General features: G+C 42.2%; 4 protein-coding genes across 6 annotated transcripts; 1 reads left to right on the plus strand and 3 right to left on the minus strand.

Annotated features, from left to right (window-relative positions):
• Positions 1-1,398: 1,398 nt before the first annotated feature.
• Positions 1,399-4,271, plus strand: LOC308319475 (regulator of G-protein signaling 2-like). Its single transcript, XM_080769574.1, has 5 exons — positions 1,399-1,543; positions 1,642-1,731; positions 2,021-2,082; positions 2,317-2,483; positions 3,424-4,271. Exons 1-5 carry the CDS (start codon positions 1,446-1,448, stop codon positions 3,652-3,654), a joined length of 648 nt encoding a protein of 215 aa, XP_080625700.1. The 5' UTR covers positions 1,399-1,445; the 3' UTR covers positions 3,655-4,271.
• A 3,839-nt stretch (positions 4,272-8,110) lies between these two features.
• On the minus strand, positions 8,111-18,523 carry uchl5 (ubiquitin carboxyl-terminal hydrolase L5). Its single transcript, XM_080770126.1, has 11 exons — positions 18,323-18,523; positions 17,265-17,328; positions 17,063-17,168; positions 15,588-15,713; positions 15,297-15,358; positions 14,354-14,484; positions 13,130-13,193; positions 12,242-12,344; positions 11,389-11,502; positions 10,861-10,959; positions 8,111-8,764 (listed from the first exon to the last, which is right to left on the minus strand). The coding sequence occupies exons 1-11, from the start codon at positions 18,396-18,398 to the stop codon at positions 8,720-8,722; spliced, it is 990 nt and encodes a 329-aa protein (XP_080626252.1). The 5' UTR covers positions 18,399-18,523; the 3' UTR covers positions 8,111-8,719.
• A 1,308-nt stretch (positions 18,524-19,831) lies between these two features.
• glrx2 (glutaredoxin 2) lies at positions 19,832-31,574 on the minus strand. 3 transcript variants are annotated; one of them, XM_080769567.1, is made up of 5 exons: positions 31,511-31,574; positions 28,451-28,550; positions 27,484-27,541; positions 26,410-26,586; positions 19,832-21,053 (listed from the first exon to the last, which is right to left on the minus strand). In XM_080769567.1, exons 3-5 carry the CDS (start codon positions 27,538-27,540, stop codon positions 20,883-20,885), a joined length of 405 nt encoding a protein of 134 aa, XP_080625693.1. In that variant the 5' UTR covers position 27,541; positions 28,451-28,550; positions 31,511-31,574; the 3' UTR covers positions 19,832-20,882. The 3 variants fall into 3 exon arrangements, with proteins under 3 accessions (XP_080625693.1, XP_080625694.1, XP_080625692.1); XM_080769568.1 differs by lacking the exons at positions 28,451-28,550; positions 31,511-31,574 and adding an exon at positions 28,583-28,820; XM_080769566.1 differs by lacking the exons at positions 28,451-28,550; positions 31,511-31,574 and adding an exon at positions 28,409-28,426.
• A 24,088-nt stretch (positions 31,575-55,662) lies between these two features.
• b3galt2 (UDP-Gal:betaGlcNAc beta 1,3-galactosyltransferase, polypeptide 2) lies at positions 55,663-57,952 on the minus strand. The gene has a single exon (XM_080771358.1). It carries the CDS (start codon positions 57,815-57,817, stop codon positions 56,453-56,455), a length of 1,365 nt encoding a protein of 454 aa, XP_080627484.1. The 5' UTR covers positions 57,818-57,952; the 3' UTR covers positions 55,663-56,452.
• Between the last annotated feature and the right edge of the window lie 14,137 nt (positions 57,953-72,089).

Consider the following 72,089-nt stretch of genomic DNA (forward strand, 5'->3'; position numbering starts at 1 on the left):
ATAGACACTTTGACATACTGTACTACTGTACGTACAGTACGTACAGTGTCGTACAGTTCTATTTGGGACCAGACTTATTCTATTTATAGAGCTTTTGCAAATTGATGGCAAAAGGAATTTCAGATGAATGCATTCATTGCTGCCAACATTTGCAAGTGTTTCATTTCATAGCTCAGAGGATGTTACATCACTCACTCTCACACACACACACACACACACACACACACACACACACGCACGCACACGCACACACACACACACACACACACACGCACACACACACACACACACACGCAAACACACACACACACACACACAGTCATCATGTTATCCGCACAGCTCATCGTAACTAAATAAATACCACACCGACAACACACCCAGCTGGGTGATGATTAATTAAACCAACAATGACATCACTCACTGGGAACTAGAACATACTGCATAATAGGCTACAGCAAATACATAGAAAGCACATACATTCCCTCGTTACACATCGATTCCTCATACCACCTTAACAAGAGACGATTGTTACTGTTCTGATGAGTAGGACACCGCTACGTGTGGCACATGTCCAAACACACACATTAGACTTGAGAGCTACTACTACCAGCTCAACCAGATCTACCCACCAAAAGAAAAAATATATATATTATCCCATTGCTGAAAATAGTTACATATTAGACAAATGCACTTTTTTTCTTTTTTGTAATACTGATGTTTGTGCGAAACACTTTTGAAAACATGGTAGAGCCTATTGCATTGTGGGTTTGAGCTGCCCTTTTTTGATGTCAATCAATCAAGTGCTTAATCACCTTAATTCAAGTGGCAGATGCCAAAAATAGTTTATTTATTTATTTAAATTGCATATTTTTAGGTCCATGTCTGCACAGCCTGTGTGATCTACTGGTAGATCACAATCTACCTTTTGGGCACCCCTGTATTAGACTATGGAAGACAGGTGATGAGCTCTCGTTAGCATAACCAGTTGTTCTTCTTTATATAAATATATTATGGCAACTGCAGAAATGCTGGGAAATAGTTACAGCTACATTTAGACATATTAAGCAAATATTGGTCAAATTAGACACAAAAACAAATCCCTGAATGGAACTTTTTTTCCTTTTTCTTAAGTAGGCACTGGGCACTCAGCCGGCCCCTACTACGTCATTCTCTCGACCTTAAGATGTAAAAATGGAAGTACACAGAAGACTCGGGGAGGGGAATGTTTATGCAATGACAGCCTATCACTGCCTCGAGCCCCGAGAGTCATACCAGGGCAAGTTGTGTTTACACAGCAAGGCCAATCGCTTTCAAGATCTTTCATTCCAGTCCCGCCTACTGTCTGTCAAACAGTGGAACGCGCTTCAGTGGGAAACTATAAAGTTGGCTGACAGGTCACAAGGGAGTATAGGAGACTTGCGTATATTGACCTGAGAGATTAAACCATGAGAGATAGCCTGGTCAGTGTATCACGCAGAAGAAGCATGGCATTCACCAACTGCAAGGAAAGCTTGGATCTAACAGCAGAGAAAAAGGAAATTAAGTGAGTTAGAAATGTAACTGACTGTGGTTGTGATGACCTTGGGGAAAGCATCATGTCGGATAGAATATTTAAATGACGTTTGTTTGATTTCTTTCCAGGAGGAAAACCTGGAAGATGAGAATACAGGTTTTATTTAAGGTGACGTCTTCGCCCTCAAAATCCAAAGCGAGGAAACACAGAGCATACAGGTAAGATAACCCATATTCACTGAGAAATAAGTGACTAAAACTGCAAAGATATCACATTCGTATGTCATCATGAGCTGTGAATTTATTTACACCATTGATTGTATGCTCAACTCATAATCAAATTACGAAGGAAACCTGCATTTACCTACAATTAAGACTATTCCTTACGAAATGTAATCAATGCATTGTTTTTCATTTCTTCGGATTATACGTGTGGCATGAAAACCTAATTACCTCTGTGTAGAAGCGACTCTAATGTGAAATTATTCTTTGTTTTTTTCTCCCTCAGGCCAAGTGCTGATGATGTGAGACAATGGGCACAGTCACTTGACAAACTACTCGCTCACAAATGTAAGAGTCACTCTGTGCCATATCTTGATGGGTGTGTGGGGGTATATAAATGGTCTCAAAGGTTACATAGTAAATGGTCATAGAATTACTTTTATGACCAACAATAAAATGAGTGCTGTAATGGGCTGAGAATGACAGTGTATACTGTAAGCAAATATGTTCCCTGCAGAGCCTGTTATTGCTACGCAGGTTTCTCTTAACAGTTTCTTTCCCGCCTGTCTTGTCCTCCAATAGATGGAAAAGCTGCATTTTGTGTCTTCCTGAAGTCTGAGTTTTGCGAGGAAAACATCGAATTTTGGCTGGCCTGCGAGGATTACAGGAGCACCACGTCGCAGACGGAGCTCACGTTGAAGGCCAACCGCATTTACGAAGAGTTCATCAGGAGCGAAGCTCCCAAAGAGGTAAAATACGAACATAGGATCGAACAGGAAATGTGCTACAAACAATCAAATTCCAATTACACATCTGTATAGAGCATCGCAGTCCCGCCCCCTCGAGAGACCCGGAAAATGAATCCCCGTTCATTTTCCTCATAGACTTTTCAGAAAATATTAATTTAAAGACGTTTACGCCGCGGACAAAGCCAACTCTTGTCGTGACAAATATGACAACAAACACAATTTTCCGGGCTGAACAAATAATTAGAAAGAAGGAGAAAACGGCAGGTTACAAGTTACAACACTTTTTTTCTTTGTAATTATTTGTTTGGTCCAAAATTTGTTGTCATGATTTGTCACGTCGCTTAGTTTAGTTATAAGGTCTTTAAATAAATACATTTTGAAATGTCCATGGGAAAAACGCATTGGAAACTATTTCCTGGGCTTGGCGTTGTCATGAAAGAGGGCGGGACTGCGACCCTCTATAGTGAAATAACTATTAGCAGGGGTTCTCAAACCTTTTCACTTCAAGGACTCCCATAACACTGAGAATGTACAACATGGAACCAAATGAACCCATAAGGGTCCATTTGGTTCCACTCTCAAGAGTTTACAGACTTATACGGATCCATTTGGAACCCCCTCAAGGACCCCTGAGGGTCCCTGGACCCCATTTTGAGAACCACTGCTTTTTAGATTGTGTGTACAATGTATATTAGTTTGGTGTGTATGTGTAGTACAGTATATGTGAGCCGTCACACACACACACACACACACACACACACACACACACACACACACACACACACACACACACACGTTGATTGTTAAAACAGGAAATGTCAGGAAAACAGGGGGTAATCATTAAAGCTCTCGGCTCACACTGCAGCTCTCGCGTGTTTAAGACTATATGTTTGCTCTCAGGCTAACGTCGATCGCTTCTCTCTTTTCGTCGTCACAACAGATCAATTTGGATTTCCGCACCAAGAGCGCCATCACGCAGAGCCTCGGCAGGCCCAGCGAGAGCAGCTTCCTGTCGGCACAGAGAAGGATCTACAGTCTGATGGAGAACAACTGCTATCCTCGGTTCATCTACTCTGACCTCTACAAAGAACTGTGCGCCGCCGCCTCCGAGGCCAAGGGCAAACAGCACCACGCCACCACGGACTCATCTGTTTACCACGGTGACAACTAGAGAGCTGACGATGGAGCTGCATGCCGTGCACTGGGGTGGAAGTGTGTACACAGTAACACACACACACACACCCAGATGCAAATACTTGCATATAACATTATCTGGAAGAATGGGTGGAGGGAAAAAAAAAGGCATAACCAGAAAACCACTGCTGAAATTAAGAGGTGACCTTTCAATCCGGGAAAGCGAAGCCCCAATGAATGTAACTGGGCCCCATTAGGCTGGATTCAGTGTTACCGTATTGGATTTAAAATGCCGAGTTGGGATTCTGTCCAAAGAAAGTTATCACTCGTTTTGCACTACTAGACTAACAGCAAAGAATGTACTGTAAATATGTGAATATGCATAGATTGTTACTGCGCGAGCTGGCACTAGTAGTCTATACCACTGCTTATATTTATTCTCCACAGAGTGCTGCGCGTACGTGTGAATGTTAATTTTCTATATCAAATGCCCTCTTGTTTATACAGTTATCACATTCAGAATCAGAATACATTTCCGAGGTAGGCTGAATTCTTGAAGGTTTACACAAATGGCAGCAAGCAGCAGGAGGACTTGACTTGTGTGTCGTTTATATAATAATGGAATGTTTTTGTATTTGTAAATAATAATGCGATGTTCAAATCAAATCATGTTGAATATGTGGGGGCAGCTGGATTGCTCCAAGAATAAAGTTAATGTTCGTGCAGCTATGAATCAACTGACTGATCAATAACCATTTTGTTACTGTCCGTCTAATGCACAACAATGCAAAGAATTATACATTTCATATAAAATGTCATACATTGTTTAGACACTATAGACAGTTTAACACGTTTCTACACACACGCGCATGCACACAGCTTCCCGTAATATATACACAGCGTTGCTGGCGTTCGGCAGTTTAAACCAAAACAAAAAAAACACACATTTTGATGAACATTCCTCTCCTTTTGGTGCAGCCGATGGCTCTGCGTCATCGCAGTGGGGAGTTCCAGTAAAAAAATGCTCTTTTACGTACCGACTGCACTGTAAACGTATAGAAAATGGGAACACCATGGCGGACAACAGCCTATGTTCAGATCTGTGTCTTAATACAGTGTTCGCTCCCAGCCATGAGCTCATTGTACAGCACTGACGGAACGCAGACACCCCCCCCCCCCCCCCCCCAACGTCAGAAGGTTGGACCGCTGGCCTTCTGTTGTGACATTTCACAGGTGTAACGACACCGTCTCTAACAACACTGGGTCCTGTACCACATGGCCAGACTTTAGCCCATTGAGACCCCCAGACAAGATTCTACTAAATGTCTTCAAAAATCACGACAGTTTTCTGAAAAACCTGGGTTTTTATATCAGTAATTCATGCCTTAAAATAAATAAAAAATAAAACCTTTGCTGTGAAAGAATACATCATTCAAAGATTTGCACACGTTTTTTTTTTTTCAAAAGCAGCAATCTACAAGATTGTTGCGCGGAAGTTGGTGCCACGCTATGAGCTTGTGGATCTGTTATTTTTCAATAGCTAAAGTTTAAAATAAAGGGATAAAGTGGTTAAAAGCCAAGGTGACACAGAAGCGTTCCAGGTCTCAATAGGTTAACCCATTTTGAGCGGGAAGACATTTGGGGGTTTTAAAGCATTATGTTATACTATAGCTATTGAGAAATAGCAGATCTACAAGCTCATAGCGCGGCAGAGTGAAGAAAAATCGTGAAAAAATGTGCCTTGAATATATATTATTACAGAGAGTGAACATTTTAACTCAAATATTTGCTTCTGGGGGAACATATTTTCAGATGGGGGGGGGTGGAGGCATATTACATATAATTTTTGGGGTCCTTGACATGAAATATTGAGCACCACTGATACAGAAACATAAGGTTTTTCAGAAAACTGGGCCTAAATGGGTTAAAGCTGCACAGTCTCATCTGGGCGGCTCGCCTACCCTTCAAACTATTTAAACTAGTGTCAGGACAGATGAACGCTAATAGCCGTAGTGTCAAAATGGTACGCATGTAAATATAATACAAGACGCTGCCGTCATATTTTTGAACAACGCACAAACACTACAGGCCAGAAAAAGATGGCATCGGTCTCTGCTATCATCACCTTGACTTTTGCGTTGTGTGTAAGCGTTTAAAACCAAAGACTGAAAAACCCCAAATAACTATTAATAACAAAGTATCATTTTGTTTAACCAAAAGTAAAATAAATAATAAAGATATTTATGGATTTATGGATAAGAATGCAAAATAAGGGAGCGCTTGGTTTTGACATAAGTGCTCCCTTGATTTGCATAATGCGTATGGCCTCATTTTAAATACAAATTGTTCCCAGGATAGTAATAGTAAGAGCCGGGAGTTTAATTTGTTACCATGATGGAACTTGGCATGAGAATAGTGGAATCAGATCCAAGCAGTACTTACAAGTGTGTTATGTAAACAGTGACGGTCAAAAATAGAGAAGGCCATGTTACACAATACACAGCCAGGCGACAGAAATACGTTGCACTACGCAAGCCGACAAATTTACTTTCTAAACAAAGTGGCGTGGAGTTAGAATGTGGTCTAAATTTGTATATGACGATTATTAACAAAAAAAAAATCACAACAATACCCTTTAAAGGTATACTTATAAGTCGAACTACCCAAAAATACTCTACTTAAACATTACTTATTCAACTTAATTTGTTCTATAAACCCTAGTTTAATTAACGCACATAGAAACTGGCCATTAATGGGCTTTCACAAAACGTTTCCTGAAATAAGCACAGCACTATGAGCTTCAAAGGTTTAAACTATAACAAGATTCATATTTTCTACAAGTGAAATCTGTATAATGCAATTGCTGGTTGTTGAATAATGTCACATTGACCAAGTACAGTATATTTTGTCACGATGAAAAATATTAGTTTGTGTTTTCCAAACTGCTTAGTGAAGCTCAATGTAAAAGCTTTGGTCATAACCAGTGGTGGGAAAAGTACTCAAATGTTTTACCTAAGTGAAAGTATCAATTCTGCAATATAGAAATAAGTCCGGAATTTAAAATGTACTTGAGTAAAAGTACAAAAGTATAGGCAACAAAATGTATATAAAGTACAAAAAGTGCAAAATGTCCCATTTCAATTTCTCAAATCTTTTGAAAATGCATTGTGTGCTTGTAGATCCGCTATTTTCAAATGGCCGAAATGTGTATAGGGCTGAAGTGGTTAATGTAGGTTTTGTAACTAATAATCACAATCTACAAAGTAATTAAAGTATAATATTTCCCTCTGAAATGTAGAGTAAAAGTACTGAATATTTGACATACTCAAGTAAAAGACAAAAACACAAAAATTGTACTGTAGGTACAGTACTTAATTACAAATGCTTCCATCATACAGTCTGGAGCAACGGAAGAGCCGTCATGAGTAAAATATAAAGCAGAAGTGTAGCCTCCTCCCCACTTCCGTTTCGCCTTCGTCGCACACATTTATCCTAATATAAATATAAATCATCTAAGCATATATAGCTTGCTGCTTAGCAGAAAGGGAAATTAAAAAATTAAGATAACTTCAAATACATTTTCGTGAACGGAATTACGGAAATGTCAGCTTCCTTACTCGGATTTTGGGAGGTGTAGTTCCAGACTCTATATATAGCATTCAGAGATTGTGGAATAGTTGTCTGGCTACACTAGACTATAGAGAAACCCCAACGGTTGGGGTTTCCAACCCGTTAAGAGTGTTTTGGTCTATGTGGCAAGTGAATTCTAACCTTAATGTTAGTTAATTCTAACCTTAATGTTAGTGAATTCTAACCTTCTTAAAGTGAGCGAATTCTAACCTTAATGTTTGTGAATTCTAACATTCTTTGGCATGTCGAGGACGACCTAGCCAGCCGTTTTCAACCGCATGGGCTCTTTGCAAACCCCATATACTTTGATGTTTCAAAGAGCGAAAATAGCCGATCTACAAGCCCACCCACAACAGATCACAGTGCGCCGCCGCATTGAACTTGTTTTTTGTCAAAGCTTTGCCTATTACGGCGTTCCCAGAATAGGGATATGTAGTCAACAAAACCAAGAGCAACATATGGATAGGAACCGGTTGGGATCCTCCCATTTATGTGTGAACAGACCTGTCCATGTGCTGTGTGACTACTGAAAACTAGGCCTCTGAAACACAGAAGTTTATTTCCAGGGAGAAAAAAAAAAGTCAGTCAGAGTCCACTTCAATACAGCATACAGTAGCAACTGCGCAAAGGTCAATCACAATGCTGATTTCTGATCGTCTGCACCTTTGTTAAATTGACGCACACGTACACGCACACTACTCTCTCTCTCTGTCGCTCTAATCAATTAGTCTCATGTCACGCAGCTGAGTCTAGATTCTCCCGGGAGCTGCCTATGCCTCAGAAAGCAGAGGTGGACCCCAGGCTACTGTAAACTAGGCCTGCCAAAATAACTTCATGATGAAAACAATATGGAGCCAACCGCCTTCAAACATCTAGATACTTTATTATGAAAATAAGACAGAACATATTTTGATCACGTTGTTCCTTCAGTCATGCAGTACAGATGACGGACATATATATGAATATATATGCAAATGGAGGAGGGGTCTTTCAGTTGTTTCTGCTGCACCAGTAGCCCTTATGTGTATCTGGGCGGTTTACTGCAGTGGCTCTCAAAGTGTGGTCCGTGGACTCCTTGGGGTCCCTGAGCCTGAGGAGGTTCCAGGGGGTCCCAGGAAAATCAGCTAATATAGCATTAAAAATAATAACTACTGTAACCCTATTTATTTTATACTTTGGCTATTTTTAGCCAATCTACAAGCTCACAACGCATACGCTGTGAGCTTGTAGATCGGCTATACGTGTAATGTTTTTTATATAAATCTTATTGGGGTCTCTGGCACAGCATCTTTACAAGTCAGGGTCTGCGGCCTAATACAAATCAATTTGGGGGTCCTTGACATGAAAATGTTTGAGAACCACTGATGCACACTGGATACCAAGGCGGGTTGGAAGTGGAACTGAAGACAATCCAGGGCCCCATTACGTGAATATGACAATTGATGTAACTTTGCGTGTGTGAGGTCGTGTTGTCACTTTGCCTCTTGGGCTTTTTTGGCACTCTGTTTCTCCTTAGCCTTGGGACACAGAAAAGGAAAGAAGGAAAAATCCATTAACGCATTCATGTCAGAGCAATGAAACACATTGATTCTCCATAATTCTACGAATATTGACATGTGTCCGAGAGGGTTTAGTTTAAAATGAGCATGCCAAGCGTGGCTAAACGTGCCATTCATCAACTCAATGAGACATTACGGTTAAGGTTGAGAGAAGAAAAGGATGTCGGGCGCACACCAACACCGTTTCCCAAACAGTGGGTCAGGAAGGACCCCTTTTTATGGGTCACGACTCGAGTAAAAATCTATTTTCTTTTCCTACATTAAAATATATTCCCACTTTGAATAGTGGGCTCTGGTTGGTCACCCTTCATCTGGTTTCCAGGCTATCTCCAGTCTATGTCAGTGGTTCTCAAACTTTTTCCTGTCAAGGACCCCTCACCCGGTCCCCGGCCCTAAATTGACACTTAGTATCCCGGGGAGCCCCATTTGAAAAGATATGACATGCATTAGGCTACAGACCCACCCCCATTTAAAGGCATTTCTATCTCTGGGACTCCGATTTATATCATAAACTCACAGTTCATTTAACCCATTTGACCCATAAGGGTCCATTTGGAGACCCCCTGGAACTCCCTGAAGGACCCCTGGGGGTTCCCCGGACCCCACTTTGAGAACCACGTCGACCACTACACTGGACATTATAAAATGCAGGCATGCAAACAGGCCCAGGGTGAAAAGGGTGTGCAGGGCTCGACACGTTTTTATCGCTACTAAAGCCACTTTGGGGGGGTCGTGGGGGACAGTAGGGTTATACTACACTTAAGAGTCATCAGTACAAATCTATTACTCTCAGTATGTAGAAAGATGTTCAAATGAACTCCCTGATCAGATCATAGAATAAATCAGACCCGTCTGAAGTGAGTGGTGCTGTACCGGGCCTGTGTGTGTCTGTGTGTTAGGCGGTGCAACAGTGACACTTGGTGGTGAAAAAAGGCTATAACGCTATTTCCGTGCTCGGACACAGCCAGGGACACGGACACAGACCCAGGGATACAGGGACACAGGGACAGACCCAGGGACAGAGGGACAGACCCAGGGACACAGCCACACACACATAGCTGTCTATAGGAGTGGTTGCACCACTCAAAAATGACAGATGATTATTTACTAAATCAGTACAAATCTATAGTCAGTAATAGTATTGAGCAAGATGTTTCCTGATGAAGTCATAGAAACAGTTTGAGGAGCGCTAGCCCCTACTATATTCAGCTATAGTGTATATTTTTCTCCTAAATGCAATTGACAGTGAATGGAGAATTAATGTCATATATCGGCTATTTTTGTCCTACACAAAGTTCCCATGAAAGGAATGACAATGAATGGATGAGTTCACACGGGTGTGATTTTTTAAAACAGATCAGCTTGTTCCTGCAAGCAACAGGTCCAACACTGACATCTCAAAATCCTTCACATCATGTCAAATAGAAATAATATTCACTGGCAAAATAATAAATTATGATAAAAATAAAATGTTTTGGGATGGTTTACAGTCAACAGGGGAGGGGATGTAGACCTACAAGTTTTATGTATCAAGCGTGTCATTTATTTACGCGCACGCACGCTTTATTTATTTACTCGCACGCATGCATGCACACACGCGACGTGAGCACGAACACACACACACACACACACACACACACACACGAGAGAAACAGACGCCGTGTCCACACCACAGACAGTAATGTGAGGTGCTAACGTCGCTAACTAGTAGCACTTGCAGCTAAACTCTATGGGATTGACTGGAGAGTCCCAGTGTGTCGAAATTGGACTGTCTGTCCCGACTCCGTGTCCACACAAACAGGTTTTTTTTCTGCGGAGTGCCCGGTGGCGACAAACATGCAGATCATGATGCCTCTATGGCAGATGCAAGCAGCATAGGCCTATCGTTCATTACGGTCCGTGAGTCCGTCAGAAAATGCCCCCCCCCCCCATTTTTTTACGGATTTGCATAAATCAAACAGGTGCCATATTTGGAATAAAAACGTCGATTTTCGCCGAAAAGCTACACTCTTGCATGTCTGAAAATGTTTGAGAAGAAACGGACAAATATTTACCTTCTCCACCAGTGGTATTAGCTGCTGGTACTCTGCTAGCGTCTTCAGTAGTTCCATGATAAAAGGTAGGTAGTTGTGCTTTCGTCTAATGTTTTCAACCTAGAAGAAGAGTCAAAGTGCTGCGTTAAGGTGCGCTCAAACCTGAAGATATGCATTTGTTTCCAGTCGCTTCAATCGCTTCACTTTGGTCGTAAAAAAAAATATCCATTTGCTCGTTTCGCTCGCCAACTGGCTGTAGACACATAATTTTACTTTGGCAGTCTAGTAGAGAAAATATAATCCCGCACACTGTCTTCACTTGAGTTTAGATGTATTGAGCAACGTTTCGGTCGTCAGACATTAATCAAACTACTTTGGCTACTTTGGCAGTGTAACCAAATGGATCCGCTCGTTCACACAAGACGGCTCCGTTAAATATATTTAACATAATTCTTGCTACTATAGGATTTATGAGCAGCAAAACCAGTTTCTATGTCTTTGCAAAGGGGACTAAAATGCTTTTAGTCATTGAGTGAAAAAGGACCCCACCTTGTATCTTTTGAGTTTCTGGTTTTCCTCCTCAATAAGCAGCTGGTACTTGGCTATTTCTGATTGGATGGAGCTGAGAAGGGTGCTGCTCTGGTCTGTGTCCATTGGTTCATCCTGGAAAGAGAAACAAAATGAGTAGGAGTTTTGTTTTGAACATAAAATGCATTAGATGCCGAATAGCTTAATTATTCATATTAATAGTATTAACCGTTTACTCGTTCACAAGCGAGACTACAGCAACAGCTGCTCCCGCAAACATCGGCCGTTTTACACAAAAAAAATAACTTAGCTGGCTCTAACCACAGATGCATGAATGACATTCATGAGTCACGGCTAAATCTGATGCGAGTATGTTTTTATTTCATTGCTGGCCAACTAGCAAAATTAAAAAATAAATAAATAAAGATTATTCTGCAGTTCCATTTTTGTGCACTTGTCATTTTAACACTATTCCAGTAAACTGATTAACATTTAACTTTTGTTTTACTCCTTTCCTCTGAAGAGGGAACCGAGGTCGAGTATTCACAAGGACAGTACAACATTTAAATTACATTTTACTCAGTTACCCGTCCTTAATTCCGTCGTTTTCATTCATCTTACATTTTAGCAATGACCGCATCACAACTGGCTAAGATATGCTCAAAATACATGTATTAATATTAATAATTAAGTAGAAGCTACTCAGCATGCAATGCATTTTATGTTCAAAACTTTTTTTTTCTGTCGAAATTCCTTTCGACAGAAGCTTTACGTCAATTCATTTATTGGGCGAATACTGTGGCCACAAACGTAAGCAATCACAAAACTAACATTTCCTTCTTTGGAATATGATCACTCTGTTGCCTCCACTCACCTCGGTGAGCTGGGTCTGCAGCTCTGCGATTTTCCTCTCGTAGATCATCTTTCTGTCTGACACAATGGCCATCAGGTTAAACCGAATCTCTCCTTCACTGTACCTGATAAAAAGGGTAGAGAGAAAAACATACTTCTTACTTTGGAGTGATATATCCTATATGGTCAAACCAGAGAAGCCAGTTTGATTAGCAGGAAAACTAAATCCAATACAGAAATAGGAAGAAATGCTGCATGGAAAATATTAAGCACAGAAACAACTCTAAATCACTCTAATCACAACATTAAGCCTCCTCTAACCACATTTGGTGTCAAAGACTGCCTGGAGAAAAAAGGGAAAAAAATAAATTAAATAAACATAAACTTGGAAGTCTACCAAACATGGCTCACATCTAAAACATAGTGAGGAAAACACCCAATAAAAATGTTTTAACTGAAAGTAAAAAATGAAATAAAAAGATTAGAGGAGGGCTAAGGTTTTTCCAGCTGTTTTAAAGTCATCTCCTAGGTATCTCTTACCAACAATATCTAAAAGAGCAAAGAATCTATTCTAGGTCCGTCGCCAAAAAAGGTAAGTGTAAACACACTCCCGGAGGGCCAGATAAAGTATTATCACAGTCAGGTTGTTGTGTTAGGTTGTGCCTTAAATACTTCAGGTGCACACAGTAGTTAATAAAACTGGTCATGTCCAATCCAAATGGAATTACATACTTTGTGGAATGTAGAATTATTCTGGATAGTTATATAATCCTAGGCTAATATAATACAGGTTTTAAAATCAGGCGAGTAAGAGGTAAAAGGTATAAGAAATACAAAAGAAAACAAAGAAATTGAGTCATTCAAAAGGTATTGGAAAAATTACGCCAAATAGAATCAATGGGATATTCACTTCTGTATTCTCTTCTCAATCACTGGACGTACTGCATTGATCCAATCATCCTGGTTGCATGTGCCTGGAGTAAAACACAAAGAGTTTGAAAAATAATATTAAAAACATTTTTTACATTCCAGGTGTCCATGTATAATGGTCAGTATTTGTCACTATGAAAAGGGAAAGTTTTCGATTAAATGGGCCATGATGACAAATGTTGAACTCAAATTAGCTTCATTATCACACAGTATGATCTATTCTAAATGGTTGTTTTGGCAATAATTATACATTTCACTACCATGTATAAGCAACATCTAACAGATTCAGCCACCTGCAATTAAGCCTTTTGTGGAACAACAATAGGCAGGTTTTCATGAATCCTACTTCATGAGAAAGGTTTCTGAACAGCTATTTAAATAGGATAACCTATTACAAACATGAAATACATTCTAATAATAGCGTCCTCCCTGTCCAATCTTTAGCTATCAATTGTAAGTTAATCAGGATTTTTGTCATGTACATTTGTCAATAGGCTGTCAACCAACCGTCTCTTCCTATGACTTGATCCACACACACACACACACACACACACACACACACACACACACACACACACACACACACACACACACACACACACACACACACACACACACACACACACAAATTTGTCTTTCCCTCAGAAGACATCTCTGGTCATTTCTGAACTTAAATACTTGTACTTTCTGACACGCAGTGACAATGCAGATACTGAAAGCGGTGAAATGTCAGCGATGCAGCGCTCAGCCCTGGTCCGTTGCATCAATGAGTAAATTACACGCTTTTGAATTTGCATCTACAGCCAATGCAGCTCAGAGAAGAAGGTACCGCACGCTTGAATGGCAGGGAGCACTCATTTTGGTCTCATTACATAGCAAGTACCGGTATTTGAAATTGCTTGGTGCTCCTAAATATACGTTTAGGTTGCAGATAAAATTTCAGGTGCAATTTCAGCCCTGTGAAGCATCCGTTACAAGACTCGGGATATGATTACTTTTGACGGGACAGATATACACATACAGTATGTACAAACCCCTGTACTAAAGAGCTAAAAAAATGCTAATATTGTGCTCCATTTCCCCGTTCTCTCACTCTCTCTCAGCCATCCTTAGAAGAATATATGCAGGGAACCTGATTATTTAAAAAAAGAAAAATAAACGAATGCATGCATGAGTAATCCAATAATAGATAACCTATTCTTACCTAGGTCAATTGGTCCCTCTCGGAGTCCATCCAGCTCATATAGTCTACCGTTTACGGGCACATAGCTCACAAAGTGGAAGGCGTCCTCATCCTTCGCTGAAGACTTTGCATCAAACTCAAACATCTGCTGTCTGGGAATGGAAGCAAACACATAACACACTGTATTATGATGCATTACATCTGTTAGCAGTGGAGATTTAGTAGATGGCCTACGACCCTAGAGCTTTGGATCTGCTTGTGGTTTCTTCCCGTTAAAGGGGTTTTTATCCCACGATTTTGCAACCCATTTTTTCACCCAGTGTCAATTATCTAATGTAATCCTGGGCACTGCACTTCCTCTGCCAACCTGGGGGGCAGCGGACTGACCTCATGTTTTGTGATGTTGGCTTTCTGCTCTATGCAAAATGTTTTGAGACAACTTGTTGTGATTTAGCACCAAATTAAAATTATTTTTAATTGTGAATCATCTGACGCTTTTGTATTTTTTTGTTTTACAGGGACCACATTATGTCGCATTATGTTGAATCTGTTGATTCAAATCAAAAATAAAGCAAATCCTTTTTTCCTCCGAATCATGAAAAACAAAGCGGAGGCCGTCAACTCACTTTTGAATGCTTCAAAATGTGTATTCGCAACAAACAGATACGTTTCTCCCCTTTTTCAAGTACATTGTGTTGATTACCATTAGTATATCCATTAGAGAGACATGACTTGAGACTTGTAATTGAAATGTTAAAAAAAGATTCTGAAATATTAAGTGTTAGAGTGCCACCATCTGTTGGAAAGCAATAAAACACTGCATGGTTGGTAACCAATACATTGCAAGCTCACATTTACCTAATTTGTTAAATCAAAGTTGTGCCTAACAAATCTCTATACATGTTTACCAGGAACAACTAGCAGCCAGGAAATTAAATGGAGCTCGATATGAGGATCAAGTTACCTGGCAAAACCGTTGTGGACTTGTCGGATGACCTCAGAGTTGCTGAGAGCCAAACCTTTCATCTAAGGAGAGAGACATGATCCATAATCCTTATTGCACGTAATGATGTCAGGGGGCTTAGCTTGATCAAGGCAACAGGCTACTACATGTGTCATATTCACAAACACTATCTGAAGAAAATACCACATGTTACGTCCTAAAGAAAATACCAAATGTTAAGACAAAATCAAATGTCAAGGCTATCTAGACAAAAACATTAAAAATACTATTGACACAAAAAAAAAAACTTACAGCAGCATCAAAACTGTGCGAGAACTCCCTGAACTCTGTCAAGGTGTCACCAAGCAACATATCGGAATGGGTACAGTTGAGCAGCACACTGACTATTGCCTGGGTAGCACAAGCATTGTTTATGACCTGGAAATAAACAGGAGACGTGTTAATTTAATTTATTTTAAGTTTGAGTTTAACAGCCTTAAACACAATCAGATGAGACATTTCTGTTTGGTGCCGTCAAGGGTTGGATTGCAATTCTAGATGCAAGGTATCAAAAATAGGATCCAAGAGTTGCTTGCAAAATTGCAACTAATGACTGACCGCAATGCATGATATCACATTTCCACATATTCCATCTGCCATATAAGCCCAAATTGCATGGCGGTTGACCATTCAGCACAGCTGTAGTACAAAAGGTAGGCAGAATTGATTCTGTGAGCGATAACTGGTTTAACCAGAGCTGCAGCTACTGAGCTCAGCAAGATTAGATTGATTGAATATTTTATTAGGCAGAAATGTAAACAGCACAGAGTACAGTCAATTACTTAGTCTAAAAGGATAGCACTGAAAAAGGTGATTGTGGTCTTGATTCCATTCAGGTGCTAGGTATTCAATTCATAATCATGACATGAAAAATAACAACATTCAAATCATCACAAAAAAATATACTAAAGCAAATATTAATAAACAAATAAAGGACATTTGTATTGTGCTTTATTCATTACCTATACCCAATAACTCTTTATTGGTTATGGCTCACATTTAGCCGCAATTTGCAACTCTAGATTGTTTTTATAATGGGATGAATCTAGAGTTGCAATACCCTCCATCGACTTCCCATTCATCCAGTTCGCAGTTTTGCGTTCTGCTTGTATTAAACGGCGTTAAACTCACCAACATTGCAGCTCTAGGCCAAGCTTGAATTATCCTCTTTCAAAACCCACCATAGACATGTTATGAGCTACTTTCTGTCAAGAAATTCTGTGCAAGTGATTATTTTTCTAAGTGTTGGAGTTTGGAAGCGCTCGTCGTAAGTCACTGAACAGCCCTGCGTGGCATGTGCTTCGCATTTGCACATAATGCAGGAGGCAGCAGCACGACCCCTTAATAAAAACAAGTGCTTCTAAACTCCAATCACCTGCAGAGGATTTCTTGACACAAAGTAGCTCATAACATGTCTATGGTGGATTTTTTTGACACAAAAGCTCGGCAGATTGAAAAGAGGATAATTCAAGCTTGGCCTAGAGCTGCAATGTTGATTAGTTTAACGTCGTTTAATACAAGCAGATTGTAAATGCAAATTGGATGAATGGGGAGTCAATGGAGGGTATTGCAACTCTAGATTCATCCCATTATAAAAAAAATCTAGAGTTGCAAATTGCGGCTAGCTCACATTAGCTGTGCTGCAAAGTTCAACATCACTTGTGATGTGAGCAGATAACGCCACACACAGTAGAATGCATCGTTTTGGACTTGAAGTTGACACATACCTGTTTAGCAAAAAATATATTGTCAAGTCTTGAATCCTGGACAATCGATCCTGCCGGTTGCTCGCCTGGCTGCCACTTAAACAGGAAAATCAACCCATGAACTGGTCTGGGAAAATAACATTTAAAACAAACAAAATGTTTTATTTAGGAGGCCAAATTAATATAAAAATGGGACGTGCAAGCCTGTGAAAGTTAAACCTACTTCAAGTTGTCAAAATTCTCTGGCTCCATACTCCATATCTCCTCAACCTGGGCTCCCTTGCAACCTGAAAGCCACACAAACAAAAGGAACTGGGTTAAACTAAAGGGCAGTTTATAGCACAACTTATTGGACAGGGAAGCTGACATGAGCCCACAGAGAAATTAACACATTACAGCAGTGGTTTTAAATCAGTGGTCCCCAGCTAAATTATGGAAAGTTGGTAAATACTAAATAGATCTTTAACTTTTGAGAGTGACCCATAACATAAGGGTCCATTTGGTTTCATTTTACACTCTCAATCAACAGTTACATTATTCTTAAACATCTGGCATCATTTCATTTACAAGAAATCTACACAATTAGAGAATGTAGAAGAATAGTTATTTTGATCAACGTTTATCTCCTAATGAATGAACCAAACATCAATACGAGCATGGAATTGTGGACAAAATCTTATCCGACAACAAAACATTTGCTCGTGGCTCAAATGCTGAATAAATGATTGGCCCTTGATGATATGAAACGGGTTGAAAAGCAAACCACTATTCACGAATGAGGTCCAGGATTTGTTTCACCCGCCCATGGACGCTGAGTAATGCTAGGCTATAGCTAGCATGTCTGTCAATATCAGGCATATGCATCAATTCAACACATCATGCAACGATAGGTTGGCGTTTGACTCCAGGCCACATTTAGGAAGTGCATGGCTCTGGAATAACGCCTTATTATATCACCATGGAATTATTATTTTGTATGATTTATCTGACCATTTAAACTAAAGACAGCCTGCAAGTGCAAGATAGTTACACAAGCTAGCCAAACACAACAAGCCACGTTACATTGAATAAGCATCCATGCCGTCGCAGAACGAGCATTGCACTGGACACTATTCAACTGAAAATGTGTACTACACGCTTTTGTTTCAGTTGGAAATACACGTTTGTTTGTTTGTGCAGATCAAATAAGACATTTTGCTGCTACGGGTCGTCCAGACCAAGCATAAACGAGCCTTCATGCTAACCCGTGGTTGCACCCATCCTCCCTCCCACTCCACTCACCGAAACCTTTGATCAGTTCTGTGAACACTCCGGGGTCGCTCTCCATCAGACACCATTCTCCTGCACTTCCAGACATGTTTACTGTCGATGATCAAAACCAACGTGTAAACAAACCAACAACAGAACAAACACCTTCTCTGCAAACCAGTGGTTGTTGAGACTTGGCAGGCAATGTTCAATGTTGATGTGTGTGTGTGTGTGTGTGTGTGTGCGCCTCTGGGACCAGTCTTGCCAGATTGTGTGAGAAAAACAAGCAGCAAGGTCCATGAAAACAAGCCCAAATCTAGAAGCAAAAAATATATAATTATTAATTATCAACAAAATAATGAACAAAACCATTGTTTGTGAGCTAAACAATCATGGGAGAAAAGAAAATGTGACAAAATGTGGAATATTCTACCTAACAAATCTTGTATGGGTGTTCCTGCCTGACACAACAGATGTAGGATCCTTATTGTGACAAATATACAATCTGTGGATCGTTGACTGTGTGAGAATCACTGGTTTAAACGAGATTGGGGAAACAAGCCCACTTGCTTTACAAAAAACTTTACAGAAACAGAAGTCCACAACAATCGCTTATAATAAGCCGAGATGGCAACACTGTCTGTGACTGCGAGATTTACTTCGTGGTACAACGGTGTCGTGGACTCGTGTAACCGCCGACGGTGGATCTGGGAAAGCTATGCCACAGCAGCCCACATATATACTCTAAGCAGCAGCCACAGTCAATTCAATTCAATTCAATTCAAAGGGCTTTATTGGCACGAGAAAACATACGTTTACATTGCCACAGTCACACACTGACTATATTGTGCTTATATGTTATTTTAAAAGTCTATTTAAATAATGCTATTTGCCCCAATGTGACTGCAAAAAACATTGTTATTTGTTTCAAAAAGCTTTACACCCTGACATATAATAGCTGTTTACAAAATGCTGTATCCGCTCCAACTGTATATACTTTACCCATTTTCAACTGTCTTTAATTATATTTTGACACTTGTTTTCACAATGTAAACAAACAGTATGTTTTCTCATGCCAATGAAGCTTGACCATACAGTATCTTGTTTTTCCAGCAGATGGCACTCAAAAGCAAGAAACTAAATGAAGAGAGTGACTAATTTATTTGATTTATTGTATCACCCTAATATGTGGCCACGATAATCTGATAGAGATAGAAGCCACTTTATAACACCTTAAAATAAGAACCAATTGAGTAACATCAAATACTAAAGTATTACTACTACAAATCGTAGTAGTAATACTTTATTATTTATGCCTTGTTGTAGGCATATGGTATTATTTCATGTGATGTTTATTTCTATTAATTTGGCCAAGAAAACCCTGCACATGCTGAACAATTTGGAATCCTCAATTCAGATAAACCTGCGTTAAAATGCAAAATCACTGACCACTTTAATGGTTGTGTATTTAAAAAAATGCAACATCATTTATTTTTAAATAAAATAGAGTCTCAAATACAATAAAATCCCAAAAGACACGTGTTGCTTTCCAAATATTTATGGAATTCCAGGAGTGTTGAGAGATCTTGCAATATTACATCAGATTCATATGTACAATAAATCAACCATGCAGAAAAGAAATTCAGCACCAATTCAAATTCAAGAGTCTTATTTAAAATATGGCAGCTTTAAAGGGACATTTCACCCTTTAAAAAAAAATGTTAATGACGTTTAGAAGATTTAGAACACTTTCCTGGGGTCTTTGTGTGCAATATGTGGTTTTAGATATTTTAGATTTTAGCAGTGTACATACATACAACATACGCAATTGAGACCAAGGAAGCTGAACGCGGAAGTGTTGGCTGCATATAGCCCATTGCGCATGTTTCTTTCCTTCCAGGGAGCAACATGGAGTCCACCGTACGGTCTTCGCTTCCTATCCTCTTTTAATAGTCCTTGGACTACATGTTGTCTCAGTAAGGCTGTGTCTACACTTAAGATTCCATGCGTGGACAAAAGAGGCTGTCTTTTGCGTAATTTCCGGCTGGTGGATGGAAAAGAAGCTCCACCCACGCGGCAGATTCCCGGAAAAGCTTGCTCCAGCGGCATTCTGCCGCATGGGTGGAGCTTCATTTCCATCCACCAGCTGTCTAAAAACCCGGAAATGACGCAAAAGACAGCTTCCTTTGGCCGCACATGGAAGTTCAAGTGTGCCCAGGCACACAAGGAGAGGCAGTGCACCAAAGCATTATGGGAATTGTAGTCCAGGAAGGAAGTGAGCCCAGTGTCGATGACATCAGAGACACTGGGCTCACTGCTAAAATCTAAAATATCTAAAACCACATAAAGACCCCCACGAAAGTGTTCTAAATCTTCTAAACGTCATTAACACATTATTTTGCAAAAAGGGTGACGTTTCCCTTTAATGAAAATGAAACCCATAAAGAGGTACTGTAGCACCGAATACAATATTCAACGCATTTTGATAAATAGACAACAGAACAGTTCTCAAGAAATGTACAATTAAAAGAACACAATCAAGCACACTTTCAATAAATACAGGTTGACCATGAAGAAATACAAGAACGGTTAGTCATTTAGTCGACGACTCAAATTGGCCACTGCCCGAGCCCTCAGAGTTGGACGTGGCCGCACAGCAAGGAGCACACTGCTCGATCAGGGGCAATAGCTTCCCCTGCTGGTGAAGCTGCTTTGTGTCTGAGCCACCCCCGATGCAGTTGCCATTGATGAAGACTCTTGGCACCTGCAGTGAACCAGGGACACGTCACATTATCACATTCATGTGGTTTTGATTGATTGATGTATGTATATGTATGTATTAACAGTTTGCTGAATTACAGTACATTTCAAGGACAACTCAATACAAAAACTGTTAACTGTGAGTGGACGACGCCATAAAACATTACACTTGTTTACAAGAGGGTCCACTGTTTTCAATTCATCATAACATTTAGAGACGTACAAATATACACTTATATATGGCCAAAAACAGGAAATCATCATAACGGAGGTAAGAAGGGGGAAAAAAACATATACAGTGAGGGGAAAAGGGGTGGTGGAGGGATTCAGATTTTATGGGGGATAGTTTCGAATTGCAGCCGTCCGTAGGTGCCCTTTGAGAGCGGTTTCATATGTCATGACTCCTTCAAAACCGGTAACATGTCATTGGTCCGACCTCCCGTTAGTCAGACCACCACTAACACTATCCCAAACCCTAAACCCTAACCCTGACCTCACAGGAAGCCACGGGTGATTATTTTTAACACGCATTAACTACAACTTGCTGCTTTTGAGATTGTCTTGACCAAAAATGGTCTGTCTCAGTCAGACCAGATACAAAATATTTATAATAATTTCATTATTGTAGGCTACAAATTTCACCCACTCTTTTACTTTGTAAATCTGTGATGTGCTGCAACAATCAGTTCTAATAATAGTAATAGTATAGTAAAACTTTAAATTACTTGTATAGTTTGGTAGATACATTAACCACTTGAACCCTAGCGACCCTCTTCTGGGCGTGTCAAATTAGGCAAACATTTGGCAAAAATGCACCAAAAACAATAGATTTACAAGATTAATGGTCACAACATTATTGCAATGAAAAGTTGCGAGCAAAGTTTGTAATAGATGAAAAATAGGAGCAGATCATATATGGGATGTTTTCAATTTCGTCTCTGTAACCGTTCCGATGGATTTTTGGTGTGGCATAATCAGAGTTGGGTGTAACGAGTAACGGAAAATCTCGTTACTGTAACGACACTACTTTGGTCGGTAGCGAGTAATATAACGACACTACTCCTCCAAAATTGATAATCACACTACAGTTACTGGTCGCTTTAGCGCTGCCGTTACTCGCTACTTGCGTCATGTGGGCCTGTGGCTGCTTTCAGCAGTGTTGCTTTGGAGAATAATGCACACAACGGAGATGAGTTGAACATGAACACTAATGGTGCGCTGGCAACGCAGTACGCAGTACGGACTAGAACATGTCAAACCGGTGTCAGATCAACAGCACAGCATTTTTCTTTACTGTCGTGGACTCGTAGGGTGGCCAGACGTCCGGTTTTAGACCCACCTGTCCTCCTCCCAACTCAACTTCTGGCCGGACACATCATTGTCCGTTTTTTTGTGATATAGCCTACAGTGCTTGTGTCATAACTGTCATTTACGTCGTCTCGGTATTAAAATCTCCACAGCACTTTTCCGCTGCACAGCAAGCTCCCAGTCTCCCACTGTCACAGAGACAGACAGTGTTGCCAACTCTCCAGTGACGGAAGTAGCTAGTGGCTCCTCGAAAAGTAGCTAAAAGTCGCCAGGGGTGGGATATGCGCGCGCGTAGCGCGCGCCGCCCCTAGCGACTTTTTTGCGTCCCTAGCGACTTTTAGGCGCCCCTAGCAACGAAAATATGTAGCCAGCCCAGAAAAACATTTGTCATTTATGTGCACTTAGTTTGTATCATCTCTTCATTTGATAACACATCGTTTAAACTCATTGTAATATAAAAAAAAACATACCTCAATTCAACTAATGTTTAGAACGCTATTTTGTTCTGATCCATACAGGAATTAGAAGGTTAATACTTTATGCATCCGAGTGTGTATTTTATTTTTACTAGCAGACTATAAACTGAGCTGCCAGTGCTTCCTCCTTTCTTGCTCTGTCGAGCTCGAGGGGCGCGTTCGGAAATACCGCACCGGAGCGCACTCGCCTAGGCAGAGCAAGAAAGGAGGAAGCACTGGTACAGACAGTCTGTGCAGTGTGCACATATAGGGCGCGTTCGGAAATGCGCACCGGGAATGTGGTCAGTTTGTTGAGTGTGGTGGGCGGTGACGTCACAGAGTGCGTTCAGTGTGCCTTATTTACGAACGACCAGTTACAACCAAACACACCTTCCTGGAGGGGGCGTGCACGTTTGTGATTGTTTTGATCCTACGCCTGCACTAAAACTCGAGTCTCTGCAGCCAACAAGAAACGCAGCACAAGTACAACTTCACAAGCAAGTAGCCTAGCCTACTGTAGAAGAGCAACATGGCAGAAGCGATGGCTACAGTTGTTTCTCTGTTGGCAAGTTCAGCCGTTGTTGTTGTTGCAATAGTGGACAGCGACGAGGATGACGGCGAAGTTGAGAATGTATAAAGTAGGCACTATAGCCTTGGGCTAATCACAGCGCTGCCCACTGACTGTGTGCGTTCTGTACCTAGGTACCTAGGTACAGAACGCCACCTGGGAGCGCTAGAGACACAGCTGTGATGTAAGCACACCATTCACACCGAGCAACCCTACCCTGAGGGTAGGGTTGCTCAGTGCGTGCACTCAGCACACCCGGTGCGCAGCGCACTGGATTTTCGAACGACAAGAGAGCACACCAGTGCGTTCAGGGCGCATTTCCGAACGCGCCCATAATAACCGAGCCGAGGAAGCCACTGAGCCTGCTGTGACCTGTGAGCCAGACCAGACGCGCCGACCACTTTTAGTTTTGCCAATTTAGCGGAGTTGAGGCTGAGAAAAAAAAAATAATGATTTTATCTCTGGCGCATATCTGGCGCCTGTCAACACGATTTGTCCCCAATTCACCAGGGGAAAAAAGCTAGATTTCTCGCCAGAAGCTTTTCACTAATTCAGTCGCTAGGGGGGTCTGGAAAGAAGCTAAATATGACGACAAATCCGCTAAGTTGGCAACACTGGAGACAGAGCAGGCGTTGGGGTGTTGCCATGTCCGCTTATTACAAGCGACTTTGGGCTTGTTTTATGATAGCCCAGTCAGGCTTCTTTTGGGCTTGTTTTCATAGACATGGCTGCTTGTTTCTCTTCTAAAACCTGGCAACACTGCCAATGGGAGGGTCTGTTTGTTTGTTGTAGAACGTGTGCTCTCACAATCACTAGTTAGTTAATGCAGAGATAAATAAACCAAATATGCTGAAATGAAAAACTACATTTAATGAGCAATGGAGCAGGGGACTCCACATCATAAAGAAAGGGATCCTAAAGCACTGTGAACATAATTATAGGCTACTGATTTATCTCAGTCTCATTATTTTATTTGAATATATATTTTTGGGAAAGTAATATAATATGTAATATTTGCCCGCTGGTTTTCAACCATTTTCATATCAAGGTCCAGTATGTATTCTGCATTTTAGCCATGGACCACCATTTGATGAGATTTGGCCTCACAGACCCCAAACTAAATATTATGTTGTTGTGTGGCAGTTCAGTGCAAATTATTTGACAATGCATATCAGGCGATTTTATGGAGTAACGCAAAAGTAATGTAACGAGTAATGTAACTAGTTACTTTCTCCAGGGAGTAATAAAGTAATGTAAGGCATTACTTTTTTCAAAAGTAATATGTAATATGTAGTGCCTTACTTTTATGAGTAACGGACCCCAACTCTGGGCATAATACCGTAGTTTATATTCACTTTTAGGTAATGGCCAACGGTGTTGTTTTTCATGTTGTTCACTCTTTGCCTTAAAGTATGTTCTCATATATCATTCTGAATATTAAAGAATCAAGACACCATGCTGTACAGGCCTGGAATTTGTTGGATTACAGTTTGAGTACAGATTGGATGGCACAAGCTTCTCCCTTGGAGATCCGCACACCGTTTTTAAAAGCTCCCAAAACTATTTATTGACAACAGAGTGGGAAACAATACGTTCTGCCTCAGGGGCCTTCGTCAGGTATACTCAAATAGTATAATTTTATTTTTTCTTACCACTGACCACTGTTTAATGTACTTCTCCCTATCATGTCAATAAACTTCTGTTAGAAATATGAAGTAACTCCAATTCCTCAACAGTGGGTTACATAACTTTTAACATGAACTTTAGCCTAATTGTTCTGGCTTGGGGCCAATATTCTGCAAGAAATAGCAAATCATTGAAAGAGTGGTGCAGAGTGTGATAGTTTATTGTCTCCAGTGTCTCCACCAGGCCGAAGGCATGGGCAGAGAGCATGTTTTACACTCTGTGTGTGTGTGTGTCCGCATGTGTGTGTCCGTCCGTCCGTCCGTCTGTCTGTGTACAGCTAATCTCCGGCACCCGGTCGATGCCAAATTTTGCTCACACACTCCCTGGATGCCAACGATGAACTTCCAGATTCTGTCCAAAAATCCCGCAAATCATTACACACTCTCTCTATAGTCATGTGTTCAAGCCGGATCTGTCCGATATTTCATATTCCATCCTAATTGGCTAACATTGGCTTTCAAAGTTTGCAGGCCCGTTTTGAACAAAAAGCCTCAATCATGAACGCAGCGTGCAATTTACGTGAAACCTTTCACATACTTTCCTACTAGGCTGAAGAATATATCCCACCCTTTTCACATTGGCCTGTTATAGTGCCACCAACAGGTGGATTTTTCCAAAACATATTTTTGGAACAAGATGCCTCAAATCATCCAATTGCCATCCAAGGCGTAAGAAGAAATGGCACCCTTTTCACATTGACCTATTATAGCACCACTAGGAGGCCACAACCTGACCTGCCCTGGTGGAGACCTGTGACCACTGACCAGAGGGGCACTTTATCTAGTTGTACATAAAGACATTTACCGTAGATGTATTTAGCACTGGTGGAATGCCCACAGTTCAGAATGCATGGCTCATGGCTGAGAAGCCGTAATTTCACAGTTAACGCTGCACCTAAAAAAACATAAAAAAAAAGAATAGTGCTAGTGATGGGTTATGGTTTTTAATTGAATCAATGGTCTTCACACCATTCACAAACGGTTGACCTGGTGTTGGGTGCTACGTCGGTCAGTCAGGTACTAAAGTCAGCTGTTCCCCGGTGGCGTTTTATGAATCGAAGGAGAGGGGGTGAACGGGGGATGTCAAACTTTGCTGACCGCTTTACGAACGCAAACGTAAAGACAACACCATGCTGTTACCTGAATACTATTTGCACTTTGTCATTATGATGCCACTAAATGAACTGTTTTAACAACCTTAGTAAAATGAACAAAAAGGTGAAGTGATTTCTTGGCAAGCAGCGCAGCTGGCTGGTAAACATTTCCCGGCTTTAGCCTCTCAATAAGTTTGTCAGTGAATATAGATAGAATATAGATCCTGAAATATGAAAAAAAGTAAATTACCGTTCTAGCACCAGTCATCTGAGCTAGAGCCTCTTGCATCCTCCTCCCATCGTTGTGTTCGTCCAGTTCAACCACTTTGTAAGTTGCACCAATTTCATTGAAAACATTCTTTGCCATTTTACAATAGGGGCACGTCGTCTTGGAGAATATTACAACACAGTTATGAGACACCACCTCCTGTAAGGTCAGAAGAAAATAAAAGATAAAAAGCAGACGCAGTAATAAATTAGAACACAAATCCATCTTATGCACTAGCCATGATTCATGACTCTCGTATTCATACGAGAGTCATGACGTAACTGCACCCTGTTTTTTGCGCTTGCTACATTTACAATCAAAACGTATAAACATTCGGAATTCAAATATAAAGTACTCACAATTTGTCCCACGGGTGTTAGTTAGTGGCTGCTCCAGCGATTAGAATTGCTGCATCCCGCGTTGTTTAATAAAAAGCATTTTTATCCGAGCTGTTATTTTGCCATTGGCTTTCAACTACGCGCCCCTATCGGTCGGGAGGAGGGTGGCACTCGGTGTGTTCGATATAGGTACGCTGACCGCCCTGCCAATACAGACTAATAGGCGAGTGCGCTCCCGGTGTGCAACTGTGGATTTCCCAAACGAACCCCGTTTGAAAAAAGTAGCCGGGGCGCTCGGATAAAAATGCTTTTTATTAAACAACACGGGATGCAGAAATTCTAATCGCTGGAGCAGCAACTAACTAACACCCGTGGGACAAATTGTGAGTACTTTATATTTGAATTCCGAATGTTTATATATACGTTTTGATTGTAAATGTAGCAAGCGCAAAAAACAGGGTGCAGTTACGTCATGACTGTCATGATAATCATCATGGCAGTCATGTTTCAGGGCTACTTATGCACATGCCCTAGCTAGCCTTGAAAATAATGATGCAAAAAGGAGCAATTAAGAGTCAACAAACATGCCTGTTGACACACACACACACACACACACACACACACACACACACACACACACACACACACACACACACACACACACACACACACACACACACACACACACACACTTTAATTTAATATCTCATCTCCGTACCTGAACATACTGTGTGCACGCTGAACTGGACAGACCAGATGATGTGAAATTTCCCATTCTAAACAACAAAAACAATAATTAGTATCTGACCTGCTGTTATAGCACCAGTGATAGCTTTCAGTGTTTTACATTCCCATTTAGCTCTCTCTCTCTCTACTTCATTTCAAAATCTTCAAACAATGACCTTATAAATGTGAAGACATCATAAGAAGAAACAAATCTGACGTCTGCGATCAGAGCACATAGAACTAAGCATTGGAAAATGCCAGGCCATCTAGTAGAAATCAACTCCATCATGCAATATCTTCGTCGTTGTGCTGTCTGACCTGCCGTTTACCTCACTACAACTCACTCACTCACACACAGGATTAACCTCAGTGTTAATCTAGGATTTGACAATCCAATTAATAATCTGCTCTTGATCAACACCAGTCTTGACATGCATTCTGTTGTGGGAGGAGTGGGAGCACTGGCAGCGTTGCACAGGCGCCAGTGGAAACCTTAATTACAGCACCGTGAACGAGCCACTGCCTTGGAGTATAAGGCCACTGCAGACAATGTTAGCACACAATTCGTGTTTTAATGTTAGTACGATCGTTGGCGACATGATTTAGTGGTGTGTTATTCTAAACGACTCGTGTAAACAGCTAAAGAGAGGTGGTTAATAACTTGTTTTTAAGCAGAAGCAGGAATGACCTTCGGCAACCGTTCCATGCCAGTCTAGTCAGACATCCTCCTGGAGTAATCATGGTCAAGAAGAAGGAGCAATAACAAGCGAATAAAAAAGAATGCCACAGCCGATCTAAAAGAAACATGCGGTTATGTTCCCTGCTGTCTGTCTCGACGTTTGACTGACTGCCCGTCAGTGAGTGCCCAGCGCGTTTTGCTCTGTTTACAAATTAACAGGCAACAGCACAATGCCTACCTTACGTGGATATATACCCCCGGAAGTAGTTTCTTTACTTACGCAAGCTCTCTGGGCGTGAGCACATGGAGAGAGAGTAAAGAACCACAAGAAGTGGGCTGTCCTTCAGCTCCGTTTGTAGCCTCATGTTTGAGAGAAGCCCCTGCAGCGAGGGATGCATGTCATATTAATTACCTTTAGCTCCGAGAGAGAAGAGGTTACGTAGGCCTACGGAGAATATATTCCTGCATCGGTAGAACGGGGGTCGAGCCGTCCAAAAAAACAGTGGCGAGAACCATTTTCGCAGTATCGTTTCCATAAAGTAAAGGTATCAGAACCGAGCTACAGATGATAAACTTGGGATAGGCACGTAACATTTTAAATCAGGCGTGAAACAACTGCTTAAATCAGGCTTAAATAAAAATGTAGTCCAGTGACACCACTTCAACCCCCGTCCGCATGCGCAGTACTGCTTCCGTAAGATTGGGGATAACCATTAAACCAGAGCCATTAGACAGAGTTACGACATTGAGGGGGCAGAAAACAGCCTGGCGGCTGGCCCCATGCTAGCTGTCCTTCAGTTACTTTGTGGGTCACGGTCACGGATACATTTGAATGGCTCTTTTTTGTTTATTTTTATTTTTTTCTTATGATTTCAAACATTACATTTTTTGAATAAAATAAATATTCCCACAAATAGCTATAGTTTTCATGAATTAATACCACATTAATTAGTAATTCCTTGACAAATGAAATAAAAAAATATATGCTCATTGAAGTACCGGTAATGAAAATAGCCTAAGTTGTAGATCTGCTATTTTCACTAAATTGGGTCCCAGCCTCCCAGGGAATTACATGTAGCCTATAATAATAATGAGAGAAAAAGTAGCGAGAGAAAGAGTGAGGGATGAGAGGGAGAAAAGACCCACGTCTGCACCAAACCGAAATGACCGCAGAATGGCGCTGTTTGTCATTTCATTTGCATAGGCCTAATAGTCCAAAATCAATAGACAGTGCCTATCTATTTTCTAATTCTCCTTATGTTTCAAATGTTGTTTGAAAGCCAAAGTCACGGTCCCATCCATAATTCACACGGATCACTCCGGATGCATAAGTAAAAACAGGTGAATAACAAAGAACTGACTGGGATGAGAAGGACATAATGTCAATCCATACCAGTTTTGCTCTGGTGCATTCTGATATGTGAACACATGGGGGCATAATAAGCATAAGCATGTCTGACTGGGCAACGTTTTTCATCAACTGAGTCTGTTTTATTATAACTGTCTATGACTCTGACTCGCCTATATGAGTATGTTTTACAGTCTAAGCATATATATTGAAATTTAATTTAATTTAGAGGATATGGTCCCTTGGGATGCATCATGTCGTTTTAGCATGAGTTAATCAGTGTGTTGGACTTTATTTAGATTTTTCTTCTGCCAATCTGAATAATGGATGCATTTTATCACAATGATCACAGAATAATGTTATTTCAGTTTACACCCCCCCCTATTACAATGGTGCCATTAGTTAATAAATTGTCCTTCTAAAACCTTTTGTTTTAATCATTGAAATTTAACCAATGCCATTTTTATTAGAGTTGCATGCTCTCCAGATGTCATATTTTAACAGGCAGAGTTAAATGCCATAGCTGTTTATCGTCACATGGAGTGTTGTTATTTAGCTGAATAAATTCACCGTATCTGTTAACATTTTCTAGGACACAACGTGATGAGTTTCATTGGTTTGTTTTCCCAATTTCTCCACCCAGACCCATATATTTCATTACATTTTCTCGACATAAGCCGCAGTTGCTTTAGGCTGTGTAGAAAAATCTCAGTTGTGGTCTGCATTGATCAAAGTATAGCTCTCGGTCAGGACTTGATCGAGTGCTGGGGAGATTCTGCTAAATGGGCAATTGGCAAAGTGCATAATCATTCATTTTTAGTCAGTTCATCAATAAACTAACACTAAAATCTATAGCACTTACCATGCGAATAAGTAAAGTGCGTGTCACTGTGATTTTTCACTCTGTAACTTTCAGTCACAACGTGAGCTGTGCTGTAGCCAGACTACTTATGCCTAATTTAGGCCTATATAGGTCAGGATATTCTGGCCCACAGTGGTTTCACGGGCCAAAAAGAACAGATCTGCAAGCTAACAAGGCATTATGTGATGAGTTGTTATTTTTGGCTATAGCCACACCATCATGAAATGAAGTTTAAATTGACCGTTAGCTTTTGCATGTGTTACCATTCTGCACCCTGAAGGCTCCTTCATTTGGCAGGTCAAAGCCAAGTCGACTAGCAAAGAGCAAACAGGATTAACTTTAGATGAGCATTAAGTGTGATCAATATCTCACAGTGTTGTTTCCACCGGCTCTGTTTCACATCAGGCGGTGTATCAAATTCAACGCTTCATAATTCATGAACACCTAAGATGGATCCAACCTATAATCATCCCATTTGGTGGGTTGGATGTGGATGAGTGCTTATTTTGCTGTCTCATTCGATCGCTGGTTGCTTATCTAAGTACTGACCTCAAAGGCACACAGTGGCCTCACAGTGCAAAACAACAGATACTATACATACGTAGAGCAATATATTTCTCAGGCAGCACAATTTATGGGGCCATCACTATTAATCATTACCACAGGCAGTAAGATTGCCTAATTCATCTAGAGTGCCCATAGAAATGTGATCCCCCCCTCCACCCCTTCAAGTGCTTATAGGAGTGAGTTGCAGACACATTTCACCCACGCCCGGGCTTGGTCCTGCAGCAGCATAGCAATAAGCTGTGTTGATTTAATATTGGGCTTGGTGCATGCATTTGCCTAGCAGTGCTAGCAGTGTAATCAGCCCACAAGACGCAGCAGGATCTTGTGAAAATTGTAAGCTGCCACCACTGCCCACCAGCCTCACTGCATCCAGTGGACAAGCATGCCTCACCACGGACTTATGGCAGATTCAGCACCATTCCTGATTGCACTCATGCCGCAGGTTGAACTGAACATGCCCGCCTGCCTACTGAGTCCTGCCTGGAAGGCTGGAAGGTTATTAAAATACATAAAGGTTAACTGCACATTGGGGTGTGTTCATGTTACCAGTGTAGGGTACGTACTTCACAAGATAGAGATTTCCAACCTCCTGCATGTCCTTTGGGTTTATCCTGTGAATTTCAATTGCTACAGCCTATGAATGGGGGGAAATAATCTGGCTTTTATTGCGATTATTATTGCTATATATTGCATTGTACACCCAACAGAAAAGCAACCACATTCACATTACAGTCTGTATAGTGGTAGTTCCAAGAATGTGCCATGATGGAAGAAGTATTAGTATCCATGCGTGCATGTATGCATGTGTGTGTGTGAGTCATGCGTGCATGTATGCATGTGTGTGTGTGTGTGTGTGTGTGTGTGTGTGTGTGTGTGTGTGTGTGTGTGTGTGAGCCAACCTCAGTTTATAGGGGCTGCCTCCTTTGATGCTACTGCACCCGCTTCGATAGTCACAATGGTCACTGAGCAGTGTGTGTTTCTGGGACAGGATAAGCGAATGCCAGTTGTTTCAGTGGTTTGAGGTGACAAAAAAGATTTCACGGCTCCTTGAGCACAGTAATCCTGGAGCTCTTGATACAAGATGGCCAATAAAACGATCCCGAGAGATTAAAGAGCTAGACACCAACACACTATCACTGTGTCATTTCAGAATGAGAAATGCTCATCGTGAGCCTCTACAAAAGGTTACGTTGTTTTCATAATTCATTGATACATGTTTTAAAGCTGTCCTCCTGTCATTTGATTTAAGTTAAAAACGTTGTATTATATATTCTATAAAAATGCTATTTGATTCATTACATTCAAATATACTGCGTAACAAAACATCCTTATTGCTACAATTAAAAACATCCGGAATCACCATTACCTTGTTATCTTAGAGCATCACAACCACAATCAGTCACCACAACACACTCTGTTACCTGCGGTGTCCCCTAGGGATCCGTACTTGGCCCCACCCTGTTCTCCCTTAAATGCTCTTCCTTGGCCACATCATGAGCAAGTATGGAATCTCTTGTCACTGCTACACTGACTGATGACACTCCAACCCTGACTGACTGATGACAGTCCAGCCATCACCTTCTCTTTCACCTCCACCCGGGAAACTCGTCCACGTGCCTTAATTCATCTCCTCCAGGCTGGATTACTGCAACGCACTACTCATCAGGATCCCTATAGCAAGAGACTTCAGAGGCTCCAGTACATTCAAAACAGCACTGCTAGGATCCCGATGAGAGTGCGAAGGTACGACCATATTACACCCATCCTCCGTTCTCTCCACTGGCTCCCCATCTCCTTCGGGACCGAATACAAGATTTCCCTTTTTCTCACACATCAGTGCATATCTACAGATCTACGGCAAAGCACCCCTATACAATTATTAAATTCATCGCCCCTAAACCCTGCCACTCGAAGCCTCTGCTCTTCCAACACCCACCTTCTCCCTGTCCCCAACACCATGCTCTGAACCATGTGCGACCGGGCCTTGTGCTACATAGCCCCATGCCTGTGGAATTCCCTCCCTTTGCACCTGAGAGCACCACCACCCACCGTCCAACTACCTTTTTAAGATTTTTTTAATTTGACCTATTTATTAATTCATTTATTTTAACTTGAGCCTTTGGTTTTAGATCTGGTTTGAATGTTAACGTCATGCATGTTTTCCGACTTCCCAGATCCAAGTCTGACACTTACATGTTGTGTAATTTATGGTTTATATCTGAAGAGGGCAGAGTTGCTTTTACACAAACTGCAAATGTTCTAAATAAATACCTGTCATTTTCTTATACTCTAAAACTACACAGCCGGGGCACAGGTTAATAAGAATTTAGCTTTAAACAAATTTGCTGTTATTAGTTCGGGCCCTGACACATTCAAAATGAGGTTTGATGAATACTTAATGGCTATGGAAATAACAATTATGTGCATTACATTGTAAAATCAAGTGTTCATTTACCTCTGAGTGTGTACAAATTACAATAATGTTCATTCATTATAAGTTTGTGCGTGCATGCATGCGTGTGTGTTGAAGAGAACGAGAGACGGAGAGAAAATAGAGATCATTTAGACATGCCAAAGGTACATGTATGCTTATTACGCATCAAGGATAAAAACACAGTGAAATCAAAGACTTGTTTCCACTTGTGCTTCTTGTTCTTGGAACAACAAAATGCAACATGAACAGGTATTACGTACTGTACGGTAATAGCTACCACAGATGGTCATTTTTACCTTCAAATCTATTCATCTAATCATACCCTTACGACTCAGTGGGCCATGGTAGATACTGTACGTAGATGGCTTGTCCCTGTCCTTGTTTGCGGGTGAGTTGCCTGCAGCAATCACACATGATGTCCTGTTAGCCAGGGTTGCCGCATGGTGCTTCATCCTCCCCCCACACACACACACATCACCCCCCAATACAGCCCCCCCCCCCCACTCTCTCTGCTTCTTCTCGCTTATCTTTTTCAAGAATCCTTCCCCCAAATGCAATTTTATCAGCAGGCTTCAGAGCCCCCAAGTAGAGTACCAGCAGGTCTGTCTCCTCTCCTTTATCTGAAGCGGGAATTACGTTGACCTTGCGGCAACTTAAACTCTTTATCAGAAGCACAATAATCTTTTTTTCTCGGGAAAGCACATCAGCAAGAGAGAGAAAGAGAGAGAGAGAGAGAGAGAAAAAAGGCCTAGCAGGCTAGCGAGTTCTCAGGTTGTCTGTGGGGGTGCAGTAGTACCACAGGCCTGCTGAGAGGGCTGGCAGGCTCTCAACACACCCAGGTATACCAGCAGCCACACAGAATAACTCCAACTGCACAGGATGAGTATACAGGATAAGACCATCATTCTTTCCTCACAGAGAGCATACGATAAGATAAGATTAGATAAGCTGAGACGAGACAAGATAAGATAGTATGCCCCTTTAGTGATCCCTGTGAGGAAATCCAGGTGTCATAAGTCATAGTAGCACAACAGCAGTAAGAGTGAAATACCGGAAAAGACAAGACCTCTGCACTGCATGGGTCACTGAATGACTGAGTTAACGTATACACTGTACAGTCTATCAATAGATCGTATACTGTCAGTGAATATATGAATGACTATGAATATACATCTATAGCCATGCATACTTCTACTTGGTCGTCCTCAGCGGTACTTTCAAAAGGCTGATCCTCACTGGTCTTCTCCACTCGAGTGTCCTTTTTCAGTATCCCGACATACAGAATGAGGTCTTCCGCCTCGAACCCTCGCCTCTTCTTGCAATTAGTTAGTTCCCACAGGAGAACTTGATGGGCTCTGAGCTCGGGATGCCTCAGGCAATGACCTGCCAGCTAGCAGCATCCTGCGTGCAACGAATACAGCATGTGAATACAGTATACAGTATACACTGTTTCCCAAACAGTGGGTCGGGACTCGGGACCAATTTGTGGGACACAGAATTGTTTTGGGGTCCCTATATTTTTTGGTTTTCTACATTTTGTTCTACATTTGGTATCTGAAATATTCCTCAAGAACACATTCTGGTCCTCCTGTTAGTCTGTAGAGCTACTGCATGTGACCTGCCCAGTACACAGCTTTGATACTGGGGTCCTGAAACAGAGTGCCCATGCAGAAGCCTGAACCAAAATATAAACTGGGTCCTAAAAGATGACTATAGGTTGCCCAAAATAGGCCTGTACAAAATAAGGCACATAAATTAAGCTATGAGGAATTTTCTACAGGGGGTCTTATATCTTATAGATCCGCTATTTTCACTAGTTTGGGTCCCGGGGAGCCATCACATTTTCTTTTGGGCCACAGTCTAAAAGGTTTGGGAACCACTGGCATACCGTATGTAAAGACTACAGCTGTGCTATGTCGTCATTGTCGTGCCTTCAAAATATGAGGCAAGAAAAAAAGAAGTACTTCGTATTTTGGGCCTGGTTGTGAAATGATCTGCAGGCCAGACTCAAATTGGTTTCCTTGATCCCTCTAATGAGTTTTAAAAGGATTACCATGGGACATACTTACCAGTAACCAGTAGTGTAGGCAGCCAATTAAAGAAAGAAAAGAGATTTATCTTCATAGTGGTGTCCCTGCCGATCTGTTATTTTATATTTTAATTAAATGTTCTTGCACTTTCTAGGTAGTCGATGTGTTGTATACGTTATATGTCTGTCATTGGTATTGCCCTGTATTTGTTATTGCTGGCCAAGCTGTGTAAAATGTATGCCTCTTGGTCAGTTCACACTTTACACACACACACACACACACACACACACACACACACACACACACACACACACACACACACACACACACACACACACACACACACACACAGAATTTACTCTCAATGTGGTTCTATACTGGTTAAATACAGGTTAAAAAGCCTGTACGGTGTAACAGTGAATCTGTGAATTAATATTCACATCCTATCAACAATGAATATATGAGTGAATATTAAGTAAGTCAATCAGTAGTCCATGAACTAGTGCAACAGATTCAAAAGCCGTCGTCGGTAGTGATGAAAAAGAAAAGACAGATAAGGACTGACAGGAATGTTGGCCCAGAAATATTCTTTTTTTTCCTTTTCTTACTACATGGCACTGAGATGATTGATTTTCTGCTATGGGAATACTGTATTTGATCAGATTGAATAGTTGACTGCGTCTACTCCTTGACAGATTGATGATTGATTTTAATGTTTTGAGGCTCCAATATGTAATATTTAAAGCTTGTTGCAATGACTGTTAGCCTTTCCCTAATTTACCACGTCTCCTAAAAAGACAGGTATATGCTGTTTTGTTTCTTCTCAATCTCTCCCACACTTTCTATATGCCTTTTTCTATCTCGAACATTGGAACTCGATGTGTGCATCTCTCTATAAATGTTTGTATTATTTGTATTTTCTTTTTTTTATCATTGAATCCATGCGTCTGAATTTAATCTCATTTGAGAGATACGTTTTAGCTGCTTGTTCAGCGACTGTATAGCCTACTTCCCTCTTTACATACATTATCTTTTTTTGTATTTCGTGCTTGGGTTTCACTGTCTATCTCGTGCTCCACTTTGCTGCCACTAATATTCCCTCTCACTCCACGGTGGGAATCAATCAGTGGTTACCATGGAAATGAAGCAGCCTGTACCAGCAGTGTGTAGCCAGCCATATGCAGTATGTGCGCATGCATGGTTTTCTTTCCTCTCTTCTTTCGAAAGTACATTTGCACATAACTATAGAATATGTCCTCTGCCATTTAAGCCATCCTAACTTTTAGGAGCAATGGGCATGCAGCTATTGAACAGTTCCAGGGGAGCAGTTAAGGGTTTGGTGTCTTGCTCAAGGACATTTTGACACAATGCCGAGGAGAGCTGGGATCGAACTGGGAACCTTCGGATTTCCTGAGACACTTTGGCATGTGTCGGTAGGTGTTTCTGTCTAGCTGCCTGCCTGTGTCTCTCTCTTAAATGTTTCACACTGTCTCTCGCCAGTCGCTGCAGCATGGTCTCCAGTGGCGAGGCTGTCTTCTCTGACTGCCCATGTGTTCAGAATGGTTTTGACAGCTGTCTCCACACATCGCTCCCTCTCACCGCAATGACGAAAACCAAAGAATACTTTGACAGCCAGGTTTTGTTTTGTTTTTTTCGTTTTCTTTTTTTTTTGCGAAAGAGAGAGTTATCATTCATTCATCATAATTCTAACAATGTCTGAGTGTCTGTCTGTCTGTCTGTCTGTCTGTCTGTCTGTCTGTCTGTCTGTCTGTGTGTGTGTCAGAAACACCGCCGTAGCTCCTCGTTGCCTGCACCAATCGCTCCCACTTTTCACACAGGCATTGACCATATGAATATGGAGGGCGTATGTGTCAAATCATTGATTTGACACATTAATGATTATTAATTAATTTATTAGTGAATTAAAAACGCACCGGGCGCAGTAAATATCTCACAACGGGTAAGGGCTAGTATCTCAAAAGATGTAACGACAATAACTGAGTGTGAATGTAAATGTATTGCCGTCGTGTTGCCATTGTGGGCCTATGTATTGAATTCATCAACATAATAATAACACAATCAATAATACATGTCAACACATACAAAGCACTGTGCAAAGGAGAAAAAGGCTAAAAACATTGGCTGTGAATGAAGTGTTGTTTGTAAACTGGAAAAAAAAAGAGAGTAAAAGCAGCATGAAGCCGGTAGAATGGTCCCCCCGGTGTGACATGCTGTGCAACATACTGTTACTGTATCTCTAATCACTGTCTCTTTATTTGTATACCGTATGTTTCAACAAGGCAATGTAGCTATAGTGCTTCGCACAAAAGAAACACATGAAAGGAAAAATTGTTATAGAGTTAGCAAATAGGGTTTTTCACTGGCATCCAGTAGAACATTGTACTGTACAGTATACTGTACAGTGGGTAAGGTTTTCCTGCAGGGAAAACCTGCACATTTTCACTAACAGGATTCTCAGTGTTTCTCTTATTGCACCTTCGTCTGGATTTCACACTTTTCTTGCCACCCTAACATGCACGTATGCACGCACACACACACACACACACACACACCCACGCACGCACACCCACGCACGCACATTCACACTGCACACACACACACACACACACACACACACACACACACACACACACACGTGCCGTGCCGTGCACAGCCACACACACACTATGCCTGCTTCGCCATTCTCTCCCACTTTGTCTTCTCTCACCTTTTACTCTGTCGATCTTTCTCTCTCTGTCTCCTTCGCTGTTCCACTGCCACAGTCTCCTGCAGTCTGAGGATTGATCAGGTTTATTTAATGGATGACATATTAGCTAATTACAATAAAGCAAGAAGGATGGTGTTCCTCTTGCAAACAGTGGACTTTATTATCTCTACCAAAGTAGAAATGGTAAACTATGTAGCTCCAGTAAATAGTACATCACGTCCGAAAGGCTGACCTTGTGGAAGAAAGGTTGCCGTGTGCATAATAATGAGAATTGCTGAACAATGGACAGAGGAGTGGGGAGGGGGTTTACAGAGGGAATCTGGCAGAGACAGACCCCATCATATTCATCTGGCCCCCGCATTTGCTGCCTGCTACACTCAATGAGTTCCAGGTAAATTAATCATGTTTTGTAATTGCAGAGTGCTGCTGGAGGAAGGTCTAGGACGGTCGTCTTGTTGTGAGATGGGTGTCTGAGAGGTAGGAGCACGCCTCACGACAGAAAGAAGTGGATCCAGGACTAAAGCCCGCAATGGGAGGAACACACCCACATACACAGGATGCAGCTGACGAGAGCAACCCATAGGGCTTTGAGAGGCGGAAAGCATTTTGTCCAAAAGGAAGCATTTTTATTATGTTGAACTTGGCAGCTTGAAGTGACTTCTTAATCTGTCCCAGCTGTTTGTCAATTGACTGAGCAAGTCCAACGTGTTCATTTTTCAGGAAATTAAAAAATATATATATTTATATTTTTTTAAACAAAGCAATATTGCCTCATCAAAGTTGGCATTGAATTGTATGTATTTATTTATTTGACAGGGACAATGCTCATTAATCAACACATTCATGTAAATGTGCCAGAGTTAACTAATTTCCATCTTCTTCATTTTTTTGTCCCCTGGTACAGGGGACAGAACAACCACAGAGTGATGTGAATAGTGACACCAGTGATAAATAGACTTGATAATTACTCATGATTACAGATTTGATTCGTTTTTAGCCACCTCTTAAGGTTGAATTTGAAGGTCAGATAGTTGGAGGTCTCTCTTACTTCTGTGGGGAGACTGTTCCAGTGATGGGAGGCTCTAACAGAGAAGACTGTTTTACCAAACACACTACATCTGGTTGGCACTTCACAGTCCCCTCTGGTAGTTGCCCTTGTTGCTCTGTCACCACTGTCCCTTCGACCTATGGACTGTTTCAGTGGTGGAGGTGCAAGTCCATTTAAAATCTTAAAAATGAGACAAGCATCTGCAAAATGTTTAAAGCTGTCGAAATTATTTTTAAATTAAATTTGAACTATGTGGCAATGGTGGTAACGGTTGGGCTTTTGGTCCAGTGTTTTTAGTGTCTGTTTGTAAAGTGATTCTATGGGTTTTAGAGTTGTCTGCTGATTTGTTTGTGACCAGGTTGTGAAACAGTATATTATGCGTGAGAAAATCATAGCATGCATGAAGAGTTTAGCTGCGTCTGTGGTTAGATTATAGTCTTATGTGTCTGAAGTTAGATAAATTGAATTTGAATTTTCAAGTTTGAGTCCAATGTAATTCCAAGATATTTAAATTCTGATACTACCTGAATACTGTTACCTTTGATAAGAATGTCAATATCAGGGTCTGTGGAGTGACTTTATATATTGTCAGATACTTGGACTTGGATTGGTGTGTGTGGGGGGAGGGGGGGGGGGTGGAGTGCTTTAAGCAGACACTTTGAGGGTAATGGAGTTAGCTGGTATTGTGTGGTGTTCAATTGAATTTATTTATGAAATACAAAAAATAAATACAAATGGAGTTAGCTGGTTACTGCGGGACAGCGACGATATGTGACTTAATTGGATAAAATATTTTAGATTTTCATTCTTAATTTCTTTCCCTGAATGTTCCGGCTGCTTTCTGTGACACTGCTGGACAAGCCCAAAAAGAAAACAAAAACAAACAAAAAACAGAAACTCTACACTGCAGACACAGGCCCAGGCTTTTGTGCTGCCAGACAAGCTTGATTGATGCCCCCACCCTCCAGAGGGTAATATTGGCTCGACCAGGAACCAGCCAACCTTGAATCCCCGAATCACTCCTTAAAGTTGTGCCTTTGGATGTAGCGTATGGACCAGCAGCAGTATAGCACTTCATGAAAGCGTTACAGTGGGTGGATATTCAGTGAAGGATGGACTCAATCTTTGGAGGTTGTTCTCCAGACTCCAGTATATCCGTCACAAATCTCTCGGAAATCTCAGCTTCATGTCCAGAAAGTGTAGATTCATCCCTCTCACATGGAGGGGCACGTGCGTAAAGCTTCTAAGGCTTTTGTTCCCTGAATCCATGTAAAAATTGCACACACTGAATAAAACGTGAGTCAAATTAAACTGCACATCACAGGTTAAAAGCAGTCGCTAGACCGGCACACAGTGTGTGTGTGTGTGTGTGTGTGTGTGTGTGTGTGTGTGTGTGTGTGTGTGTGTGTGTGTGTGTGTGTGTGTGTGTGTGTGTGTGTGTGTGCGTGCGCGTGCGTGCTAGGCTTGAGGGACGAAGCTTTTTGCCAAACAAGGCAATTCTGCACCGTTATGCTGTGCAGGTATAGGTACTGTATCTTGCCTGAGGGCAGATGGGCAAACATTATACTGCACAACCTAGCATGCAACCCAATGAGTTCCAAATCCAATAGCTATACAAAACTTAGTTCTCCATTCTTGGGGAAGTTTTTGCTCAAGAGTTATATCAAATGTGATCATCCTGAAAACATGAACAGATATAACCCAATGTCTGTAATAGCATCCTACTTTATAATTCCCGGATACACCAGAGTTTGGTGGGCATTGTTGATAAGGTTGTCTTGCTTGTTGTGAATACTTACTGAAGATTTGACTCAGTAAAGGTCAAAAGACTGCTAGGAAAAAGCGCAGACAATGATCCGAAAAAAGCAGCATTCTGCAGGGACCTTCACTCCCTCCATCTGTATTTTTCGAGGTCGATCGCCTGCCAACTTAAAAAGTAGACAATCCTCATGCCTGCATGGTCAGCATGTTGCATACAAATTATATTTGTTAAAGTTGTGAGTTGTCATAATTATATCTCTAACTAAATGTTGCGTTTTGTTCTTTTTTGACCTTTTTAATCTTCCAATCCAATTAAAGTTTTTCTCCTAAACCAAGTTAACACCAGATTTAGAACTATTCAAATCAAAAGTCATTGACTCATTGTTTCTTTGACAAACAGGCCAGTATACTGGCAAGAACATCCAGTCCTTGGTAACATCTATGATGCCATTGTTTCATAATAAAACATGCAATCATCTTGTACTTACTGATGCAGTATTATGTAATATCTTGCATGATTCATAGAAAGTATCTGTTCAGTGAAGCTTCCAAGCTGTCATAAAACTCTTAGTTAAATTTCCATCCTGCCCAGTAGCCTACGTTCTGTGCATAACTTTATACAGTGGTTCCCAAACCTTTTCATGTCAAGGACCCCCAAATTGAAAAGATATGCCAGGGACCCCCATAAGAGAAGATTTGTACGGCTCTAGCAGTGATTCTCAACGCGTTTAATGTCAAGGGCCCCCAGTTTGACATGCACTAGTGTACGGATCCCCCATTTAATGGCATTTATATCTCTGAGACCCCAATTTATTTTGTAAAAATCAATGTTAATTTAACTCTGAGAGTGGACAAATGGACCCTAACGGCTCCATTTGGTTCCAAACTATCATTTAGCTGAGAACACCCTGGGAACTCCCTCAAGGACCCCTGGGGGTCCCCGGACCCCACTTTGGGAACCACCCATCCCATGGTTTCCTTCATTTTCCCATAGCTTCATTTGATTGGCTCTGCAGTAGATTTGGACTAGAAACGCATACTGATGTGTGTGTGCTCCAGTGCACTGCTGCACATGCTGCTAGGATAGGAATGATGCATTTCCTTAAGGAAATGACAATCACACAATGTGTTGGCCTTCTATTACTGGATATAGGGAAAAGAAAACCACATCTGAAATGTCAAAAGACAGTAGTCTCACGTAGCCAGACAACTATTCCACAAACTCTGAATGCTATATATATATATATATAATATATATGTAGAGTCTGCAACTACACCTCCAGAAATCCCAGTAAGAAAGCTGCCATTTCCGTTCACGAAAATATATTTAAAAATATTTATATTTATATAAAAATATATTTTTATTCCCTTTTCTGCTAAGCAACAAGCTATATATGCTTAGATGTTTTCTATTTATATTAGAATAAATGTGCACGACTGTAAAGACAAAACGGAAGTGGGGAGGAGGCTCCACTTTATATTTTACTCATGACAGCTCTTCCGTTGCTCCAGACTTTATGATGAAAGCATTTGGAAATTGCGAGAGGCAACAGTCTGGCAACGCGAGACTAAAAAGACAGTGACATGAAGAAGAGTTTAACAGAGTTTAATTACACAAAATCTCAAATGACCAAGTGAAAAGTTAAAACAGAAAGATATCTAGAAAACGAATAATGGAAATGGCTTCTTCTAAGTCTAAAGATGCCGTTTGTTTTTCACCAAGCAACTAAGTGCTGCTGGCTGGGAAGCAATGTTTTATTAACAAAACAAACACAATCCAGTTCGTGACCCATTATCTCCTGTTTTTATCAGCCAATCCCACTGTCGTCCCTGTCCCCGTCCCCCAAACACGTCTCAGGGGCAGACTAATGTGACAGCTTGTGTATAGTTCAAACATACTAGTTTATTCACTGTACACCAAAAATAAATCAAAATACGAATGTATTTACATGCTGTAATCCCCGGGCACTGTAAAGGCCATGATTCATTTGCTATATTTATTTATTTAATTTTTTTTGGTGTGGCCTCAATCAGCCCTAGTCTGAGTCTATCAAGCTTGATTATCTCCCTTGGAATTTGTCTTCATTAGTACTCATTTTCTGTCCAAATAATATACTGCCAATTTAAGCACCCCAAAAATAGCTACAAGCTTACATCACTAGCATTAGTGGCATGCCGTGATTTAATACATAATTTGCTTTATTTGTAAATACCTTTTTGTTCAGCTAATGTAAGCCAACAGCATTCTGATTAACATTGGCTATACTGTACTAATTTCAGCTAAAGCAATTCAAAGGCAATAAAAAGTTGTTTCAATAGATTTATTTATAATAGATTAGATAGGTTTTCACAACACCTTGTTTGTTCTAGTCAAACTATTTCATGTTGATCGCAGTCATGGTTTTGGCAGAGTGAACTTGCGAAAGTGACTACATATTCTACATGAAATGTGCTGTGGAGCTTGTGCCACAGACGAGGAGCCCACTCCTTTCCCTGCCATCGATAATACCAAACTAATTATAACGGAAAGCGAGGAGAGCCACAGAAATGTGGCTTGTCTCAAATTGTCTGCTTTAGGAATTAAGTGAGAAGTGGGTTTATATCTGCTCCAATTTCAGGGCTGTCACTTTTATTTAGGCCTCCGTTCCCTTTATCTTGATTCCTGCATTTTGTTTTAATGAAACTTGGACGTTACAAGTTAGTCCACTTCATCAATCACCCCAATTAGCCGACTGGGAGCTATGCATCTGTGTGCGTGTGTGCCCATGTGCACGCACGCACGCACGCACGCACTCACTCAAGCACGCACGCACTCACTCAAGCATGCACACACAGGCACACTTTTCATTGTGTGAGACTGTGAGTCCTATGTCAATCATGCGTGTGCTGCATGCATACCAAAAAGGGTGACATGATATCTCAGTTGAGATCCCAGGAAAGTGAGAAAACTGAGTACAATTTCATTAGAGCATTTTTGTGGAACTAATGAAAGTATAGTGCAAATTCCCTCAATAGACAATATGCATGGGTCTGCTCCATATGCATATGTTTTACAAAGATAATCACGTCAATCAATCAATCAATCAATCTTATATAGCACATTTCAGACAACGAGTGCAGTTCAAAGTGCATGCGACACAATCAGACCCAGCCCATCACAGCTGGTCATGAATTTGGAATGCGACTGTTTATCTTTTTTGTTGCTATTGTTGTGCATTGATGATGGCAGCAGAATTTACTCTCTGCTGTGTTATCTTATCTGTGTTAAACAATTCTACACATACTGTGTGTCTGGGCCCTGGGGGTGTGCATGCATGGCTGAGTCTGCCATTGTCTTTTAGGGGCAAACAAGTATCAGCATTGAGTTTGTGAGACGGATCGTATACGAATTATAGATTTTTCTGTCATAGCGCAAAATTATAGTTAAGTATCATATAGTGCAGGGACCCGAAACGTGAAAAATAAATCCATATATTAGTTTTCCAAAGCCACAAAAAGGAGCCAAATCCATTGTCCAAATCCTTTGTTTGCACCTCCATTGTCCAAATCCTTTGTTTGCACCTCCATTGTACTCCCTTCATCTGTCCTTATGGTATAGCAACATCAATACAGCATGGAAACGACAACATATTTTTTAGTTTTGTGTCTGAGAGGCTAAATGTCATCAAATGGTGGTCCGTGGCTCAAATGCTGAATACGGTACCATCGCTATATACACAGCTGTCATGCTCAGCAGTTAGACTCATTCGGCCGTTATACTATATAGTAGTGACAGCCGGTCTTAACTGAGACCAGGATACTGTTATTTCGGCATATTTGTGTAAACACTACACTGGGTCAACGTCCCGTGTGCATGCACACAGTCCGTATAGTGTTTACGTGGGCGAATAGAGCTCATAGTTATGCTATTGTGATGCCTCTCAATTTAAAATAATTGGTATTTTGTGCCTGTTGTCCTTCTATAACAGCACTATACAGTGTTCCATTTCATTAGATGGAAAGCAATAGAAATAACGGAGATGCATCGCACACACCAAGTTTGAATACTAGACAAAACGTTTGTCTTCACACGGATGAAGGCTGGATAGCCGTAACGTTTGTCTACCATTCACTATGCAAGAATACAAACTAAAGCAGTTCTTGGTGTGTGCGACGCATCACCGTTATTTCTATTGCATGATTTGAACGGGTAACGCACCATGAGTCAGAGCGCGGTGGTCACAGAGAAAAGTGATTTATTAGATAGAAAGCACAATTTGTCTAGTGTTAGTCTTAATACATCGGTCTGGACTGATGTTGTCATGTGTCACTTGAGCCTCTCAACTCCTTTCTCTCTTTCTTCTTTTCTCACGTCCTCTTTTCTCCCACCAGGTGTTAACCGAAGTGAAGGGCCTCACTCGCACACATTGTGACACTGTCGCACCTGTCTGCCAGCGTCGACACAGAGCTCTTGTCACATTCTCTTCTCTCAGCGATAGATCTGGACCCCTGCAGATGACATCGACCTCTCCTCTGTTCAATCAAGCAATCAGTCTCCACCAGCCAAGGCTTTGTGAAGGAGCCATCATTGCAATATGTGAATTCTACCGTCGGGGACTCGGGGTCACTACTGAACTGGGAAAGGCTGCTTTCAGCATCGGTGCACCATGATTCCTGAAACCTCTTGCAACAAGAACTTAAACTGTTATACCCTATACGGCATATAGCATCAATTAGCCATTTTAAGTACTTACCTAATAACCGTGCATTACCTGTCTACAACAGTTTTAACTGATTGCTGTCAACATGCTGTTTTAACTGATTGTCGTTAACTTATTGTTTTTCTTTGTTGTTCTTGTGTTGTTGTATCATTGTTATTTACATGTATGTAATCTCGGCATCATTGCAAATGAGGGTCTCCTCAGTCCTCAATGATCTCTCAGAGAATTTAAATAAAGGTTCAAATTAATAAAATGCGTGAACAGTCAAGGCAGAACAGTAGGAGGGGGGGTGAGGCGTGTGTGCGTGTGCGTTTGTGCGTGCGTGCACACATCATTTATATTTGTGTGAGGGTGAATGCATTCTCAGTGGTAATGTAACTCTGACTGAAAGCGTACATGGTTACAAAATGTAACCAAATGGTAGCCTACCTGTAAGAGTTCATTTTGTGACATTCGTACGCTCTTGGAGTTCAATGAATGAATTAACACTTTCTGAGGATTTGTGCAGAGACAGAGAAGTGATAATTGGCGCCAAAGGAATGTCAGCATTAAGACAGCTAATAGCAGTGCAGGGCGGCTGCCAACACTTCTTATCACTAGCCTATGCTTACGTTCATTGACATCTTACTGTATATATTATACTATATATGCCATTCTAATGCCTTACACCATTAAACATGCATGTTGAAACACCATTAAAGATGTGTGTTTATCGCCTGATACAACGCTGTACTGTCTGTCCCTTGAAATTCCAACCTATAAAATGTACTCCACCCTTATACAGAGTTCATTATACACAGTGAATGTGGTGATTTATCTACCGGTATCCATTTATAACACTGAGACAGAGAGAGTGTACACATTGGAACCAAATGGAGCCTTACAGCATTTTGGTTCCATTTGTGTGCATGCTCCATATTGTAAATGAGCGTGGCTGGATTTGACAGTGTAGGGCAGTACCATTCTGTTTAAGAACGCATCTTTGTTTGGCCACTACCTTGGTCATTCAATTTCCAGTCAGCATTCCCTGAGGACTTATGATGTGATGTGATGTCATGTTGAGGAATGAACTAGAATAGATTGCTAAAAGGTAGATAAAAGCTGGATAATAGATAGGTATAATGTCCAGTCAGCAATGTTTCTGGGCATGAGGATAGGCATTATACAGTGTTTGCTCATTCCAAACTGATAAGCACTGCTTTCGAAATAACGCGGCGGTGGCTCAGGGGTAGAGTGACTGAATGCCAGTGAATGGTAACCGCAAGGTTGCCAGTTCAAACACGGGCTCCCCCAGAGTTAGTGTCGAAGTGTCCTTGCATGAGCAAGACTCTGAAACCATAATTGCTCCTGATGTGCTGGTTGGTGCCTTGCATGGTTTTTGCTGCCATCGGTGTATGAATGTGTGTGTGTGTGTGTGTGTGTGTGTGAATGCGTGAATGTAATGCACAATCTATGTAAAGCGCCTTGGATAAAGGCGCTATATAAATGTACCATTTACTTTAGATTCCCCCCCCCCTTTTTTAAGACAATCAGTGCAACAATTACATTTCAATCATTACTTCTCTGACTTCTGGCTGAGGCGTGGTTATGTTTAGTGAAATGAGTGCTTATAAGTGCCAGTGGCAATTACACATAATATGTATATTATAGGCCTATACTTAAACCGAGAGGTTTTACATTTTCAATTATGGTTTGGTTTTATAAAATATGTGCGACAGCAGCAACGGCGTCAACTCCGGGAGTGCTTGAGGGCTTAAGCACCCACTGACACAATAGGTCAAATCATGACATTGTTAGACCATCTGGGGGAAATAAATGAATAAATCTGCGTTGTCGTCGTCCCACGCAATTCTATAGCCTATACCTAAAGGTAAAATCCACCCGCCGCTTATGGCTGAAACAATTTAAAAAGCGCACCACTGTGTTTATTAGCAAACTGTAAATACATTACCAAAAAAACTGTTTTTCCCCCGCTGCGGCGGGACAGCAGTCATCATCATCATCATTTTTTGACCGCGGTCGAGATCATGGATTCCACAACAATGCCACGCCAGACTTTCCGGTTCTTCATTGCCACCCCCAGTTCCTGCTTAACATGCATGTGTCCCTAGCGATGACATCAGGCAACGACAGTTTTCTACCTCTGGTCTGCTTTGAGGCAGGACTCCAGAGAAGAAGGGAAGATATAACCTCATTGTCAGCTCTGTATAGCAGTGGCCGGCAAACTGTGTTCTTCTGGATCGGACTAGTGAAGAAACACGGGGAAGGTTGCCGTATATTAGATTAGTCGATGGGTGGCTCTTCCAAGACAGATTTTGCACTCTCATTAGAGTGCCATCCAACCGTTTCTCTAGTACAGCAGTACTAGTGTGGCTTTGTAAGCCTGGATCCCAAGTTGAGATTTATTACTTTTTTCTCTTGCTGAAAAGATGTAAGAACCATTGCAACAGCTTTTTTTTTACCAGACCGTACTGCATACAGTAAGTCCCCAAGGCTCAACAACAGACATTTGCCTGAAGCAATATGAGAGATTGCAACATAGCAGGTGCTCTGAGACACCTCTGAGATACACTAGGATAGGGCATTTTGTCAGGCTTATTATTGTGCTTGACAAAATGCCTACTAGTAATGTATCTTTAGCTTGAGATTTGCTATGGCTGTGCCGAGTGGGACGGACAAGCGGTGTTGTTTTTGGCAGCAAATTTCTATTTTATTTTAGTCATGGTCTTTTTGGAATGAAACTTCATTCAGCTCTAGTCATATTTTTGTCATCTGAAATGTTTTAGTGTTAGTCTAGTTTTAGTCGAATAAATATCATAAGATTTTAGTCAACTATATACTACAGTTGATTTAGTCGACTAAAATGTATTTTAATGCCGTCGTACTGGCTGATTTTACAGTTGCTGAAAATAGCCGATCTACAAGCTCCCAACGTGTCCCAGTGCGACGTGTTGTGAGCTTGTAGATCTGCTATTTTTTTTGCATGCAACCCAGTGTAACATGACTTATAGCCTACTGGATCTCTTGTTCACTAGCCCCTTCCTAACTTTTTAGTCTAGTTTTTATTTGTTGACATAATTGTCAATATATTTAGTTTTGTTTTAGTCATCATAGCTTAATTAGTTTTCATTTAGGTTCCATTTAGTTAAACTGCAGTGAAAAAAGGTAGTCGACGAATTTTTTTCGTCATAGTATTAGTTGACGGAATCAACGACAAGCAACATGGGCTTTTGCCATCCAGTCCAGAGCCTTACATATAGACAGAGTTACGCAAACTGCGTTCACTTCATGGGGCCAGTCCAATGGCGGCTCTCCTACATAGACTACAGGACAACCAACTGGGACAAGTCCTGGACCGTAGTAGTAGGCAGAAATGCATTGGACTCAGGCAACAGCCTATGCTTTAATGATCTTAAATCCCTTTATTTTACATTGTTTTGTAGTACAACATAAACATTACAGAGACTTTAGTTGTTGCTGTACAATACTTCAAAACAGTTGTCATGTTGCACACATGCTTAAAATAGTTCTTGTTTGCGCCGCAAACAATGTATTTCCAACTCCAGCTTGGCTTAGTTCAGGCTGCATGAACAGCACTCGAACGCTGGGTTTCTGCCCCCTCTATATGGTAACTCTTCTGTTAGATGGCTCTGGTCCAGTAGGTTTCCGCCCTGGTAACTCTTCTATTAGATGGCTCTGGTGACGGTCCAGTCCACATGTCGTAACTCTTCTATTACATGGCTCTGGTCCAGCAGGTTTCCGCCCCCTCTATGTCCTAACTCTTCCATTAGATGGCTCTGGTCCAGTCCACATGTCGTAACTCTTCTATTACATGGCTCTGGTCCAGCAGGTTTCCGCCCCCTCTATGTCGTAACTCTTCCATTAGATGGCTCTGGTCCAGTCCAGTATACTGTAGCTAATGTCTTTAAAGCACCCGCCTCTACATGGGGCATTGGGGTGTATTGCCCCCCCAAATTGGACATTGTGCCCCTCTAGTCCAGATTGTCCAGTAGTACCCATACCCTACCAATATTTTGCTATGTTTTACAAATGTTAAATCTGTAAGTTGTCAAATTAATTGAATAGTTAATAGAAATACAAGGTCATATCAGTATGCAGAAGATTTTATAATGCTCAACCTATTTTGTTTGTTTGTTGTTGGTGTTCTAGCCTTTGTCAACGCGTAATAGGCGAGTATTTGCTATACATTATAGGGTTTGAAAAATGAAGTGCCCCCTTTGTAAAAACGTATACGCCCCCCCCTGCTGATTTGTGGCCTGGAGACGGCACTGAAAGCACCTCTCTAAATGCTGATAGGGTTGGACTTGTTTTATATATCTCTGGCCTGGCAGGCCAACCGTCCCCTTGCATTGTAGATTGTCACCGTCAAATGACATTTATAAATAGATTTTGGCCCAGCGCTGGCAGCATGCACCCCTGCCGTCGAGTCCTTGAGTCCTGGCTGAAATCATGCCATCTGTCTGAAGGCGTTAGTGAGTTCTGCTGTGGCTGATGGGACACGGAACAGCGCGGGACGTGTTACTTCAAAAAACTACGGACGTTACGGAAAGGCTTCTGTCCACGCCATTAATTCCTATTATATGCCACCAGAATGTGGAACACCCTACCAACGGCCATTAAGACATGTGAATCCCTTGACTCCTTTAAAACCGCTCTCAAAGGGCACCTACGGACGACTGCAATTCGAAACTGGCCCCCGTAAAGTCTGAGTTACCCCCCACCGCCTTTCCCCTATACCTTATATGTTTTTTGCCTTATACTTCCTTATATTGTTGCTGTCGGCATAAATCAGTGCTATGAACACCCTTTACGTCTGTGTGTTGTTTCGAAAATATTGAACCAATGCAAAGTAGTAAAAAGTGCTTTGGACAAAACCTCTCAACTCCATTGGATCCTCAGCTAAAGAAACTAACTCCACCACCTCTCCCCCTCTCATGGAAGTAATTGGCAATATATGAAGTTACAACACCAACTTTGATGAGGCTGTATTGCTTTGTATATAAAATGTTATAAGGTTTTCTTAATTTCCTGAAAATGTTATATTTTTCATTTCCTGAAAAATGAACATTTTGGAGTCATGAGGTTTCCTCCCGACAGCAGAGATTTCCTGTTTATTTTTATATATAGGCCTACTGTAGAACTATATGTGTACGTCTCTAAATGTTCTGATGAATTGAAAATGGTGGACCCTGTTACTAGCTATGCTTAATCATGGTGTCGTCCACAGTAACAGTTTTTCTGTGAGTTGTGCTTTCGTTTGAAATGTACCCATTCTGCATACTGTTAATAAATTCATCAATCAATTAGGTAGATTTTAAAACAATAGTGTTGCCATCCCTCACACCACGGTTCTATTTTCTGTTTCTCACTTTCAAAGGCTATTTGTCCTACTGAGAAAATTAACTAACACATTTTCTGTTGAAGCCAATGACATTTTTCTTTTGTCGAATTTTGTTATTCTCTGTACATAACTTTCATTAGAATTCATCTTACTGCATCGGAGCCCCACAGAGACGTATTAGTGCAGGTTCACCGCCTGGCTGGAACAGAAAGGTCACGATATTTGTCTTCTCCTCAAGTGCATTTTCACGTCCGTGCCTTTTTCTGAGGAACTGTGAGCTACAGTGTTAAGCCCAGGCCACAGCCTGCACTCCATCATGACAGACATCTCAATCCGTTTCCCCCGCTCGCCTTTTACACCACGTTTACAGCAGCACGGGTTTTCAATACTGATCAGTCACAGCCCCTTTCCCCTTCATTCATCACTACCTCTTTCCCTTGCCTTTTTCCCCCTTCTCTCCGTCTCCTCTATGGTTGCCTATACTATACCTTCACTTCCTCCTCCTTCACGACACTTACCTGCACTCTGTCTCTCTCTCTCTCTCTCTCTCTCTCTCTCTCTCTCTCTCTCTCTCTCTCTCTCTCTCTCTCTGTCTCTCTCTCTCTCTCTCTCTCTCTCTCTCTCCTAGAAAAGGATGGTATATTTATCTCTGTCTTGGTTTTCCCTCTCTTATATCCTTGGCTCTCTCATTAAGGGCTGAGTGCAACTTGACGCTGGTATACTGATCTCATACTGATCTGTTAACCTACGTGACCGGAACCAGCCTTGTTCCTATTATTAATCCTTTGCTTTGCCTTGTTAGTGTATACAAGTATATTTCATCATTGTAATTACTGGGTGATAAATAGCCAGAACCAGTTGAGGGTTGAGGGAAATTGCTTCTCTTGCTCTCTTCTTTGGTAGCTACAATGGAAGAGGGTTGCACTTATAACAGCAAAAAGAACAGATCTGGGTATAGAGAGGCAGCCATGGGTGGCACAAGGTCCCAGGTTTGATTCCCGCCCTGTGTGTCAAAATGTCCACGAGCAAGCCACTTGTGCTTATACTATGACCACCTCAGCTGGATGAAGCTAAAACTGAACAGGATTCAGAAGGTCTACATTTTTTATCATTGTTACATAACAAGCTTTTACATTGGCTATTTTAACATAAGATATTTGATGAGGAGGGAAATGAGGAGTCTGCCTGCATGGTGCCTAGATAGAACTCCGGGGAAGTAAGTAAGTAGAATTTAAGGGGTAAATTGCCTGTCCATAAGGTTGTGGACATTTGAAAGTAAACATTTATATCATGTTGACTATCATTACATAATCGTTTTGATGTAAATTATATTGATTTCTTATTTCAATAATTTTATCGTTAGCCTACTTAATATTTTATGTGGAGGGTTCCCATCACTTGTGTAAAAGGTTGATATGGTCAAATCTGCTAATTTGGTATGGAAAGTGTTTTTTCATTTTTTTAATGATGAAATGGATATGTGTCTTCATATACAGTAAGAAAACAGCTTGTGCGATAGCCTACTTTTATGTTTTATTTTTAAGGCAATTGATCTCACTGGAGCGAGTCCTATATGTTACAGTGTAACATACCACACTAAAGGTCCTCAAAGTAAACACAGACCGGGGGAAACAGCCTTTTGTTGTAATGGCCCATGCAGCCACTTGGGGCTACAGCTTGGACCTACAGCTGGAGTGCCGTGAGTTTTGTCTTTAAGGTGAAAGTATACTTCATTAGACTACGTGGTGTGGTTGTTATGTGCAATGATGTCTTCCCTTTGTATTTAGGGTTTCTTCCTGGAGGCTGAAACCCTGACAGTCAAACGTGCCAATGAAAAAAACAAACAGTGATATAGTGACATCACAATATCTTCCCCTCCCCTGACCCCTCCCCCTTTATCATTGCTACAACAGCTGTGGGTGCGGCTTCAGTTCAGGTGGATCACCACCCACCGGGCATACCAGGCAGGGCTTAATGAACTGGTGGGCATATCCACATAATAACTACATTTTAACAAATACTGTACACTTTTTGAGAGGTGCCTCCGCTCCGTTACGGAGCTACTGTAGGTGTGTCTGTCCCTGTGTCTGTATACTGTCCAAGCACGGAAAGCTGCATCACCTAAAGTGGCCAGTAGAGTACAGCACAGAGTAAAGTGGCGGTACAGTAGAGTGCACAGAGCACTACAATACAGTATACAGACCACAGTACAGTACAGTAACTATAAAAATAAATGTATAGTTGCACCGCTCACTTCACACAGGTGTGATTTTTTGGAAAAATGTGCTCCTTATATAATAATAATACCTGACGATCATGTTTTAGGGTGGAAAAAATCACGGCACTCCATCTTTAAATTAAAGATCTGTTCTCCCATAATGCGATCAATTTTAAGATTTACTTCTTAGATTGCAGACCTATACTCACCTCACAAGTGACTGCCACTGCTTTGAAACATTATACATTGTAACACACGCTAGGGAAACGTTCCCGTTATAGTTTTGTTTGTTTGTGTTTTGTTTTTACTGCTGAAACAAGGTCCAGTACTATATGACACAACTCCTCGTGAAACGATGATGATGATCCTTTATGTGATTATCTCAAGACTATTAACGAAAACGGTAATTAATAAGGGTTGCACGGTGGCAAAGTCGGTGGCAGAGGAAGTGTAGCGCCCATGGGATTACATTGGATAATAATTGACACTGGGTGGAAAAAATGTGTTACAAAAATTGAACGCTATGTACATCCATTCTGTAGATGTTTAGTCTAAGATGCTGTACATCCATTCTGTAGATGTTTAGTCTAAGATGCTGTACATCCATTCTGTAGATGTTTAGTCTAAGATGCTGTACATCCATATTCTGTAGATGTTTAGTCTAAGATGCTGTACATCCATTCTGTAGATGTTTAGTCTAAGATGCTGTACATCCATTCTGTAGATGTTTAGTCTAAGATGCTGTACATCCATTCTGTAGATGTTTAGTCTAAGATGCTGTACATCCATATTCTGTAGATGTTTAGTCTAAGATGCTGTACATCCATTCTGTAGATGTTTAGTCTAAGATGCTGTACATCCATTCTGTAGATGTTTAGTCTAAGATGCTGTACATCCATTCTGTAGATGTTTAGTCTAAGATGCTGTACATCCATTCTGTAGATGTTTAGTCTAAGATGCTGTACATCCATTCTGTAGATGTTTAGTCTAAGATGCTGTACATCCATTCTGTAGATGTTTAGTCTAAGATGCTGTACATCCATATTCTGCCAACCAAACCAAACCCGTCTTCAGGTTTCCAGCTTCCTGTTTCCAAGTGATTAGCGGCTTGGAATATACCGGTATTATGTGAACTTTAGCTTTTAAAGCTCTCTAAACAGAATTACCCACAGCAATAGGTGATTAAAATGGGCCTGACAGATGTGTCTGCGGATGAAGCACGTGAACCCCGCTCTCCATTAACTAAATTAGATTACTTTAATCTGATATGGGCTATTTCAAGTCATCGCCCAATTACGTATGTGGCTTTTTTTTATTGCTGACCCTGAGCACTGAAGTGTGTATAAGCATTTGCCCCCCACGCACACCCGCACGCACGCACGCACGCACGCACGACAGACACACATGCACGCACACACGCACGAACACACTTTCACTTTCATTTGCACATACCCAGACAGACACACATACATGCACGTACACACACACACACACGCACGCACCCACTTTCACTTTCATTTGTACATACCCAGACAGACACACATACTGTACATGCACGTACACACACACACACACACACACACACACACACACACACACACACACACACACACACACACACACACACACACACACACACACACACACACACACGCACACTGTGACACACATACACACTCAGTGGCTGTGCATTCCATCTGGAGTAAACATTAACAGCCTTTGAAATTCATGAGCGTTCATTTTTAATTAAAATCTAATCTGAGGTGTTTTGGTTTGTAATATTTCATATTCAGACCAAGATGATTTCCTTTTGTTGCTGCACATCTTTAAGATGTCTTGCCTGCACAGTAGGCTATTTATATATATATATATATATATATATATATATATATATATATTTATTTTTTATTTTTTTCTTCTTCTTTTTTTTAATCTTTGAAAACCAAGAAATGTGGTTCCTATTTAGAGTATAAAGAGTTGCTCAAGGGTATATTTTACACAATAATTACATTTTACTGACTGCCATGGGTTATTTATATAATATGACACCATAAAATAAATGTTATTTTCCCTTTTTTCGTTCTGTGGTATTTGTTTCCGACTTATATTGTAGAAAAACAATGCCACCACCAATTACTGTATCATACAACTTATCGTACATCGTAAATATGGAATCACCAAAGCTGTGTCCAATTAAAGCTATTCAACACTGGTAGAAATGATGTAATCTGATTCACAGATTCAACTCATACAGGATCACACACGCAAACGCACGCACGCACGTATGCATGCGCACGCACGCACGCACACACACACACACACACACACACACACACACACACACACACACACACACACACACACACACACACACACACACACACACACACACACACACACACACACACACACACGCACACAAATGCAAACCAAATTAATTCAGTATACATTTAATTGTTCATTATTCATTGCACATTTGCAGAGGTGCACAGACTCACTCAATGTAAAGCTTTAAAAAATACAATCTCAGTCATCTCTGACATGGGATTCTGAGTGCGTTCACATCATTTGTAAATAAAATACAGAATATGACAGATAATAAACCCTGTGCTTCTCTTCATTGTCTTTTTTGTTTTGTTTTGTTTTGTTTTGTTATAATTCTGTAAAGTAAACATTGAGAAACAGCTGGGCAGCATAACTGGTCCACGTCAAAGATAGTTTTCATTCATATTTAGGTAGTGTAACTTTCGACATAATACATTTACATTTCCCTTTGTCTGTGTAAACACAATTTGTGTTCTAAAAAAAAAAAAAGGTGTCAGAGTTGGCCCCACTAGTAGTGTAAGATACCCATGTATTAGTGTCACGTAACACGTTGTGTAGAGAGAGAGCAGAGACCTCACATTTTAACCTCTACCAAAATTACAGCAGCACCATCCAACGCAGGCACCTCACCATCGATCACCACTCTTTAGTACGTTGTGTGTGCATGCTCATTGCACAGAGACTCCTCGGCCTCCCCTTTAAGAAACAGTTTTACAGGTTTTACAATACACAACATCTCTCTCAAATTAAAAAAATAGTTTTAATCGCTGACTGTACACAATACCAAAAAACACTGTGCTCTTTGCCAATTATAGTATAATATGGTGCTTTATAGCTCCCTCAACAGCCATTTATTTGGCTGTATAGCTGTCATTAGTGGTATTAGTATACAGCATGTGTCATTGAGGCCTCTCTCCGTGAAACTTCCGGTGTCTGTATCTCATGTTCCTCTCCTTGGCCATGTTGTTGCATGCGTTGTGCTTGTTGGTCTGCAGGTGGTTCCAGTACTTGACGAGTTCGCTGGGCTGGAACTGGTGGGACGTGATCAGGTGGCTGTACTTGCAGCTGGAGTACGACACCCGCCAGTGGTTGAAGAGGAACTCGTTGGGCGGCGGCGCCGGGTCGATGCGCAGCTTGGCCAGGCAGATGCCCACGTACACGTCCTCCAGGTGCAGCCGGCGTATGCCCAGCGAGGCCCGGTAGATGAGCTCGGCCATGTCCCCCGAGAACACGTACCCCGTGCCCGAGCAGAACGTGGGGTAGCGCTCGCTGGGGTACAGCTCCGGCGGCATGTACCACTTGCTGTCGTTGTGGCGGTTGGGCGCGTAGCCCCGCATGAGGTAGCCCGTGAAGAACCTCTGCCGCGGCGGCAGCTCGGGCCTCAGCAGCTTCTGGATGAGATACTCGGTGTTGACGAACATGTCGCTGTCCGTCTTCATCACGTAGCGCGCCTGCGGGCAGTGCGTGGCCACCCAGTTCATGCCCATCAGGGTCTTGATGGTCAGGTTGTAGTACGTGTCCTGGTAGTCCTGCTGGATGATGTCGCGGTGCGCGCGGCTCTCCTCCTCGATGGCGCTCTGCACGTGGCCGTCCAGGCTCTTGGGCGTGCCCAGCAGGAAGAGGCGCGCGAACACCAGCCCCGCCGCCACGCTCTCGTTGCCCCACGTCTGGCGGATGGCGCTGCGCGCCGCCGCCTGGCCCGGCTCGGCCGCCACGAGCAGCACCAGGAAGGGCGCGCTGTCGCGGCACTTGAGGGGCTCGTTGAGGATGTAGCGGTAGGGCTGGGCGCTCAGCCGGCCGCCCACACCCATCTCCTTCTGCAGGCTGTTGTTGGCGCCCATGGAGTCCTCCAGCCCCATCATCACACCTGTCCTGCTTCCCACGCCTCCTCCTCCTCCCCCCCTCTCCCCGCCGCCGGCCCCCTCGGCAGCCGGCTGGGAGCTGAGGTTGAGCGGAGGCTTCGGCGCCATCATGGCGTTCCCCCCCGCCGTCTCCCTCCAGACGCTCCTGAGGGACGCGCTCTGGTTGGCCTCTACCTTGGGGCCGCCGCCGGCACCACCGCCGGCGCCGCGGGAGCCCCTGACGGTGTACGCCAGCGGGTTGTCCCGTCCGGGCTGGCCGCCGTGCCCGCCCGGCAGCCAGTCCTGCTGGCTGAAGAACAGGAAGAGGGTGAAGAGCAGGGCCAGCGAGAGGAGGCCCGCCACGTGCGTCCGGAACAGCGATCGCTTGACGGGGGGGCAGCAGTGCCGCCGTCTCCACTGCATGGTGCGGGCCGGAGGAGGAGGGGGCAGAACGGGCTGCTGCGGCGGCGGTGGCGGTGGCGGTGGCGGCGGTCACATGCGATCCCGTCAAACATGTGTTTCGCCGACAGCCAGAGGGTTATCTGAGCCGGGCAGACGAGTCGTGAGTGGAGCGAGCGCCTCGCTCCCGCTAGGATGATGGGGAGCGGGGTGGCGTGGTCCCCCCCCCCCCCGCCTGCCTGCCGGCGGCCGGGAGAGAGAGAGAGAGAGAGAGAGAGAGAGGGGTGATTAGGGCTCCTAGAGGGAGCTAAGAGGGCGCTGAGTCGGTTGCCATAGAGGCCGCTCCCGCGCTCTTCTCTGACACGGCAGACAAACACGGGGTCATGCTCTCTGTCCCGGGCTCCTTCAACGCGGATAAGGGTCACCCTCTCCTCAGGGGGCTGTTTTCGCTCATCTGAAAAAGAATAGAAAAAGAGAGAAAACAAGGCTTGGCGAGTGTCCAATGTGTGTGGCTCTCCTACACGTTTGGCGATGAGCCATGTGTTAATCATTTGAGTTGCTGAATTTGTGTTTCCGTTTGCGATTTGCAGGCGTAACCTCCAGCCACCGTTCTATTTTTGGTTTGGCAGTGGCATGCTCGTAATGATTCTGTATTGATCTCCTCATTGCAAAAAACCAACACACACGCATGCGCACGCACACAACGCACGTGCACGCGCACACACGCACACACACGCACACACACGCACACACACACACACACACACACACACACACACACACACACACACACACACACACACACACACACACACACACACACACACACACACACAGTGTCCTCTGTTATATGATGCAAGCTGACTTCACATTTTTAATGAAGGAGACCAAATCAATAAATCACCACCAGGCTGGTGGTGGTATAGCTTTGATTAGATATAGGGATTTATATAACAGGGCAGATATGTAGAGTAGAGAACACACGGGAGATTTGCGAAAATGCTGTTGTGAGCATGACTGTGACAAGATGGAAAGGATCGCTGCAATGAAGAACGAACATATACAGTATATATAGTACTGTGTACATTAGTGTGACCATGAAGACATGATGCATCCAGATGTGTGATTTAGAATACAATGTAACACATTATTTAGAATACAATGTAACACATTATTTCCGTAGGAATCTAATGTTGCAGCAAGCTCGAAACGTCAAGCATATTCCCGTGAAATATCACACACTTTTTTTTTCATCCACACAGCAATGACCATCTAATAATGTCTTCTTTCAAACACTATATACTACTAACACCGAGTGTTACTTTATCCACTTGTAATTCAGAGAGTTTACAAACGTAACCCGTGTGTATATATACTGTACACACTGAGCAAAATGAACACACATACAGTATGGCAGTCTGGCGTTGCCCTTGCATGTCTATCGGCCCAGCTTAATGCCTTAGGGGCAGAAGTATATGAATTGCGGGTTTTGCACAGCATGCGGTGCTGGGCTTAACGCTGCTCTGAGCCGCTTGGGCGAGTGTGTGCCATCAGCCCCCCCACGGTGGCCCGACAGCCAGCCAGCCAGCGAGGAGATGGGTCTGTCAGAATGAATTTTCAGGGTCCAGCAAGCAGTAGACGTGCTGGAGCCTCTATACTCACACCCACCCAGCCAGCCAAGCCACCCAACCAGCCAGCCAGCCTCTGGCGATGGAGCCTTCATTCACCCGGCATCCACCTTCCACCTGCAGCTTATATCAATGCTGCCTCGACTCTGTGTGCTATACCCATGGAGAAAGACCACCTAGGCAGCTGCCATTACTGACTGACTGACTGACTGACTGACTGACTGCACGCACGCACATATACACGCACATATACACGCATGTGCACACATAACCACAGAGGTAAATGTGTACACACGCATGCGGTAAATAAACTTGCATAAATATGCACATCTATACGCACTTCTTCTCAGAGTAACATTTACAATGAGGAGTGCACACATTGATTCAAGTCACTCACAAATGCAAACAATCTGTTTGAACAACCACAAAATATATCCAGCCTATTCACTAATTATATATACACCAGACACTGCATAGTGCATACAGTCATTATGTGCTTGCAATTCCATGCACACACACACACACACACTTGACCCCCTTGCTGTATATGCTGTATAAATAATATTTTGTTTTCTGCACGTGCACGTGCGCCTGCACACAGACACGCACGCACGCACGCACGCACACACACACACACACACACACACACACACACACACACACACACACACACACACACACACACACACACACACACACACACACACACACACACACACACACACACACACACACACACACACACACACACACACACACACACACACACACACACACACACACACACACACACACACACACACACACAGAATATGCCAGCAGAAATGGGCAGGCTACACAATACCCTACTGAATATTATTGTTTGAATAGCTTCTCCGGTGTGCATCTGTTTACTGGTTGCCAGTGTTGTTTTTTTCTTGGCCTTTATAGTATTCATAAAATACAGAATTGCATAATATTCTACATCCCATGGCAGCCCTGCGTGTGTGGGCCTGATATTGGACTCCCCAGTCTTCATTTCCTGGTGGTGGGTTGCATATCCGCCAAAGGCAAGTGGCTGGGTGGGAACACGCTAACCTTTTCAGCCAAATGTGTTTACTGGGCATATAGGCAATTATACTGGCCGACGAGAGAGGCGAAGGACATCTTTGTTGTAAAGGTTAACATACTTTACATCAGAGCTTGAAAGACTTCCACTGTCTATTTAATTACATGGATGTGAACATGTACATAATGCACACAAAAAAAAAACACACACACACACACACACACACACACACACACACACACACACACACACACACACACACACACACACACACACACACACACACACACACACACACAGGCAACACGCACATGCATGTGCGGTGTCTTACGGCTGTTGATAATATAATGTGATGTGATTATATATATATTATAAGTTCAGGCCGTTTATCTTGTATATTCTTGCACTTGCTAACGCTTTCCCTCATTAATTAATTTCCTCGCCTCCAATCTTTGTCACTTCTATGCAATCCAATCAGTTACAGCGTAGCACGGATTGAGGCCGAACAGTTCCACAGCGGTCAGTAATCAGCAAGAAGGCGAAAGCAGTGACAGTGACGTACGACGTACAAATGGCACTGCCCCCGACATTCACATCTTTATCAATCCGTTACTGTAAATTAATTATTGTTCCACACGCACGTAATGCCATAGCTATATAGCTTTGCAACCACAATGCGATTGCAAATGCAAATGCAAAAAGAAAAGATATGCACATAGCCTATATGCTACGACAGTGCACTCTGTACGACAGTGCACTCTGTACGACAGTGCACTCTGTACGACAGTGTACGCCATAGCTAGCTTTGCAATCACAACATAATAATGCAAAGACACGTCTGCACTCCGTGGTTGTGGTACATTTTGTCACTGCTTCAGTGAACACAGCCATTCAGGGGCCTGACGTCGACATTAAAAAAATGTCAATCATCTGAAAAACCTCATGTTTCTATATCAGTGGTTCTCAATATTTCATGTCAAGGACCCCCAAAAATTATATGTAATAGGCCGCCGACCCCCATCTGAAAATGTGTTGTTCCAGGGACCTCACCTGCAGGAGCAAAGATTTGAGTTAAAAACGTTCACTCTGAAAGAATATATATTCAAAGATTTGCGCCACATTTTCAAGATTTTTCAGAAATAGCAGACCTACAAGTTCATAGCGCAGCACTCGGTGCCACGCTATGAGCTTGTAGATCTTCTAAAGCATATATGCTTAAAACACCAAAAGAGGTTCCCGCCCAGAATGGGTTAAGTTGTATACTACACCTATTACTTGTTTCCCCGGAAAGGACCAGTAAATAAAATATCTTTGCTGAAACATTCCTTACAGTATATGTTGCCAAGCGGTCCGAAGCTGTATAGTCGTCCTCCCTCAGACAGTGACTGCAGGTTTCATCACAGCACTTTGAGGAAGTACGTGATGTTATTGTATCCATGGATATATAACTGACACATATAGCATAGCATTTGCATGACTTAGGCTATCACGTTGAGCCTCTCTGTGACTGTGGCACTGGCACAGTGTCACCATTATTACTGTATATGGGCTTATACTTTAGAGCCCAAAGTAACCACACCTCTATACACGTACGCCTTTCTTTAAAGGGTGTGTCACTGCATATGATATTTTCCCTTATCTCTTTTCAAACATATGAGCTCATTTGGTGGAAGTATGATTTACTGAAGCATCAACTATAGCCTAGGCTACGACCACGGAGTAGGGTTGTGTGTTAGAGATTCAGCTATGGTGTCACAGCTATTATGGCTGTCTGTGGTTTATCTAGACACACACACACACACACACACACACACACACACCATCCTCCAGGGCTATGCTGTAGGTCACCAAAGCCCACACACCTGCTCCTTAATATGACTCACAACCACATAGTAGTGTGAAGCCATTTGTTTCATTTTTGGATGTGCTACCTTTTCGGGATTCTTTAAAAAAGAAATGTTTTTTAATGTATACTGGATTTTGGTTTAGCACTCCACTGAAAACCATTGCTGATGCGCAACCTCTTTTTCTCATTTAGTATAGTGTGAATACGTTTTATTGTAGAACAAGTTGGACCAATTTGTCCTAAATATTGAAGAGGGTGGGGCAGGCATGGGATCCTTGTGTATTGTAAATATTGTATTAATTACAGTGATATAAGTTTAGCTTATTCTTATTTTAGAAATCAACTTGATATATAATCTTTTCCTTATTTTTTTTGTTTTTGTTTTTGAGGGGTGCTAGCCCCTCCTATATGCACAGCTTTGTGTGTAGGTGTGTTTGTGTTCGGAATGTGATTATTTCATTGGCTGATGGTATGATGTATGATGATAAGAGCACCCCTCACTTCACACAAGTGTGATTCCCCCCCTCCCCCTTTTTTTTACATTGAGCTTGGCAAATACTGAATGGGCATTGCACGTGTTTACGCCGGTGAAGCCACAGCAATAAATTATGGGGTGGTTCAAAAATTAGACCCTATTAAAGTTTCATAGTCTGGTGGGCAGACTGAACACCCAGATGGTGAGTCTAAACCGCTGCTCTCTCTAAATGTCCACCTCAGCAGTTAGCAGCAGTTATCCCTAAGCATGTGTACGGGCTTAAGTGCCAACAAGCGCACAGATGGATAGCTGTTTCAAATTGGATAAAAATCTGCGTTAATGGAATTGAATCAATCAAAGCTGGCATGGTTCACACACACACGCACTGTGAATCACAGACAGGACTTGACAGGTAATCTTGTCTTGTGAGCAGTCTAAGGTTTTTTCTGGACGGCGGAGGAGCGAGGGAGCGTGCATGAGCAATGCAAGATGAGCCCTGCGGTGCAGAGTAATGGGACGGATGGGATGGGATGGGATGGGATGGGCAGACAGATAGATGGACTGACGGATGGATGGATGGAGCGGTGGAGCTCTGGATCAAAAGGGGGTTATAGTAGAGGAGAGGAGTGGCAGAAGAGATGATGAATGAATGATGAGCAGACGGCTAAAGGGTAATGTGAGCTCTTGGATCTGACGAGATGCATTGCATACCTTCTCATGGTGCCGCTGTGCAGTAGGTGTGTACGGTATACGGCTGCAGGCGGACAGCAGAGGGTGTGAGCGTTGAGTGTGCCTTGTGTCGACCGACACACTCGGCACGCCATCACCGCCCGCTCCAGAAGCTGGGGGTAATAGTAGTGCAGTCCTCCTCTTCCAGACCCCTGGCGTCTGATCACACAATGCACATCCCCCTCACTGGATATCTGGAGGTATTACAGTTGGCATAGCAGCTGTCCGTTTGCTCTCAGCAGCAGCTCCTCCACCACACATACAGTCATCCGCAGATCCTGCTTATTGCGCCGCACAAACAAATGTTTTGACTCCTCTCTCGCTGTGACTCCCTTTTCTACCTCTCGTGATTGTGTGGTTCCGTTACACGGGGCAGCTCCTCTCAGTATATGCACTCTCTCTCTCCCTCCCTCTCTCTCTGCTTCAATATAGCTTTCCCTTTTTGCTTCCTTTCTGGAGGCGTAGAATGAAAACAAGAATCAGTGTCCAAGCGTGTTTCCTCTTCTCCTCCGTGCATCAGTTAGTTATCCAGAGTCACCATGCAGCCCCGCTATGAGGAAAGGTAGGTTAGCGTCTGAAGGAGAAAGAGTGCGGCTATAGTCCCTCACATTGCTATGGGCAGGCTGACGAGGTGCAGGCAGAGAGGGAACCCAGATAGAGGAGGAGAGCAAAAAACAAAATCCACTCCCTCGCAGCTAGGGCTCTGTTTCCAGGTCAGTGTGAAAGCATGGTCCCCCGAGTCCTGACAGGATGGAGAGAAAAAAAACACCCACACCAGGTCTCTTTCTCCCCCCCTCCCTCTCTCTCTCTCTCTCTCTCTCTCTCTCTCTCTCTCTCTTTGTGTCAATGTCCCGCTCTCTTCTTGATCTCCTATTTCTCTCTCTCTCTGGTTCCCAGCTCTGTGTTGTTCTTAGAAGCAGCTGCTGGGCTGTGGTGGCTGCCTGCCTGCCTGGCTGTCAGGCACCGCTACACTGACGGAGTGCTCCCACGTCACTGCATACTTAGCAGGATATGTCCCACGTGACTCGGTTAGATTCTCACTCCCTCCTCGGCCCTCCCTCCCTCCTATCCTTCTGCATGCTCTGTTCTCTAACCCCGTGCATGCAGCCTATCACCAGCCAGAGCCCTCTCCATCCATGTGGACGGAAAGAACAGAAGGGATTTAAAGTCCATATACTTAACCACTGGCCAGCCGTCTGATTGCAGCTGGATTCTTCTAAGCTGACTCCGCCAAATATATTATATATATAATATATATATACCCTGTACATGAATAAAATTGTTATTTATGCATGATTGCCATAGCATATTAATATTATGTTCTCTCTCTATGTTTGCGCCTCTATGTTATAACGTTTGTTTAAAGTCCAAAGACTTGGAAGCCAGATATAGGACGTAATTTCCGAAAACCAGACGTTGGAGTGGCTCACGCCCCTCAAAAAAAAGAACATTGTATATATACTGCATAGCCGGTGAACTTTCTCCTACAATTCTTTTTAATTTAATTATTTCAATTCAATCTGAATCTATTTGATTGACTTTGAGACTATACTTCCAAAGCCACCTTGGCCTAATGTCCCCACTGTAACAGTTATACAGGGAGGGAGCGATGGATGACACATTACCCAACTCATTTACAGACACAACAACACAACACAAATCCTGCATCGGCTTTCACGCACCTCTGCACACACGGGTGTTCCTTGATACGGGATTAAATAACAACGTCTCGTTGCTGCTTATACTGGATGTGTGGTGCATTCATCATGGTGCCACATGGAGAGTGGCACAATAAACCATATAGTGCATGTAAAGCAGGGGTTCTCAACGTTTTTAGGCTGGGGACCCCCGGAAACGCTTTTGCCATGTCTCGCGACCCCCGCCCCACGCCCCCACTCCCCACCCCCAAAACAAACTGACTGCAAAAATAACCTTAATAATTGTCACGGTGAGACATGTGATAGACCAAATGCAGAACCAAGAGCAGGCAGGCAGGCAGATAAAGTAGAATGATGATTTATTCACAACTAGACAGGACATACAACGGCAGGACACTGTGACAACAAACTATAATCTGACAAGGGAACACTGAACACTGGGAGGTATAAATAGACAAAGACTAACTAGACACAGGTGCAACATAACTACAATCAACACATGATTGGCTGACACTAAACAGGTTACAGGACACAGGTGAATTACAATGCAGACTGGTGAGACAAGGCAGGTATCAACAAATGGAGCAGACAAGAAACACCAGGAACATAAACTACACAATAAGAGTACACCATTGTTTAGTTTAGTTTAGTTCTTTTGTTTGTTTTCCATGTGGGTTTTTTTTGTATATTATTGTTGTGATTATGTTCTAACTGTGTTGTCTTCTATGTATGTGGGGAGGGGGGAGGGCTGTGGACGGGCGTTCTGTGTATTTTGTAAAAAATTCAAAATAAAAACAAAATATTCAAAAAAATAAGAGTACACCACAGACAGATATCGTGACAATAATAGAGAAAATATATCATCAATTAATACTGAAATATATATAATCATTAAGGAAAGTTTATGCAAAAATGTGTACTATAATGTAAACTCTTCATTTCCATTTTCCAGCCATTCAGTTGCATTTTCCTTTTATAAAATGTGGGGACCCCCCCCAAATAATGTTGCCGGCACCACCCGAGGGGTTGCGACCCACGGGTTGAGAACCCCTGATGTAAAGCATAGATGGGCGACTGGCGGCCCCGGGGGCCCCCACACACCTTCACTTAATGTGGCCCTCAGGTTAATATCGGAATACTGGCATAGTGTTGGTTTCAGCTGTAATAATTCCAAACAGGCATATTTTCGTATGCAATGTGGCCCCCTGAGTGTGGAACTATAGTGGCCCTCTCCATCGTCAAAGTTGCCCAACCCTGCTGTAATGGAAGTCACCAACGTCAGGAACATCAAGCGAGATGGAAAGCGGCCTCTACTTGTAATGCCAGCAGCAACTCAGGCAAGCACAGTAAATATTGTAAGGTATCACCACTGCATAGGACCACGGGTGACTGAATAATTAATAGGAGCTCCGGGTTTTGACAGAAATACTTTGGAGGCCATTAGCTCCGCTACCTGGCTGGTGAGAGCATATTTGTCAGAAGAAAGTAATGCCGGGGCGGTGATTGATTTCCTGTGGCTGCCAGGTTAGAGGCAGTGCCTCTGCACATTAATATCATGTGGCATCTATTAGCACGGGTGACTTCCTCAACTCGTCTGGCCCCCGTGGCCGCCTGGGTGAAGATAGCCGTATCAAAAATGTAAATTGTCATCATTAATTGTTTGTGCTGCGGGAGTATCTTCTAACACATTGCCGGTGTCTCCTCGGACCAGGACACATGCAGCCACACCAGCCAATAACACGTGTGGTGTGTGGACATGCACCCCCCCACCACCCCCACAAAGGGGCAGTTTTACAGATAGCTCCGTTTGGAACGGTATAGAGGGATCCTCCTCCATATAGAACGGGGCTTGAGCCGTCCAAAAACAGTGGTTTTTCCGCAGTATCGTTTCCAAAAAGTGAAGATTATTTCTGACTACCTCTACAGATGATAAACTTAAGAACATAATAGGCACGTACAATTTTGAAACCAGGGTGAAACAACTGCTTGCAAAGCTTAATGAAGTCAGCCTGTATACCATGTTTTCCCAATGCAATCTTATGGCTTTTTATGTGATGTATTCATTCCCATGCTTTTTTGTTCTTGCTTAATGTAAGTCGCTCTGGATTAAGAGCGTCTGCTAAATGCCTAAATTGTAAATTGTAAATTGTATGGAAGCATATGCAATTTAAGCCTGATTTAAGCAACTGTTTCACCCCCGTATAAAAATGTTATGGGCCTGTCCTATAATTATATAATCTGCAGCTAGCCAGAAATATCTTAACTTTTTTGGAAACGATACTGTTAAAAGGGTTTTTGGACAGCTCAACCTCCGTTCTACCGATGCAGTAAAAATAAAAGTTACAAAGTGCTGTACAGTGGTCAACAAGGTAATAAAAACAATCAAATTAAAACACAAGATTAATAACACGACAAGAAGAAAAAAAACATTGACCTATACACAAATAGGTCAGGTAGATATTTCACAGGTCAAAATGCAATCGAAATAAGTATGTTTTCAGCAATTTCTTAAAAATGTCGACAGACTCTGCATTCTTTATAGAAATATTCCACAGTGTGGGAGCAAAGTTACTGCAAATGCCCGGTCGCCCTTAGTTACCAGTTTACCAGCCGGAATTTTCAAAAGGCCCTTATCTGAAGACCGGAGTGATATTGAATTAGGTTTAGGAAGAAGAAGGTCTGAGATGTAGAGTCGGGCCAGCCCATGTAATGCCTTATATGTGGTTAAAATAATTTTGTTGATTCTGGATTTGATGGGTAACCAATGAAGTGCAGCGAGTAGTAGTAGGCTACCGGTGTGATACGTATGTGATCTGTTTGTAAGAATCCTGGCGGCTGTTTTATATATTAACTGAAATTGGTGAATAGATGACGCGGTGAGGGAAGTATTTAGTAGTCCATTACAGTAGTCGAGTCGGGAAGAGATAAAAGCATGAATATTTTTTTCTAGGTCTTGAGTGGAGGACGTTTTATTTCAGACTGGGTGACCTTCTTTACATGAAACTCGAAGTTCATGCGGCTATCGAAGAAGACACCCAGGTTTCTACCAGAATCTTTGATATTAGAAGCCAAAGGGCCCAAGAGCTAAGAGCGTAGAGTGAGGTTCCAAATGGAGCTATTTACAGATAGATGTGAGCGCGTGTTATGAGAATCTGCTTGATCCAGTAGTACACACATGTGGTGAATCACTCATCTATGTAACCATGTATTTGATACCCGTCAACACTTTGCCAGAGACTAACATCTGTGCGCCATGATATGAGATGCATGTTCTATTTCCACATCATTCTGTTCTTGTCCTTGTCTCATAATATTCACCTCACGCACAAGTGTCCAATATTCTCTATGTGTAAAGTAAGTGAGCCGTGCCGAGGCAGGAGCCTATATGGGCTCCAATTTTGTCTCAGACTTTACCCGCAGCGCGGCCCGCAATTCAGCCGCTGCCCGAAAATTACGAATATAGGACCTTTCTCTGTCCCTTAATGGTATTTTCGTCCAGCATCACCCGCTCTTTTTTGCCGACACCGGTATTTGCGCCTAGAGGTGTGGTCATGGGCCACACTTTCCCCATAATTGCTATTTTGGTCGAACACGTTTGGGAAAGCGATGAAACCGTATGCCAAATTAGTTTGGTAAAGAGCGGCGTGCACCGCGCCTCAATGGAGATGTCCGCGTAGTGCAGGCTTCGTCATCTCTCCTTATTCTCCTATGCATGCATCTCTTTGTAATTTCCATATAATCAGCAGACGTGAGTGCCTGCCACTTCCTTGTGTTTATATAATTGTATAGTCAAAGAAGTTATTTGTGCCAGGCCCAGGCATTGTGCAGGTGCGCGATTCCATTTGCTCGTTCAGTTCATCACCCCATAGCAGCAAATGGGGTTTAATCTAGACCGAACTTTCCTTTTCGCTTCATACCGCTCCATAGAGACGGCCTACACGCACAATCTATATACAAGTGAGACTTCAAGGCAGCAACGCAACACTCTTCCATGGCTAAGAAGCAATATAGCACTAACGGGCAACGGATAAGGGATCTCTTATAAGGCAATGGCACGTGGACTGGTGATTGGTTTAATTATTGTAACGCCCAAACCACACCTATGCATAATATAACGGGTAACGGAGGTGTTTTAGGGATTTAGACAGGTAAACAAAATACCAACTTTAGTGGGGGAACACCCCTTCCCTACTGCTAAATCCCAAAACAGTGTTTTTAGAAAGATCAGACGAAAATGGAACCGTATATCTCCTGTTTCTGTAGCGGGAGGCAGCTTTATGTAGCCTACAAGTACACCCCCTGGACATGACGCTAGTATGTCGCAGGGACTTACTCCCAATGCAACCCATTGATGCTGAGTGCCAAGCAGGGAGGCAATGGGTCCCAGTCTTTCTTATGACCCGGCCGGGGATCGAACCCCAACCTCCCAGTCTCCGGGTGGACAATCTAAGTCCACTAAGCTGGTTCTCTATATGTGTATTACTGTAAACTTCAGATACTGCCTATAGTGTCATCATGTTCGTAGTAAGCAAGCACATTAATATGATTTAAATAGTAAGTCGCAATATAAATTTTCTGTTGATGGATTTATTATGGTATATTATATTATTATTAGTGAAATAGCTCTGTATTTTTAATGTTGTTTTCCCATTTACATTTTGAAGTCAATATCTACACAATTTAACGTGTTTTTTCGCACAACAAAAAGTTCATTAAACTTCACCACGAGCAGACAAATAGCGAACAGAGACATGGACAGATTTTCTTTTTTTTGTACGCTCAAATACAAATGGCCCCACATTAGCATAGCAATCTGGAAACCCTTCGTATTTGAATAATTTCAAATTTCTATGCTTTCAGTCATGGTCACTTCACCATGATGACAAAATCTAAAACGAATTGCCCAATGACAATGCAAATAATGCAGTTTGATTTATATTATTATTTATTTATTTTTGCATTCTCAATCTGCCGATTTTGAGAAGTAATTTGCTGTCCTTGTTCTAACATTTTCTGCAGAAATATGTTACGACACTGTTTTTCTCTCTCCTGAAGACGGAAAGCGGTTATCTCGTTGCCACACCTTCCCACGACAGTGTCAGATGAAATGTGTGTTGTTATTGCTTTTTCTTAAGAGCGGAGTTGCAATATCCTGTGGCGGAGCCTCAAGTGGAGAGACAGGGATGTTTGTGTGAATGTCTTTCCCTGGTTCTCTGGTTCACTCGGCAAAGCTATACAGTACAAAGTAAAACCCTCAGTATTCATATGACTCAAGAGTGCGTACACATGTAACCAAAGGGGTCCATTTGATGGCTTTAGTTTGCCTTGTATAAGTCTCAGAGTTACCTGGATAGGAAAATAGACATTGATTTATTTTTACTGCTATATCTCCTGGGTGTATAGCCCAGGCAGAAGGCAGAGGGCCCTGGCTGCATCAGAGATATGTGCTACTTTTGAAATGCATTCAATTAGTTGCTCTGGATGTTTGGGAAACAACGACACTACGCGGTGTCATTGTTGCTAATTAACACCGCCGACACTTTCTTTTCACACGGGCATTTCCACAAGGCCACTGACAGAATCCATTAGATAGAGGCCGGGAGAGATTAAATGAAAGGAACGTTTGTTTTGAAGGAAGTGCAAAAAGATATCAAGTCATGCAAATACATCAATGTAGGGTCAAAATTACCTGAGAGAGTCCTGAAGCAATACCGGTATATATGCTTATAAAAAGGCAGTGGCGTGCACAGACATTTAGAGGGGCAGGTGCTCAAGTGAAAAAAGGGCACCTTGTGCAGCGGGTGGAACCGGCCGGTTGCCTTAATAGTGTGCAAGATGTATAGATTTTGGGGCATGAATAATATATTAGAAGCTTGCTTTTATCAATAATTGATCAATGTCACCATGGTCCACATACTGTACAAAAAACCACATAGTTATACTGTACAAATAAATTGGGTTTATTTTTATTTATTTTCTCTGCACATTGCTGTCAAGAGGGCAAGGACAGGTGATGCTCTAGCACCCCCTAGTGTCTATCTGTGCACGCACTGTAAAAAGGAGAACGTAGTGCATTCTGATCGTGACTATCAAAGCAATTTTTATCAAAGCTACTTTCTCTATTATGCAATGCCTACTTTTAGGTGGAATATAAACCGTGATTATTGATAAACACACATTGAGTGCAAACGGTGTGTTTTTTTATTATGATTATTTTGCCTTCACTATTCATCACTTCATTATTTGCTTTCACATTCTATCCCTATTTGTTCCCATCTGTAGAATATTGTTTGAAAGAATTATTTATACGTATACCGTGATGTTGCTGAATTGTTATCCCCCATTTGGACATAAATCTTACAATTTACAATTAGGCCTACCATTTAGGCATTTAAGAGACACTCTTACTCCAGAGTGATTTACACATGACATTTCAATAATGACAAAAATGTGACATGATCACACAAACATTATCTTAACACAAACATTGAATCCCATTGACAATGAATGGCCAGCTTTGAGTGTTTGTGTAAACACAAACAAACATTGTGTAACACAAAAGTAGCACATATATCTGACGCAAATTGTGATTCCCGGAATGAGATTTTTGGCTGATGGATGTTCACGTGCAGGTCCCGAGACGACAGTCCCCGTTGTCAGCTGTGGAGGGTTTTATCTTCCCTCCATAAATGGTTTACAATTTCCCTGCATAAATGTTTTGATGCATCATTTAGTAAACTAGCAAATGGCCAAAAACAAAACTACAACAGTCACCATAATTCAATTCTATAAATTAGGCTAATAGAACAGGACAGGATTCAGGATTCGAGACAACTGCTCATAATTCGGGACTGTCTGTCCTGACTTTTTTCAGGACGTCTGCGGGTCACTCTATCTGGAGAGCATGAATGC

The sequence above is a fragment of the Protomyctophum bolini genome, assembly GCF_963924005.1.
Source record: "Protomyctophum bolini genome assembly, chromosome: 8".
In the NCBI taxonomy this organism is placed as follows: domain Eukaryota; kingdom Metazoa; phylum Chordata; class Actinopteri; order Myctophiformes; family Myctophidae; genus Protomyctophum; species Protomyctophum bolini.

Excerpts from the sequence above, each read along its gene's own strand:
- LOC308319475 (XM_080769574.1), top strand. The coding sequence starts at position 1,446 with ATGAGAGATAGCCTGGTCAGTGTATCACGCAGAAGAAGCATGGCATTC. Across the intron at positions 1,544-1,641 it reads GCAGAGAAAAAGGAAATTAA|GAGGAAAACCTGGAAGATGA; the intron begins GTGAGTTAGAAA and ends ATTTCTTTCCAG. Across the intron at positions 2,083-2,316 it reads CAAACTACTCGCTCACAAAT|ATGGAAAAGCTGCATTTTGT; the intron begins GTAAGAGTCACT and ends GTCCTCCAATAG.
- uchl5 (XM_080770126.1), bottom strand. The coding sequence starts at position 18,398 with ATGTCTGGAAGTGCAGGAGAATGGTGTCTGATGGAGAGCGACCCCGGA. Across the intron at positions 15,359-15,587 it reads CGCACAGTTTTGATGCTGCT|ATGAAAGGTTTGGCTCTCAG; the intron begins GTAAGTTTTTTT and ends CTCTCTCCTTAG. Across the intron at positions 8,765-10,860 it reads TAATACCACTGGTGGAGAAG|GCTAAGGAGAAACAGAGTGC; the intron begins GTAAATATTTGT and ends CTGTGTCCCAAG.
- glrx2 (XM_080769567.1), bottom strand. The coding sequence starts at position 27,540 with ATGGGAAATTTCACATCATCTGGTCTGTCCAGTTCAGCGTGCACACAG. Across the intron at positions 26,587-27,483 it reads CGTGCACACAGTATGTTCAG|GAGGTGGTGTCTCATAACTG; the intron begins GTACGGAGATGA and ends CTGACCTTACAG. Across the intron at positions 21,054-26,409 it reads AGATGACTGGTGCTAGAACG|GTGCCAAGAGTCTTCATCAA; the intron begins GTAATTTACTTT and ends GGTTCACTGCAG.
- b3galt2 (XM_080771358.1), bottom strand. The coding sequence starts at position 57,817 with ATGCAGTGGAGACGGCGGCACTGCTGCCCCCCCGTCAAGCGATCGCTG.